Source organism: Harpia harpyja, chromosome 11 (genome assembly GCF_026419915.1).
Source record: "Harpia harpyja isolate bHarHar1 chromosome 11, bHarHar1 primary haplotype, whole genome shotgun sequence".
NCBI classification, from domain to species: domain Eukaryota; kingdom Metazoa; phylum Chordata; class Aves; order Accipitriformes; family Accipitridae; genus Harpia; species Harpia harpyja.
This window is the reverse complement of record NC_068950.1, coordinates 27,888,529-27,960,467: the sequence shown is the minus strand read 5'-3', so window position 1 is coordinate 27,960,467 and position 71,939 is coordinate 27,888,529. Positions and strand designations below refer to the sequence as shown.

General features: G+C 38.8%; 1 protein-coding gene and 1 long non-coding RNA gene across 3 annotated transcripts; both read left to right on the top strand.

The window, feature by feature from the left end:
- The first annotated feature begins 12,372 nt into the window (after window positions 1–12,372).
- ZNF326 (zinc finger protein 326) lies at window positions 12,373–41,974 on the top strand. Of its 2 annotated transcripts, XM_052801930.1 has the most exons (13): window positions 12,379–12,527; window positions 13,011–13,085; window positions 19,379–19,505; window positions 21,605–22,010; window positions 24,654–24,852; window positions 26,667–26,701; window positions 27,641–27,728; window positions 30,057–30,171; window positions 31,230–31,377; window positions 31,701–31,800; window positions 33,174–33,304; window positions 34,313–34,408; window positions 41,250–41,974. In XM_052801930.1, exons 1-13 carry the CDS (start codon window positions 12,512–12,514, stop codon window positions 41,412–41,414), a joined length of 1,701 nt encoding a protein of 566 aa, XP_052657890.1. In that variant the 5' UTR covers window positions 12,379–12,511; the 3' UTR covers window positions 41,415–41,974. The 2 variants fall into 2 exon arrangements, with proteins under 2 accessions (XP_052657891.1, XP_052657890.1); XM_052801931.1 differs by lacking the exon at window positions 13,011–13,085 and having other exon boundaries at window positions 12,373–12,527.
- A 1,801-nt stretch (window positions 41,975–43,775) lies between these two features.
- Window positions 43,776–54,857, top strand: LOC128148507 (uncharacterized). Its single transcript, XR_008237299.1, has 4 exons — window positions 43,776–45,447; window positions 46,150–46,313; window positions 53,723–53,869; window positions 54,205–54,857. It is a non-coding gene; the product is annotated as an uncharacterized LOC128148507 (long non-coding RNA).
- The last annotated feature ends 17,082 nt before the right edge of the window (window positions 54,858–71,939 follow it).

The following is a 71,939-nucleotide window of genomic DNA, read 5'->3' as shown; positions in this document are numbered from 1 at the left end:
TCTCCAGAGCACTGTGCACAAAAGGATGCAGATGGGGCTCCTCCACCTTGCCTGCACGCTGGGGGTTGCTGGCGGGTATGCTGCATTTCAGGGCAGAGTGAGCTGAGCATTTTGCAGCTCTTTGGAGTTGACTTTTAAATGCAAAGGTGTTTCCAGCTTGAGCAGAGCAGGGTGGCTCTCACTCTCTCCTGGAGCAGTCACCATGTTTGGAGATGCAGCCCTTGTTTCCTTCTATGAGTTCTCACACAAAAGTAGTGGCTAAATGGCTGTCAAAGGCTGGGCTGGTGGAATTCTCCTGTTTCTAATGTTGCAGAGTTGAAGTCAGGCACAGCTTGTGAGATTAATGTGACGATTACAAGGAGTTTGGAACCAGTCCTAACACATCACAAAAAGCAAAGAAATCCTGCAGTTCAACATGCTGACTGTTCACAGGGCTGTTCTGCCTCTCTACCGCTCAGCATTTGAAGCTCTGTCATATAAGGGTAGGGTTAAATGAGCTCCAGTGAAACCATCCTCCAAAAAATCTGGGATGCTTCTCAGAGCTTGATCCCTAGCTGGGGTAGAGGTGAACTGTTTCTGCCCTCACCCCTCTTGATGGACTTTTTTCTGTTCCCAAAATGTTTATTCTCAATTCCTTTGGCTTCACATCCAAAATGATTCAAAGCTTGTTTTTTCCAGATGCCTCTTTTGAAAACTGCACACTTGAGCCATTGTGCACAGCAGCTCCGATTTCAACCTGCTAAAAGTTTGACAACAATCTCTGCAGTCTTTATTTTCTCTTCCCTGTGGCTTCGGTTTTGTTTGGGTTTTGAGGTTTTTTTTTCTGGCAGAAATTTCTTTGTCACAGTCAGGCTGACAGTGGCCTACAACATCATTGTTGGATTAAAAGACATATGGCATTTGGGGTGGTCTTTTATATGTTTCTGAATCCCAATTATTTCCCTGTAAGAAACTACAGGCTGTCCTGGAGCTGCTGAAATGAATCACTCGGGTGAACGCTTTTTCTTCTTTTTTGCTGCTAATTTGAAACAGTAAAAAGTCTGGCTAAATCCTTCCTCCCTAATAAAATCTGGTGCAAAACTTCCACTTGTTTGGAGGAATCGTTCTACTGCAGCACCCTTTTAGTATGTAGGGACCATTTTCTTCCTGAAAGGATTTTACTGTACATTTATGCTAACTTTATCAGAAAAAGGCACCGTCTAAAATTCAGAGCTGAAACCTCAGACGTTTTGGAGATGCTGCCATCCTTCGTTAACTAATTTGCTAGTTTACTGAAGCCACAGACTTGTGGGGAACATTTCTGTGCCAGACCTTCTCAATGGGCTGGTTGTGCAGGTAAGTGCTCAGTGCTGTAAGGGTTGCAGAATCCAGCCCTTCAGTTTCTGTAATAATATCCTTTTACAAGCTCTAAGATCAGGAGAAGTACCCGTGACATTTTTACTTTGGTGCAGTTCTCTTCAGCAATGAAGGACTGCGTGTATGGGATGTTTACTGGGCAAACACCACGGCTTCAAACTCCTGCAAGTGAAACTGTCTTTATTGATTTTCACTGTCCAAGGCATGCCAACAGCAAATATAAATACAGTATAGAATGTGGATCTTCAAATGCCATTTGGGGATAAATGTTTACAAGGACATGAGTAACAGGCAAAGAAACATGCTCATGGTTGAAAAATTTCCAAGCTTTATGTTGTCCCTGTCTTTGCTGACCTGGTTTAGCCAGGGAAATAGCAGTGAGTGCCTGGCTGGTCAGCCCTGCCATGGTTGCCCGGATCCAGAACTAGGCAGGTAGCAGGCGTAAGGCTGAGAAGGCAGGTTGCTCCTTGTAACTGCTCTGTGTGTTTTGCTGAAGCCTCAAGAGGAGACCCAGCTGGTGATATTCGTTCTGGTGGTGTTGAGAAGCAGACACTAGCCTGCTGGGACAAGATCCAAGACCATCAATTCATTTTCATTTCCTATGCATCAGTTAGATGGTGAGAGTATTGATTTAATCTGAGAGCTAGAACTGACAAAGCCATATCCATGGTTGCTGATATATAGCTTCACTTTTCTTGTGACTTACAGCATCTGGGAAGTGGTTTTAAATGGACAGCTTGTGTATCTTCTTTGAGGAGGGAAATAGTGAAGGTCCATGGGGAGACAGTTGCTCTGGCACAGCCCTTGCTAGGCTCTGTGGATCCTGGGCAGGTGGGACATTACCTTGGTTGTTGTGGTCAGTTTACAAATTTCTTTAATTTGCTGAAGTAATCAGGCCTGACAGGGCTGTAAGACTTCACAAATAACTTTAATTTTCTTTTTCCCTATCCTTACACAGATTCTCAGATGAACATAATCTGAGAAGATGTGAAGCTCTGATTCAAAACCCCACATCCAACAGCTGACATCCTAGGTGACCCTGTCCCACAGGTTTAACAGCAGTCTGGTTTCTGTGTTTTAAATAAATATGTGGGGATCTCTGACCTTTACACATGAGGTAAATGTATATGCCAAGGGAGGATATGATCACAGTGCAGGGTGATGGTCCAGTGCTGCCTTTACTTTGGCTGGTCTGACTAGCAATGGCATGGATGTCAGCAAGAGGTGTTGAGACTTCAAGTCTCTGTAAAAATACCTTTCCTAATGTTGCTGGCATGGCCCTGACTGCACACACAGGAACCCCACCTTCACTTGGTAGTAGGTGGCTGATTCCCCATGCTTCTGGTGCCAAGGAATTTTGCAATTTTTTTCCATAACTTGGATGGAAAGTGGTATTTTGGGTTTTTTTCTGTGATTGCTGCTTTCACTCTCCTTCCCCTGGTATGTATCTTGGAGAGTTTGTACATCTTAATGAAATTATGCAAAGGGGAGGCGTTGCCCAGAGGAAAGGAGAAAGTGGGAAAAAATTATATAAGCTTCCAGAAAGAACATGGAAACCATGTTTTTTTCTGTAGTACTGAAAGCCTGTTTTAGATAAGTAAATTGAAATTGTTTGCAGTCATACCCTGAAAAGACAACATAAGTGTATGAGCGTCTGCTAGGAATGCCCACTTGAGTGGGACCGCCACCTGTACAAGAATTGCCACCAGAGAGTTTTGCTGGCGTAGCCAGGGGTTTTCCAGGGGACAGGCACTGGGATGGCCCCTTGCAAATGCCATCTGATGAATCACGCTTTTCTGAGGCGGTTGTGGAGCAATCTTTGGCTCCGCATCCAAATTCCACTGAACAAGCACAACAGAAGAAAAATTCCTTATACATAATACGAGGAGAAAACTAGAGCCAGTCTAGCCCGCATCAGTTCCTGGGGCAGCTGTCTCACATGTGGTCTCTGAACCACACGGAACTGGAGCTGGCCTTTGTACGTGGGTGTGAGCTGGGCAACCAGAGCGCTTGGGGCCGGTTTCAGGTTTTACCCATGGTGTATCCATTTCCAAACCCTGGTATTTTGCGTGCAGGAATGCAGCAGGAGGCAAGGCAGACCAATTGCTTTGTGGAGCGCTAATCCTGGCACTCTGAAGCTGGCCCTGAGTATCTGGGACTAACGTTATGCTAGGCGTATATGTTTGCATTTGATTTTTGCCTCTCATGGAAAAATACATAAACACATATCCCTCACACTGTAGCTCTCTGCTAGGTCGCCTGTAGTTGCTGGAGCCATAACTGGGAAAGGAGAGAGAAAAAGGAAGAGAGGTGTATCTCAGCCACAGGGAAGATCTGGGTCAAAGCCAGTTCACCAGTGCCCATGGCTGGAGGTGACTGGGCTGGGTGGTAAATGTCGACAGGAAGGTGGAATGTATGCGTTTCTTTTTTGTTTGAATCCTGATTTGACCTTTCTGTCCCAGAATGCTTAACATATGCCACTTAGAAGGGAAAAATACAAATCTTCACAGCTCCCTCCCACAGCTACCTAAGATACTTCTGGGCTTTGTGCAGGGGAGTCTCAGCAGTGAAGGGGGTGAATCCATTAACCTGGCAGGAGTTGAGGTTACATGTCCATTGGTAAAAAAATAGGTGAGAAAAATTGAAGCCCCATCACCCCCTCATGCTCATTTCTGCCCTTCCTCAGAAGGTCCTTTCAGGCAAGCTGATTCAGCTATCTGTGTGGCTGCACATTAAGTGGATGAAAGGATGAGATTTAAAAAACCCTCGAAAATGGGGGGTTGTGCATTTGTATTAAGATCTATAATCACAGTTAGATGAGGTTATCTGCACTTAAAAGTGCTCCTGGACCACAGACAATGAGGCTGGCTGGAACCGCATGCCCAGGAGGTATATGACCCTGGAGCACGGAGTTGAGTGAAGTCCATGTTTCACTGGCATTTTGAGAAGCAGCCAGCACTGGTTTCAAAGTGCTCTCAAGTATCATGCAGGAAATGTTGACAGACGCTGCAATCTTCACACTGATGAATGTGCTCAGGCTGCGGAGAGCATCTCTACATTCATGCCAGGACTTGAGACCCAGAGTAACAAGTGCAATGGAAGAGAAGGAGGAGGAGGAGGAGGAAGCAATAGCTGATACTAAGCAGATGCTTTCTATCATTTTCTGGACGAGCTGCTTTGGGCTCAGCAGAAGCAGCTGTCTCCTGGCGAGGCAGAGCCATGTTGAGGAGTGGGGCAGGCAGAATTACCAGGGCAGAAGTCATTTTTCAGACCTTGGAGTAAAGCTTCCCAAGGCAGAGCTGGGGGGATGTGAGACCTCTGTCAGTGGCAAGCCACTCGTCTCCCTGACACCCTGGGAGCTGCTGCCCTGGCTGCTGACACATGTGGGAGGGTGGTGGGGGGTGGCACAGCACCCACCTTTTGCAGTGGATAAACCTACCCCCTGTCTCCAGACCAAGGCTCCAAAGTGGGTTTAACAGCACAATTATTGAGCTAACAGAGTGTGTTATCAGATGTTTCACAGAAACCAGAATGTTTGGATGTGAGGCTTCTCAGTGCAGATTAATTCAAAGCACAACAAATGGAAAGCACAAAGAAGCATTATTTTCAGCATTAAATTTTCAGATTGTACTAAACACACACTACATGCACAAACCTGATCCAGAAACATGCGCAGCATATGCAGGTTTTTATGAGCCTTGAATGGTAAAGTGTTTGCTGAAATTTCTGTCATCCTTGAAGTGCATGGGAAGTACCATGCACGCTGTATGAGAAAGAGGCTGTAGCTATTTTCTTTTCTTATACATTTTAAAGGATTCTGGATATGTTCCTTGTTTTCATGAAACTATGTAGCGATTCCCCTATAAAATTTCAGTAACCTGGAAATAAACTGTTACACGAAAGTTTGACTGTGTGCCATGGTGTACACACTATATCATAAATCCAGCAAAATCAGATGGCAATTTTCCCTTTCTGCACTATGGGAAAATACCTTCTGCAGATGAGCTCCTTGGGTAATACTCACCGAGATAACACAATTTAAGGAAAAAATTGCTGAGCACTCTCATGGCAGGATGTATTGGGCCATGTGGAAATTGTTCTGGAATTAACTACTTTGGAAACACAGGAAAAAAATACCTGAAATGTTATGTCAAACCATATGTTGACATTGTGGTGATTCTACCACAAATCTTGTAACAGTTAGTGTTTGCTGTACACCTCTGCAGTCTGACTCAAGACAGCATGGAAATCTGAGCTTTAAATAACAATAAGAATGATAAATTGAAAATGAGAAAAAATGTTGCTCAGAGTCACAGTGAAAAGTTCAAGAATAAAGCCCAAGAGCAAAGGCTCAGAAAGTGGCCTGCAACTACAAATAAATATACCCTCCATCTTTTCTTTTTTTCCTCATTTTTAAACTGTATGTGAGTTCACAGCAGTTTTGAGGAGGGAGGCACAGGAGCATGGGCAGCCTTCTACCTCTGTGAACAGTTCCTCTAGGAATCCCTCATCCTAAACTCTTCTAAGCTTACTGCAGCACGGAAGAAAAGGAGACGTGCCCTCTTCTACCCATTTCCCTACAAAAGCCGTAACAAATATGCTACCATGTCCCACTAACTGTACAGAGGGAGAGGGCCAGATGTCAGAGTGGACATGGCAGCCTGCCGTCTGTTTTCTTCTGCTCTGGCAGGGATGAGTTTTCTGTTTCTGAAGAGCCCCCTTCATGGGGGATTGCCTGGAGTAGGTCCCTTCCCATCTGGGGGTCTCCTCTTCAGGCTTCTCTTTTTCGTTCTGTAGCAAGCCCATGGATTTGTCTAGACAAACCATAGTGACAAGAAGGACTAGAAACCAAGATCTTTGGCCTTAGAAGTCCTCAACCACTTCAGCTGTATGCAAAAAATCACCCAGTTATTTATTTTTTCCCTAGAAGATGACATGCTTTTTCACATCTCTTTTGTTTGGCATTCTTGTCTTCAGCCACAGTAACCGTATCCTAGTTAATGGTGACTTTTATTTTAAAGGGGCCTGTGTATAAACATGCCTTTATACTCTGAGATAACTTGTCTGACTGCTGCTGTGTGCTGCAAGTGTTATTAATCTTAAGTTTTTTATCTTGGAACCTCACAGTTTCTCGTACATGCTGCTTCTATCTAAAAAGTGTTTCAAATATAAATGCACTGGACAAACTTTCTAGGAAAACAGTGTGAATAAACCCTTGCTGTGAATGGCACATTGCTATTTCAACTACTCTGTGTGTGTGAGAGAGGGCATGTGCATAAAATCTACTTAAATGCAAAGTTTCTTGTGACGGAACTGGGTTTGTGCCCTTCTGATACATAAGTACCTATACAGAAGGGTTGAAAAATATTGGCAATGAATAAGTATGTGTTAGTTATACATTGTTTGGCTTTTTTTTTTTTTTTGAAGGACAGGGAAGATTATGCAGGGAGTATGGCACAGACATCTCTAACATGGGAGCAAATGGGCACATAATAGGCAACTGAAATAAGTGCTCCAGGACCTTGATGGGCTGACTGACTGTGAAAGGGCAATGAGCAATGACAAGTCCAGTTCTCTCTTTGTTTAGGGCACCTATGCAGTTCTGACTTGCCCAGTGTGGCGTCTATAGGGCAAACAGCCCAGCCAGAGTCCTGCACACCTCCAGCAGCACTTTCCTGCAAGATTAGATAATAACTAGAGCTGGCCTCCAAGGAGCGTAAAGTAAAACTAAGTTGTAAATCTAAAAAGCAATAAGCATAATTGCTCATAAGTATTTGCATGCAAGAAAAGTAAGGCACCTTACTGATAATTTGCCAATTACTAATAAGTTGCTCTGCAAAGATCCTTCTTCCGCTAGGGCTGTGTGATAATGAAGCTGATAGCCTCTCTCTATTCCCAGCCAACCAGCAGTTGGAAATCATGCCAAAACCAAACCAAAGCCTGAAATGGGTTCTGCTACTCTCACTTCTGTGTTCCACTGTGACCCAGAAGTTATAGCAATTATTCTTTCCGGCAAGTGCCCACTGCTGCCTGTGGGATGCTGATGGGGCTCCAGCAGGGCCATAGCAGCATGCAACCTCCAGCAGGTCTGTGCTATGGCACATTTGAAAGCTTCTAGTCTTTCCTGTAAAGAAGCTATATGAAGATGTTTGTTAAGTTTGGTTGACTTTTAATCTATATTCTAAGTGGTTTTTTTCCCTGTAGGAAAGGATAACATGATTAGTATGTTTCTGCATTAGGATGTTTCCTGCTGAATTTTAGGGCATTTTTTATGTTTGTGTTGTACAATATATACATACAGAGGCCATAATATTTCAGCTTTGGAAATACCATATTATGGCTTTGATTTATGCTGTGATGACAGACATAAGAGCCCACTGAAATCAGCGTGGCTCTGGATGGTTACCATGGTTCTTCTGTGAGGCTCAGATGGATGGCTCTGCTTCTATGTTAATATCTAAGATGAAACAAAGGGAATTAGATTTCATGTTCTAGAAAGAATCAATGCAATTTTCATGTTCCTGCTCCACTCCCCATCGTCCTAAAATGCAAAGAAAGCTAACTCCTCAAAATGTGAAGTGTCAGTGGAGATATATGTTAAAAATTAAAAAAAAAAATACATATTCCACTGCTGTGAATGTTGTTGTAACAGCACTGGAGTGATGTGCTGTTGGAGACATGTCCTCCTGTAGATTTAAACATTATGTCAAACAATCACACCTGCTCTAAACAGAGTTAAGAGACAGAGAGCTTTCATCAAAGGCCAGAAGAACCACCCCCCTTATTGTCAATGAGATTTAGATCAACTCCACTACAATGAAATACAGAGGATTTGTTAGCATTAGGCCTCCACAATTGCTAGTACCTGGTTGCTAACCACTGTTAGCAGCAATTGATAGCCATTTTACAGAATTTCTTCAATTTTAGACAATGCTTTAAATGAAAGGCTAGAAGAAAACACAGCACTTGGAAAGAGGAGGAGAGGGTGTGGGTAGTTACAGTACCAAACTACCGAAGAGCTGTATTTCACAATAACTGTGCTGCTGTGTGTGCTTGAAGAAATCACTGATTGTTCTTTTATCCCTGTACTGCTCTGAAAAATTTACAAGAAACCCAAGAAAACAAACCCAAGGAAGCAGCAGAACATGAATTCAAGAGCAGAATGGGATTGCACAGGGAGATTCTACGCTGAAAAAAACATTCATGTTTTGGATCATCGAGAACCAATGAAGTACAATACTGGTCTGTTCCCTTGCTCTTCTTATGTCTCCATTTTGTTTTGCTTTACTTAGCTTAGATTTTTTCCTTTTTGGAGTCCTGCAGGGAGGAAAGAAGGAGCCTTTGTTTTAAAAAGCCTGAAACCAACAGTGGCCCATTGATCATGATTAAGTCTAAAATAATACGCTGTTGCTGACCTGTTTGTATCAAATCCAAAAAATTTTATGTTATACCTGCTGTAGCCTTGGTCTGCCCCCAGATCCAGTTTCTTCTCCCTGAGCTTCTGATTCCGGAACAGTAACTTTAAAAGCCCAAATATACCTGTGTGTTTGCAGGGCTGCATGTGAAAGCACCTCCTCTTCTGTCCGGTGCCTAAAGTGCTTGTTGGTATGAGAACAAATTTTTCATCATTGGATATTCTCTTTACCATGCACCCTCTTTTCTTTGACAGACTGCTGTCCCCATAACGACCACCTCTGTTGTCAATAACTTCCCCAGATGGTGAAACAACACACAGGATAGCAGTAATTCTCATAATAAGACTGCGGGGTTGTGTACAAACTGTAAGTAACCATGCCATGATGTGCATGGGCCCAATTCAGAGCTTCAGAAGTCTGTCTGAATCTCTCTGCTGATTTCAATGATCACTGGTTTCTTCAGGGGCTGCTTCTAACCTTTTGAAGTCAAATTTTTAATGACAAAATATAGAGGCTTAACCCTGTGACTCTTGGTAGTCTAGTAGGCTCTAATGAGTAAATATGCTGATGGATTAGTTGCAGAACAAATGTGCTTTAGGAGAATAGCGGAGAGATTCACAAAAAAGATGCCTTTTTGGCACCAAGTCCTTTATCCTACAAACAGAGAGTGTTAGGTGCCTTGGTCCTGCTTCTGCCCATTCTCAGTCTGGGTCTTTACAGAGACTCACACCACACACGCAGGCAGCATGCATAGCCCGATCCTGGTTCTAAGGATGTGTGCTCAGGGAAAACCCCCTTCAAGGGTCTCCCTGTACCAGTCTCCCAGACTGCTCATTCAGCTCACCAGTCCGGCTTGGAGTTTATGAGCAGATCACATGCACAGACACAGAACAGAAAACACAATCATATGGAATAGAGTTAAAAACAGAATTTAAAAAGAAGATAGGACAGACAGTAGCAATCAGTCACAGGGCTCAGCCACACATACTGACCAGCACAGCCTGCTTACATGCAAACAGTCCTTTTTATTCCCCTTCTCCAATCCACCTCAATCTTTTTTGTTCTTCCCCAATCTACCTTTGTTCCTCCCTTCCTTGTCTTTGGCCTTTTCTCTAAGCATCTCATAATAATCCTATATCATTTTAACAGGCTCCTGTTCAATCCCAGTGTTTCCCTCTCAGGCACCTCATTATAAATCCTGTTCTCCTTTATGCAGTAGTCCCCTTAGGTTGCATAGCTTACCAGAGAGTTTCATTTGTTGAATCCCTCAGTAGGTTTTGCACCAGGGCAACAGCTAAATCATTCATCTTTGATAGTCTTAGGAGTAGCTGATTCAGATGAATTAGGTTTTCTGGATCTTTGTGTTTATTCTGAATAACCATTAGCCAGATATTGTTGCAGTGATCACAAATCTATCTATTCTGCATGATTTCCTCCCTTCAGAGCTGCATTCAATAGCATTTTCATTAGCTATCTCATTTGGACCAGCCAGATGCATTGGAAAGGGGTGAGAATGCACTTAGTGCATTCCTCAGCAATTCATCCTGCAGCATGCATTGAGTCCTCAAGCAGAGATGATACCTTGCAATTTTGACTGCTGCATGTTTCAGGCCACCTGGGAAAATCAGTTTATTCCCACCACATTTTTACTGAATTGTTACCTAGGATAGCCTTTGGATTCTGTGCACGTATATGCTATTTTTTAATTCCTCACATTTTTTATTTTGCATACAGAAAAATGCATAGAGCTGTGCCCATGCATTTACTTGCATGGGAAAAATCAAATACATTTTTTTCTTGAGAAGAGACAACATCTGTGCCCGGTTGTGGTGAAGTGGCGGGCAGGCCCTTGGCAGGCTTGCCAAGGCGGGTGCCTAGTGGCACTCACGGCTGGTGCCTTCCAGCAGGAACCCCTCTGTACAGTCCCCATGCTGGTCTGCTCCCATCTGCAGGGCAGTGTGATGCTGCTTCTTGATCCTGTTCACAAGCACAAAACTACAGATCAGGTTGAGCAGCGCTGCACCCAGCAGTGCAAAAAAGGCTGCAGAAAATAGGCTGCTATGTTGCAAACATGAGGCATACAGCCCTGAACCTACAGGAAAATGCGTATTGTAGAAATCTCATGTTCAATGCAAGAAACTTCTCTGGTCTGTGCGAGGGTGCACATGTAAAGGCATGGGTGCACAAACAAGTCTGTATGAGGGCTATTTGGACCTTGAAATCACCGCTTTGCTCAAGCATAACGTACCTTTGGCTGGGAAGTCAGGGGTGAAGCTGAAGGAAAGATTCCCTTTGGCAAGGAATAACCATTTTCTTTGCACGTATTTCTTCTGCAATGCTGGGGAAAGAAGGGAGCTGAGAGCTACCAGAAGAGAGCTCATAACGGAAAGCTGCTGGCCGCGGTGCTCTTCTCTCACTGTAGCTGAAGTCTGCGGTTCAAGAAGATTCGCATCTGCTGCCATCCAGAGCTTGGGGAGGGAAACTGACTGCTCTGCCAGACTTAGATTTTAGTTTAATACATAACTTGGGACTCTGGACCTGAGTGAGTCAAATCTTCCTTTCCTGCAATGGGGATTTTATTACTTTTCAGATGGGGAGAAATTGGAAGTTTTTGATGCCATCCTGTCAGCCACCCAAGACCGAACAAAATCAAACCCCAGGAGACAGTGGCTTTGCCCGCCCTTACAACCTGAAAGTTCACCCACAGCTTGGCTTCAGAGACATATTCCCAGGTTTTCTGTACCAGATCTGCTCATCGCCATCTCCCTCACATGCCTTTTTTTCCCTTTTTGTTTGTTTCTTTCTTTCAGGGTTGTATAAAGCATTAAGAAACTATAAGGAATGAAATACTTCTCCTCATGTAATCTTCACACACGACTTTGCGTTTTTTTTGCACTATGATGTGTCTGGGGCAAAGTCTTCCTCAAATCTTTGGCTGCATAGAGCACAGTGTTATCTTACAACTAACTTAAAATGGAAGTCTGTGTTTACCAGTTTCAATGCTGCCTGTTAAGAGATGCTGAAATACTTTTGTCTTGGGACTGACAGATAAACTGGTGTTAATACACGTTAGGTTCATCGAAGGGGGGCATTACAGGGGTGGCATTTCTTAAACAAGCGTTTTATTTTGCAAAACCATTTGGTTTGTACAACACAGCAGCAGCCCCCGTTGGGAGCTAGCAGGTCCATGGGACGGGGCTCCTCACGGCTGGGGCTGCGCAGCTGCAAGGAAGCCACCTAGGGCTCACTCCCACCAGGCACTGCCCGACTTCCAGCTCTGCGTAAGGACAGACTGTGGTACTTGTGCACCGAGGGGAGTGTTTTCTGCAGTGGCCACTTCACCAGGGCCCAAGGGGATGTGTGTGGGAAAGTAAAGGTGTGGATGTTTCGCCTACTTCTAATCCCGGAGCGGCTTCAAGCATGACAGGGCCCGACGCCAGAGCGCAAAATGGCGGCTGCCAGGACCCAACATGGCCGCCGCCGCGCAGCCTCCCTCGTGACGCAGCCGATCTAGGCACCCTGCGCGAGGGCTTCACGCGGCGTCCCTGCCGGTCCCGGGCCCCTTCTCCTTGCAGCTCGGCCTGCTCACGTGACGCGGCGCCCGGGCCAATCGCCGCGCTGCCGCGCGCCGGTCCCGCCTCGCCTCGTTGTGGTGGAAGGCGCCATTGAGAGAAGCCGCCGTCGGGCTGTCGCGGCCGTCAGCCGTCCGGGGAGCAGGGCTCGCCGCCACCGCCACCGCCATGGACTACGGGGAAGGTGAGGGCGCACCCCCAGAGCAAGGGTAGGGCCTGGCCGCCGCCACCGCTGCCGCCGCGGGGCCCGGCCGCGTCTCAAAATGGCAGCGGCCGCTTTGTTCCGCGCAGGACGGAGCCCCCTCATCCACCTCCTCGCCGCCCCTCCCGGGTCGGGGGAGCTGCGGCGGCGGCCGGCGGCGGGAGGGCTGCGCGGGAGGAGGGCCCTCCCGGGGGGCGGCGCGGGCGGGCGGGCGGCGCGGGCGGGGGCGGCCCTCCGCGGGCGAGGCGCCCTGGGGCGCGGGGCGAGCGGGGGGCGAGGGGGAGGCGGCGGGCGGGGGCGGCGCGGGCAGAGACGGGGGGAGCTCGGGGCGAGCTCCGTGAGGGGGTCGTGTCAGGAGACTGGAGATCCGACAGGAGAGAGAGCCGCCTCTTGTTGCGGCTCCCTGTCTCTCCCCTCCAGCTCTTGCTAAGCACTAAGTCATTCTCACTGACCCATCCTCTCCAGCTGAAGACAGAGATTGGAGATTCCCAGATACCCCCATGCATTGTGGTGTGAACATGCCCAGTGGGTCAGTCTCAGGTATGAGCTATAAATACGTCTAACCTGTAAAAAGCGTTGGGGCTGAACAGTCAGTGTTGACAAAAACAAAAAAAAAACGGGTTATTAAAAGTACGTAACATGGTTTGACTGCACATGTTGTTTTCTGGAGGAGTTATAACTGGCTGGGAGTGAGACTTGATTTTCATCTTGGGCATGTCAACATGAACTCCTGCACGTTCCAAATCAAAATCGTGAGATCAAGGAGGTGGGGATGGGGGGGGAAAATACAGACTTTTCTTATGATGATGCTTTTTGCATAAATCAGTATTTTGTTTTCTTATGGACTGCTGTATTTGATTCTTGCTACTTCTATTGAAAGAGGATGTTTCCCCCTCTTATACAGACATGGAAAAAACAGAACCTGGAACAGCTTGATTTTTTTTTTTTTTTTCTTTTTTTAAGTTTACCTTAACTAATGGTTTGGGAAGGAATATAGAAAGCACATAAAGTAAATGTGATACAGCAAAAGCTAGCTTTTGCTTTTACACTATCAAAAATGCCACATAGATACAACAAAAAGGAATGCACATATTTTTGTAAGATGATTAAGGTTATGAGTTTAGTAAGACTCAAGAAATGATGTGACATCTCTCCCCAGCATGCCAGCAAGTGCCAGAAGGATGTTAATATAAAAAATTTACCATAAACTGTACCCAAGCTTCATTTACAGATGTGATCAAATAAGTGTTTGCTGTTGGATCTCTTGATACTCTCTTGCTGGCTGTTATACAGAAATAACACGTTGGATTACTGACACATCTTTGATTGCACTATGGTCATTTTTATGATACATTCCTTGAGTCTTAGCTTTTTTGCCAATGATACTAATTTGCGTTTATCTTTCTTCATAGTAAAATAAATTAAGGCTATGGCCCTGTTTTTTAATCTTGTATATTGATTCCAAATTAAATGTCCTTTAGATTTTTAGTGGAAAAGGATTCTTCTTATGTGGCAGTTTAAGTATCTTATTGGAATATTCACTGTAGCCATTAACCAGAACCTGCTTTTCTGAGATCTAATGACAGTAGTATTAAAGTAAATCCAGGCTCATCCTATGGGAAGTAACCAATTAAATGTATGTTGTACAATTAGATTGGTCCTTTCATGTACCTCTCTAATAATAGTTGTCATTGTGATAATTAAGCTTTCTATTATTCATAATTCTTAAACAAGTTTAATTATGATGTATGCAGCTTGAAACACTTAACATTAATGTTTATGCAGTGTATGTACATTAGTAAGGCATGCATAAACCTTTGTCTTACTCTGATTCTGTACAGTGGGCTAAAGGCTATTTTGTAGGGGTCCAGTAGATGGCAACAGAGGATGGATGTTGAGAGTTTTCATCTTTGCCCAGTGTTCATTTGAGTTCTTGGCAAGATTCTTCCTGTTGGAAACTTTCAGCCAGTGTGAAGCACTTTTCATTGGGTGGCTGATGACTGCTGTAATTGCACCATTGTCCCTTGCTGATGACTTGGTTTGAGGTGGAGATGACATGGCCTGTAGGATAAATTCTGTTAATATTATTAACAGAAATATTATTAACTATTCATGTTAACATTTTGATTACTGTAACTATTGTCCTTTTAATCCGGAAGGGGAAATGGCTTTTACTGCTATTCCTAAAATTCGTCTACATTGTTGGATTGGTTCCTTGTTTTGCATGGGACTCAATGATGTGTCAAAACTCCTCTATCTAATGACAAGGTTGTGAACTTAAAGCAGGCATGCTGTTATGAAAAATGTAATGTGCCTGGGAAAAATGTTGCTTACTATTGCACAATGGATCCTTAAGCTTGTTGTAGTCATTGTGGATTATGAATTTAAAATATAGGGAACTTCAGCTTGTTTCAAGATGGTACTTCTGTTGGTTTTTTTTTTATTATTGTTTAAAGGTTATTTTTATTTTACTGAAGTTTATTTTTTCATTTATTATTTATTGCTGCAAGGTCTTTCTCCTTTCTCATCATCCTAGCCTTTTCATGTGCTCTACATGGAGAATACTATTGAAAATTATTTCACTTCTTTGTGCTGTGAATATGGTTTCAATGTTCTCTGATCTTAAGCTTTTTCTTTTAAATGGAGTTCTTTGTACCAAGGGATTCTGAGTCTTATCTACTACATGTTTAACTTCCTAGTTCTTTTTCTAAGGAAAATTTGATTTTTCTTTGCTGCCTATTGAGATTTATTTTGCAGCTATTTTAAATGATCTTTGCACCAGATACAGGTTTTTTTTTTTTTTTTTAATCTGAAGGAGTACATGTACATCAACATTTTAATTTGTAAATTGAACATATCTTTCTTAGTGTCCCGTTCTTTTTTATCTTAGAGGTAATATATTTTTTTCTCCTTTGACATAACTATTCTCTCCCCTGCCCCTGTAGACTTTAAGTATGATCTAGAAATGAAAAGTGAGATCGTTCTTTGCAATTCTATTTCTGTGCTTTAGTTCAACAGCTCATTCATCTATACTGTATTTATGCAAGAGGCTGCAGATACCAAAACCTGATTTATTCCTTCAGCAAACTGTTTCAGATACTTTGTCAGTGCCTTCATCAGTTCAAGCGATTTACTCTTTTGTTTTTAAACTTTAGGAGCAAATATGAACCACTTCTTTTTTTTTTTTTTTTTTTTCCTTTTTTTACTCTGTAGTATTCATAGATACACAGATATAATATTTCTTCAAAGGTTTCTTTGATAAACGGTTACTATTTAAACTTAAATGAAATACTACACTTTTGAATTTTCAGTTTGAGACACTGCAATACAATTCCTGGTGGTTCTTCTCTAGTGCTTAAGCACATGTTCTCCTAGCATGTGAAACAATTTCACATTTAGTCTAAATAGTTTGCAGATTCTGCTGCAGGCAGACAGGCAACTTCTACGTGTCTTGGCTGGTGGTGACAGCTAGAGCTAACATAATGGTGAATGGGGAGCAGGCTACAGGCAGAGGAAATTGTTCTGTGCAGATACAGCTTTTTTAATGCTCCATGTCCCTCTGTCTTGCTTTAGTTAGGAGAAGAAGAATCTAAAGTGTGAAAGAGGCCAGTGCGAATGGATTTTGATGTCTGTGGTTGTGAGGTTTGTCAACTAAAAAGCTATTTACCTTGAGATTGTAATAATTAAAGCTGTGTGAGTGATTATTTTTCAGCTACTACATTCAAAAACTGAAATCCTTTTATTTTGGTTCACTTAAGTGAACATTTACTGTTGTCTTGTACGTTTTCCACCTTTTTAGGATAAAGCCTATCTGGAGAACAGACTTTCAGAGTAAAGAAAAGCTTAATATCTGAAGAAATACTGCACTTAATTTGAATACATTATCTTTGTCAAGCTCTGTGCATGAAGTGTAAAATCTATAAATCTTTGGTAAAGTTTGGTGCTGACAAAATGACTGAACCAGGAGGCCAGTGGTTGGAAAGATAGGTTAACTGCTTAGCAATCTGAAACAGTTAATGAAATAGTTGGAAGGAGATCATAAGATTACCTTCATTAGGTTGGATCAAAGATATGTCTGTCCCACCTCACCAATATCCAGTATGTCACTGTCCGTTTAGAGATGTGGACGGAGTTGTACAAGTACTCCTTCAGTATATTTATATGACTTCACTCGTTTGCAGCATAGGGGCTTTCTGAATGAGAGACATAGTCTTTGTGTTTGACATCCTTTGAATCTTGTTAGTGGATTTATCTAATTTCTTTCTTAAATCCATGTAAATTTTTAGTAACCTCTTGTCACAGAGCAGTTCCAGGACTTAAGTATCTGTTTTGTGAAAAAAGATCCAATTAATTTTTTAGCTTTTTAAGTTTCATTTTCTGCCTCCAGTTTCTTGTAGTAGAAAATCATGCAAGTGATCATCCCTCTTCGCTTCTTTGTACCTTTTGTATCCCCTGTTAAACCTCTTCAAATGTGAGTATATTATAATGTAGGTGAATGCAGTGCAGTGAGTCTGGAAAGGATGAGTGAGTTGTTCACTGTTACAGAGGAGGTGGTGATGTCCTAAAGGCAGTGATTTGAGGATTTAGGGACTGGCATAGCTCTACAGCAAGATTGCTGATGTTAGATAACGTGAACCGTGGATGAGTAAGGAGAGTGTTGAGCAAAAGTGGATGTCAGAAGTTATCCTGTGATTGTAAAACGTATTTTAGTATTTGCTTTCATGCTAAAAATTTTAGACTAAAAATTTATTTCAAAACTATGCTGCAAACCATTTTTTGGAAGAGTTCTTCTGCATGTGGATGGTTTTATGTTTTTCCCACTAGTGAACTTCTGGCATATGTTCACTACTTCCTACACTGTAATGGAATTGGATTGCAGTGGCAGGAATCTTGACAGTCTGTTGTGTTCTCCCTTGTTGAATGATTGGATTCACCTCTTCAACTCTTAACCTAACTACCTTTGTGCCATCTCAGGGTCTGTAGATAATAGGGAGTTGGTGAAACTAAGGTAAATTATTGGGTGCTTTCAGGTCAGGTGTTTCAGTTTTCAGAATGTCAGTGTCTTTTGATTAGATATACTGTATTAAAAAAAAAACAAACAACCCTTGGATCTGAGATTGACCATGGGATCATCTAACCTTAATTTTTGTGAAGCTGAATTTATTTTATTGACTGCCTTACTCTTTTTACTGGCCTGCATCTTTATGTAGGCAGTCTTGAGGGTATGCCACTGGATTAGGTGGTAGATCATGCAGTCACACCAGAGAGGAATTTTAGATGTTTCTATTAAAAGCCTCAGCCATTTTTTTTAAAGAGTAGCTTTTTGCAGCTTAAGTTGATGCTGTGCAGTGCTACATGATCAGTATTTTGAAAAGCTTTTTTTGTGCTTTGCTGCAGAATCTTTATTGTATGTTCGCCATATGGAAAGTTGCAGTGTGACTTCCATGTTCAGAGGGGTTTTTTTGTTTGTTTGTTTCAGAAGTATCATCTTTAATTGTTTAGAAAGTACCTATGATGATTAGAAGAAAAAAAAAATCACGAGGAGGTCTTCATTTGTTGGAGTCTCTATTCAGGCATGCTAAGAACATCTGTGTAAAAGTGATACAGTCAGCTTAATACCATCTGCAGGACTCTTGTTGTTGATATGTAAGAAAGTAAATTACAGTGGCTGCCTGGTGCTAACAAGAAGCAGGTACAAACAGGAAATAGTATATATATTCATTTTCATCACTACAGTTATTTTCATGCAATGATATGCATGGAATTACTATGTTTCTTTAAACAGGAAAATTCTTTACAATTTCAAGTGAGTTTGTTGTCCTGTTCTGGAAAAGTCAATGGTTTACACTTGGAGATTTTGAAATGTATAAAGTCCACTCTGACAAGAGAGAGTATAAGTCTTTGTGTGGTTTTATTTTTATCCTTCCTGTGTTCGCTGTGTTTTCTTTCTCTGAGTTACCTTTTCTGTGAGGCTTGACTTGCTAGGCTTTCTTTGTATTATCCAAAAGTTAGTGTTGGTTGGTACCGGGAAGCAGTTTTGGTCACTAGAATGCCAGTGAAGTCCAAATTGTGTATGTGACAGGAAAACAGTGGATCATACTCATTATGCAGATCTATGACACTGTTTTAGTGCTTTGAATTCGAGTGGTTATTTAACCAGAACTTTTACGTAGGACTTCCAGCGTTGAGGAAGAAGGTGGCTCTTTTGCCAGACTTCATTACAAGATACAAAGAGGTCACGAAGCGACATCAGTTCAGCTATGAAATACCAACATAGTGCAGTTGGTGAACTGCAACTCAGTGCTTATTTGGGTGGATTTTTGTTTGTGCTAGATGGGAGAAAATTCTTTTGTTTGACTGTAGCTTATATACAGAGTCTGCACTGCAGCACGACAGCTTGTAACCTTGACCCAGAGTCTCTGTCAATGTGAGTGAAGGCTTCTTGTGGTATTTGATGTGGGCTGTGTGTATTATTAAAGGGTGGGAAGTGGCCTTAATTCTCCACTAACTTTGACATGTTCTTTATAGGGCTTCTTCATTTAATTCTCCTAATTTAACTTGCATCCAAATTCCAGCTGATGGAACAATAATCCAGAGTATCCACTACTGGGAAAAAATATGAACTTGATTTCAGTTAAGAGGTGCTCACATGATGACAAAGATACACAACTTCCCTAAGCACTGTGTCGAAATTGGTTTACAACTGGCAGTTTTGTGTTTTGTTTGTAACACTGTGGCAAAGAGTAAACCTTTTACTTAAGAATTTAAGCTAGATTACTTAATAAGGCTTCTTGCTTGCTTTCTTTATAAACATTTTTCTGCTCTTTTTTTAGACATGGACCGTGATTATGGGCATGGAGGCTATGGTGGCCCACGATCCATGGACTCTTACCTTAACCAATCCTATGGGATGGAGAGTCATGGAGGTGGAGGCGGAGGAGGTGGTGGTGGTGGTAACAGGTAAAATAATCCTTCAGTTGTCCCAAGAATTGATCAAACCCAATTTAAGTTTAAATCATTCTGTCTTCTAACTTAAGTGTTCCTGAGGCATGTTGTTATGATTTTATATGAACACTTTCATTCTGAGTCTTAATGTTCGATAAATACTGGCAAATACTAAACTGTAAGAGTTAGATTCTTGTAATAATCAGCATTTTTGTGGAAAAGTTTGACAGTGAAACAATGCGTCTTTTGAATGAAAATGCAAAAAGTTTTATTTTTCAGTAATGGCTAGCAATTTGTAGCTGATTGGCCTGGCATACCATTTCTGACATAGCAGACTAGACCTAACTGGTTTAGTACCTTAGACTGAATCTATCAACATTCCGTTTTCAAGGAACATTTAGGGTATGTGTTCTTTGGTTTGAATGTGCAGTGCTCAAATGATCTTGGTATTGAATCTGAAAGTCATGTCCAGATTATTTCATTGGCAGGTACTGATTACACTCAAAACTGCGTACACGTTCTGGGCTGCTTTGCAAGATGGATTGGTCTAAAAATAAAAATTCTGATGCAGTGGTCTTAAAGTTGTGTATTTAATGCTAGGATACTATTACTGTTGCTCTTTCAGATAAAAACCATAGGGAGCAGCTGATTTGATTTAGGTCTTAACATTGTATTCAAAGAAGCATGCTTTTCAGAGTAGTGATTCTATCTTGGAGGAAATAAAATGTGAAGAAAACTTAGATAATCTGATGGTTTTCTTGTGTGCGCCCTTGAATTCTCTGGCTGTAGTCAGACTACTGTATGATTCTTGTCTGTAGTCACTGTAGTGCCACTGGGCAAGGACAGTACTAAGTAGGGAGGCTGGAGAAGTGTTGTGTTTTGCTGCACGGTTCTGTTAAACATTTTAGTTAAGTATAATTTGTTTAATGATGAACATTAAGATTGACTTAAAAGTCTGAGCAGAGATTCAGGAATGAGCTGTACCTACCATATAGTAATCTGCATATGATTGAGGTTGAATGACTACTTCAACACCAAAATGTCTCTTGCCATGTAACGTTAATATTGTGCATGGGCTCTTTCTGTAGATAGTGTCATTTTCTCTGTAGCTTTGGGTCTTCTGAGACTAACATATTTTAAAATGAAGGCATTCAGTTTACTGTAGATACAGTTAGTAATTTGAGTCTGTTCTGGTTTATATTTTATCCGTCAAGGGGTTGTCTTTCCCAACTCCTGCTGAATCACCCTATTATAACCCTTCAGGGACACTAATGTGTTTCCCTTCCAAGTGGTTACAAATATTGATGATTTCTAGCCTGATGTTCCCTTCCCCCCCACCCCTGGTAAAGCAAACTCTTGGTAAATAACTAAAGATTTCAGTTCCTTGTTAACCTACTATGAAATTCCAAGGACTGTTGTCTTGTCCACTATGCATGCATTGGGTAGACTTTAAAAATCCTGAGTTGCTAGACTTAATGGTCTGCAAGTGAAAGATGGATACACTGAAGATCATGAACTCTTTGATTGGGAGACTGAATTTTACAAGAAAGAAAATTTCCAGAAAGTACAAATATGAATGGAAGAGCACGTGTATTTTTCCTGTAAAATTAGAACTGTGGGGTGTTTAAGATTTACAACTGTACCACTTTAAAAAAAAAAACTTTAAAACTTTAAAAAAAGTTTTTTTTTTTTCCTCAGTTCAGAACTAAGCCGCCTTTTAACTGCTGTTTAACTGTTAGAATATGAGGGCATGATTTTGAAGAAAGGAGAGTTTGACTAGCCTATGAATGTCTGTAGGTGATTATTTTTGTGAGACTAGGGCTGGGCTCTAACAATGTTTTAGTAAATAAATGTTGCTGAAAATTTTAAGTAAACAAAGTTCAGGCATACTGAACTTTAGAATTGTTTGTAGCAAAAATGGCTCAGATAGCTTTCTATCTGGTCATAGTATGATTTGCCCAGCCCTAATCAAGATTAAACAATAACACAACTGTACGGACCAGTATAGTAATAAATTGATTTTAGTTGATAAATGTCAACTGATAACTTGTCTTTTGAAATGTATAACATTAGTAAGCTTACTTTTTTTTCTCCTCACTGTGCAACTTTTCCAGGTTTGGACCTTATGAGTCTTACGACTCCGGGTCTTCTCTGGGTGGGCGAGATCTGTACAGATCTGGCTATGGTTATAATGAACCCGAACAAAGCCGCTTCGGAGGTAGTTATGGTGGTCGATTTGACAACTCCTACCGGAATAGCCTTGACTCTTTCGGAGGTAGAAACCAGGGCGGGTCTAGCTGGGAAGCACCTTACTCCCGTTCAAAATTGAGGCCTGGGTTTATGGAGGACAGAGGAAGAGAGAGTTACTCTTCCTACAGCAGTTTTTCTTCACCCCATATGAAGCCTGCACCTGTAGGCTCTCGGGGGAGAGGAACGCCTGCTTATCCTGAAAGTGGATTTGGAAGCAGAAACTATGATGCTTTTGGAGGACCATCAACAGGCAGAGGCCGAGGCCGAGGAGTAAGTACAGAATCTTTTCAGATTCTTTTCACTAGACACTCTTTTAAACCCTTTCAAGACCACTGCTTTAAAATGAATGCACTGTTCAGTACAGTGTGGGTTTTTTGTCCAAGCAAACTATCATGGTTGATGACAATGTTGTTTACCCCCTTGAAGCTGTCTTCAAGTAGAACCCAGTCCCTCTTTCTGTTGAAAGTAATGAGTAATAGAAGACTAGTTGATAAGGTTTGTTAAATCTCTCCTTTTGTTTGAAAGGTGAAGAAAAAAGTAATAGGTTTGGTCTAAAAGGGATTAAAAGGACTTTCATTTTTCCTTGTAAACACTAGCATCTTTGCTGCTGGTGGGGAAATTCTTGAATATTGTAAAAGTTTAATTCAAAGTCTTTTGAAGTTTTGAGTAGGTTAAAGGTGCAATGTATAAGCAAAAAATAAAACCCAGGTTGTGAATGCTAGAGTAGTTTTTGTTTCCTGTAAAGGTAAAAGTTGAGCTAATTCTTTAATATGTTGAACACATGCTTTAGCAAACATCAAGTCTTCTTTTAAACTTAATTCTTACTCTGACTTGTGTACTGGAAGGGTGATGGGGAGGAAATGACAAAGGTGGGTGGTTAGCAGTTACAGTGATTCTTTTTCAAAATTAAAACATGGTTAAAGGGGCATCATCAACTTGAAATCAGGTCCTTTCACAGAATTGAGATTAATTTCCAGATAGTATGCCTAGTCCTGTTACTTGTATTTATTTTGTTTTGAAGACTTAATGTTCTAACTCCTTTTCAGTGGATTCCTTTCCAGTGTAGGACATAAAAACTGTATGTCCAAGAAACAGCAACATTAACCGTACACACAATAGTGGATCACAGTTTGGAGAAGTAATGTGTGATGTTAAATGAACTAGGGAAAAAAAAATACAACAGAAGAGAATAAAAAAAAAATCCTGAAGAAGTACTAACTTTAAGTTGATGGTGTCCCTTTATCTTGGTTTTATAATCCCAATTCTGATTACGTTTTTTTTTTTTTGAGAATGAAGAGTTCAGTGAATACTTTTCTGCCTGTGCCTCTAGGTGTAACTTACCTTTTAAAATTCTTAAGCGTGCCATATTTCTTTGGGAAGCAATTCTTTAATATTAAATCATACAACTTGTTTGTAGCTTGAAGTGTAGAGGAAGATTATTTTTTACTGGGTCTTTTAAATGCCTAATTGTGTGGTGGTTTTGTTCCAGAAAGTCTACTTTGCAGCATTCTTGAGTACTATAGTTGCCATATTCAAATTTTAGCTCAGATTTGCACATGGCTGCTAGCTAGCATGTAGCATGGTATGAGAAATGGATTCTAATCTTTATGTTTCTCTGCTTGTGAAGCTGAAAGTGTTAGGTTCTTAAGCTTGGATGCTATCCTTTCAGAAGATCTGAAAGTTTTGTGCAGAGTTACAACAAGAGTAGCCTTATTTCTTTTTTGTTTTTCTTTTGAAATTTATCTTTTTAGTCCTTTATGTAATAAAGGAGAATGTAAAGGCTAAACTACTTACCATATGTAAAATGCATTGCACCTTTAATAGATAGATTGTCTGTTAAAAAAAAAAAAAAATACTTGAAATTTTCCAAGTCCATACTTCATGTCAATTTTATATGTGTACAGTGTAAGTGTACATGCTAGGTAGTTCTGTAACTATCTTAACTAAATAAATTAACATGGAGATCTTTTGCATGGACTTCTGATTAAGAAAAGTGCCTGTTTTGGTACATTCTGTCTTGTCATTTACAATTTGCTTAAAAAAAGTCATACTTCTCACAAAGTTTGTTGAAGTTATTTTTATGTTCTTTTAACTTTGATAGTGTAATACTAATTCTCTTCTCATGGCTATACAAATATTTCTGCTTATCCAAGTCACCCATCCAGTCAGTGGGCTCTTTTCTGCCCTTTATTACTCAAATAATTGAGTTAATATTAGGAAGTATGTTAGCGCTTTTGAAAATACTGCACCTACCTAAATTCTCCCTCTTCAGATTACTCATTTATTCCATGTCTTCAGAGAGGTAACTTTTATAAACAAGTGTCCACAAATGACTGTACAGCATTTTGGAAATAATAGAAAGTTTTAGTCTTTCAACTGAATTTTCATTCCTATTGCTGCCATGTTTTTGTATTGTTCCCTTCAGGCCCAACTTTTAAATTCTGAATCTATTGAATTCAGTGGAGAGATAAGTCAAGAATGAGCTTTCTTCAATTAACCGCTGTTCCACACTGGACAACCTTCTTTACTTAGTTTTCAAATCACTGCTAATAATTTGGCATAAAGAAGCGGGGGTTTTGGGTTTTGTGTTTGTTTGTTTGTTTGTTTGTTTGTTTTTTTTAAGGGCTATTGATGAAAGTGTCAAAAACTGGGTTGGCTAGAGACGCGTTCATTGTCTGGACAATGGTTCTGAATAAGCAGAAACACAGTTTATACATATGTATTCATTCTACTGCACAAACACCCACAAAGCCATTGTACAACACAACATCAAACCTGGAGCTTAAATTTCCCCTGCATTTTGCTCTAGAACGCAGGTTATACTTAGTTCACCGTTTTATTGTACCAACTAATTGTTTTATTTCTATAGATTTCGTATACTAATACCTTTCTCTTGATTTCACAAATTTTCAGCATATGGGAGACTTTGGAGGAATGCACAGACCTGGAATTGTTGTTGACTATCATAACAAACCCAGTCCTGCAGCAGTTGCTGCTAGAGGAATAAAAAGAAAAATGATACCACAGCCATATAACAAACCTGGTGGGACATTTATCAAGAAACCCAAAATGACAAAACCTATTTTGAAGCTGAGCCAGAAAAAATCACCTAGTAAGTAACAAGTGCCAAAACTCTTAAGTTAAAATTACTAATATTTTTTATTTATTAGGAATTATTTAGTTTTAATATTGAAAAAGAGGGCTGTATGTGCTGTTTTGTAATTCTTCATTTTCTACCTTTGAAGTATTCCACAACAGATTTCCTGAATTTACTCTTCTAACTCTTCTACTGCAAAGATAATTTGCTGAATGAAATTGAATATTTTGATGTGTTTAAATATATACTGCTGAAGACTATTTCATTCAGACTTTATAATGATACTTCTGGAGGCATATTTTCACCACTGAAAATAATTTCAGATCTCAGGTTGCCTTAAGTGACAATGCCTGACAAATACTAAAATGTGCCCTTGCATGAGCCTGGGCCCTGCTGTCCGAATACTTTGATGGATATAAAAAGTAGTACATCAGCTGCAATGCAGCTAAAATAAAGGCATAAAGTGTGGGTGAAGAGGAGAGGGAAAGGGAGGCAAAATGAGAAAACAGTGAAAATTGTTACAGAATAGTTTGAAAGGCAGAGAGAGATTGCTCTTTCTTGTAAATGAAATGCCGTAATGAAGAGAAGCATGGGAAATATGATAGATAAACTGGAAATACAGATTGCAAAGTACTAGTGGTGCTTGGTTTGTTTAGCTTCCCTAAAGATGTCCTACAACTAATAATTTTGATACTGCAGGCAAAGCTGGAGAAAAAAATCACTTATGAGGTTTGAATAAATTACTTGCTTTGAGGGAATGTAAACTTGAGTATTAAATATTATGAACAGCATGTACAGCAGTCAAATTTTAGTTTTTATGCTTCTAATTTCCTCATTAATTTGGATCTGCAGTGTTTTTTAGTTTGGTTTCAAATCACGGCTGAAAAATGTTTAAAATTACTTTAACTCAAAGCTTGCAAGGTAAATGCACAGACTTGGCAGAAACTTCCACATGAAAATTTTATTTTTGATTTTGTAACTCTAGTTCCACTACTGTGTATTACAAAACTGTTCCCTTAACTTTAACTTCAACAGTACTATAAAAATTTTGGGCACTGGGTGTATAGAACATGTTCCTCTGCCTTTTGTGTAGGAAACATTACTGCTGGACTTGCCAGCTTTGTTGTGACAAAATGGATCTGTAAAATACACCTCCAGGTATATCAAAAGACTTGCATCTCAAAGGTCTCCCTCTTAGCTCTTCCTCTTTTGGTACTTTTGTAGGTTCTCCTTTTCTAAACTACCTTCAGACAGAGCACTTGCAGTTGGCTATCTGTTCCCCCTCACTGATTTCAACAATCCAAGTACCAATGTACTATATAATATTGAAGTTACTTCAAGAACTGGAGTAGATAGCACCTACTAGAATGCACTTTAATCAACCTGTCCTGTGGCTCTGAGATTGGGGGAAAGAAACTGTTGGGTGGCTTAAGACAATTCTCTGAAACTTGAATTAAAAGATGCTCTAAGCAGGATCATGTAGTTGAAAACTAAGAAGTGGGTGACAACTACCAGAAAATTGGATGCAATTGGTATATAATATATGTATGAAAATATATCTCAAATTACAGTGTCATTTCAGTCTTGAATTTCTTGTTTTGTGGAGTTAGATATAGGTGATCACTTCTAGAAGACTCTTTAGTTTATATTCCTAAGGATAACTGATTTTACATTTAGTATTATTACTAAAATATGATAAATTGTAGATGTAGACTGTCCTAGCTGCATAACAAGCTGAATTTTTTTCTTAAACATCTTATTGCCTTAAAATGAATTGACAGTGACAGCACTTTTGCATTATTTATTTCTTCCTCATTTTATGTTTATAGACATGAAGACATCCTTCCAGGATTCTACGATAGAGGTAAAGATTCCCAGAATTGGAAAATGCTTGTGATTCTTTCAGAAGTTTGCATGGTATACCTTAAGACAAATAATCATTAAGCTAGAGTTATAAAAATTAAGCACTTAACATTATAAGTTTTTCTAAACATAATTTTTTTCTTTACTTTATCTAAAGCTGTCTTATTTTGGTGGCAGTCTGAAATCCGTACTGATTTCGACTGAAAGATACAGCTTGTGCAGATAGCATGGAAAATTAATTTAAAGTGTATTTGTGGACCCTACCTATTGTAATGCACAGAGAGCTGTCATATGAACACATCTCATGTTGTCATAGGTAGTCAGCTTGAATTCATACACCTATGACCTGCTTGGGTGGCTTGGGAAATTAAATACAGGATGACAGGGAGGTTACTAAATAGCAGTGAGGGAGAATGGATAAGACATAAGACACGTTAAGGAGAGAGGGTAAATAAAAAAAGAACCAGTGTTAATAGGTGTTCTCTGATAGGGCACAGAGATTGGTTCCTACCTACAGAAAGACACTTGCAACAACATGCAAGATTGTGATTAGTAAGCTAAGCCTGTATATATATCCTTGTTCCATGTTGAAAGACTGGAATGATATTTTCCTTTTTGAGTGGGGGTATTAACATACTCTCAACTAAGTATTTAGAAGTCTGAATTGGAAGTCAGAATATTTATGTAGAAGACAGAATTTTGATTGTGAAACTAATTCACAAAGACTTCAAGGCATTAAAGAGGAATGCATAGCTTAAAGTGTTTGTACACTGAGTCTAACTAGATACTCAATTTGCTTTCTTCCGTTGTCATGTTTGATAAAAATAGTAAGTAATAGATTGTTTGAAAGAAAGTAATTTGCTTTGTCTTTTTCTGGATTTAAAATGGCATTGTTTTGTTGGGTTTTTTCTTAAAAAATTTATGGATTTGACTTTACTAGGAAATTGAAGTGGACACAAGTGGTGCAGTTGTTATATATGAAGACTTTACAAGAGATGCTTATGATCTTGGATATCAGACTTTTGGAGGTAAGTCAGTTTGCTTTGTCAGGTAAGGTATTGTAGGTATTGTATTTGTGTGACTGAGTGAATAGATTTAGTAAGCCTGTACGTATGACCTCTAATAGTTATTGAGTAGCATGACTTTTTTTTTTTTTCCTAAAGAGTGTCTAAATTTAGGCCATGGAGAAGATGATTGTAACATCCATCCATCACTTGTTTTGTTCTTTACATGCTTATCGTCTGACTGCTTTCTGATCATCTCTGTATGTTGTCGTTGGCTTGTTTTAATTTTTGTGAAATTAATGTAAATGGTCTTCTGCCATTCCATTGCTTAAATATTGTTTATCCCACCAGTTCCTCACCCACATCCTACTATTTATCCCATTAGCTGATCAACCTCACCCTTAAATCCTAGGTAAGTCACTTTTATAAAAGTGGATTTAGTTAACTCGGAGAGCTGCTCTCAAGAGTAGGGGGTCTATTTCATGTGCAGTCTTAGTGAAACAGGTTAATTATTAGTTTACATAAAGTCAGTTAAAGTGTATATTAATTGTAGTGATTTCAAACACATACACAAAGAAATCCAGTGTTAAAGCTGAAACTGTTTTTAGTCCCCTTTCCCTTGTGTGCTGCCCTATTGCATATGTAGTCTAATCTGATCTAATGAGTGCTGGAAATTTGCAGCCAACTGATAAGAGTTTCTTTTCTTGAAATAGTAGTAATTTTTTAAATTTTTTAAATTTTGTGTGTTTTTTTCATTTTTAAAAGTTTGTGTAAGTGCCCTGAAGGAAAGTGGGAGCCCCGCTGGGGAGTCCCAGTTTATATGTAGATTCAGGCTTCCATTCCCCAGCTTGTAACAGGATGGGCACTTGAATTTGTGAGCTTGAGGGGTATTTCACTCCACAGAATGTCATACCAGATGATTTTTACAGCACTAAACCAAGTGAACCTTCGCATGTTTCCAGGGTTGGCAGTAAGGTACTAAATTAAATTTAAATCCTGAGATTAGTAATGGGAATTGCCTCTGTGGGTGGGTGGCTGTTTTTTGTTTTTAAATTGCATTAAAAAAAAAATAAAAAAAATCTTTCGGATGGGAGTTTTTCTCTTGTCCGGATTAGAGTAATTTTTGAAACTCTTTGCTACAAAATGAAAAACCTTGGGGTAATCAGGAATGAAGTGTAAGCTGTTAGTTGGTGGAAATGTTTTCGGTACTCAGTGACACTTTAGAGCCACAGAGCTTTTTGCAAGTTTTGTGCTTTTTTGGTTTTTTGGGGGGTTTTTTTTGTTTGTTTGGTTGGTTTTTTTTCTGTGTGTTCCTTTCTGTTGCTGTTTGGATGGAGGCAGATTTCATGGAGGCTGACCTCTCTCCTAAGGTTGAACTGCAAAAGAAAACTAAGTGATCCTCTTTTTCCTGCTCTAAAACTACTCACTGAATAATAGTCTTAATTGTTTCCCTTTGTCCATAAACTTTTAAAGCAGACATAGGAAAGGCAAACATAAGTATACTTATGCAAAAAGTCAGTGTCCTTAGAAGTCTTTAATGTTGCAAAACTAATTTCTAGTAATTTATTTGTTTGCACTCTTACTTACATGCCAGGTGATAATTTAATGAAGTTCTTTGAAGGTTTGTTTGGGTTTTTGTTGTGTGGTGGTTTCTGCCCCCCCCTCAGCTGGCTCTTCCTTCACAGGTTTATTTCTTCAGCTGAAAATCTTTGGAACATTTTTCTGTGAAATCAAGCAAAGTCTAGTGGGGAAAAAATAATAAAGTTGTGGAATTTCAGGTTGGGTACCATACCTTAATGGAACACTGCCTTGTCTCCTTTATGAGAACCTTTGCTTTTGGTGTTGGAAACTGCCTTCTCAGCAGAAGAGAGTGGCTTTAGATAGTTTCTTATGTAAAGAGATAGTAGCAATGATGCTCTAAAACCATGGAGAGTTTTAAATAACGTGGTTTTCCCCGTGCACCCCCAGTACTCTTTCCCTGTCACTTACTTGAAGAGGCCTTTAATAACTAGGCATAACAGGTAAGGTTTGCTTTAACTCTAAATTTCCTTACTTTTATGAGTGTAATCTAGAGTGTAACCCCTTAACTATTAAGTTGGCACTGTTGGAAGCAAATGTTTAAATTGGTTGTCTTCAGAGGAAGAAAACAAAGCAAAACTTCTCTGGCATTTAAATAAGCCATTGAACCACTTTGGTACAGGGTCTTTTTCTGCATTTTGAGGTGTTTGTGGAGGAGACAGGGAAGACAGATACTTTTACTAGTTGTTTGTTGGTTTGAGGGGTTTTTTTGTTGTTTTTTTTGTTTTGTTTTTTTGAATGTAGCATTTTAAAATCCTTCTATTATATGTTAAGATGGCAAAGGAGAAGTTAAAAGTGAGGAAGAAGAAAAGCGGCGAATTGAGGCCAGAAGAGAGAAGCAAAGGCGTAGAAGGGAAAAAAACAGTGAAAAATACGGTGATGGATACAGGTTTGTGCTATAACTTCTGTCTTGTGTGCAGTGTTTTTCTTGCCCTTTATTCTTCTGTAAGAATATGTCTTCTTTCCTGAAAGCCCCTTTGGACTGATTTTAGGAAAATAAAATGCAATGAAGAAATGAGGGAAAAAACCCTCCCCCTGCCACCCCCAACCCCTCCACCCCCAAAACAAAACCGAAAACCTAACCCAAAAAATGAAAAAAACCTCAAACCAAAACCCAGTCCCCAAATCCTGTGGCTTAGAAGACTGGATGTTTCACTGGGCCTCTGCTGTATCAGAAAAGACAATTTCCTAACCTCTTCTCCCCCACAAATGCATCACTGCACCCTTGAGAAGCAGCTTAGAATGGTACTGCTTTTGAAGTATATATTTCAGTTAAATATATATTCATGCAGATGTAATAAGCTGTTAGAAATTGACTTTATTCTGGTTTTATATGTATAGTGAGCTGTTTTGTAGCAAAAATAAGTAGATAGTTCTGTAACTTTTCTTGGTCCTGCCACAGCCAAGTGGGCTAATGGCCAGCACTGTACAAAACTGTTCTATGTCGGTGCAGTATATGATCATAGCATTAGTGCCTTTTCCTCATTGTACTGAGGAGGCTATATTTTCTTACAAAGACTATATAGTTTTTCTATGGAAAATGAGCTTTAAAAGAATTCTTTTGACTATTTGTAGTTAGGAAATCATGGACTGGCTTGACTATGAGAAGTACTACAAAAGGTGACACAAACTAGAGAGCTGTGATACGTATACTCACAGAATAATGTGACTTTTAGATGGCTAGCTTCTGATTTCAGTAGTTTTTATCTTCTGCATAGATAATTCATTACTCTCAGACTGGCCTGATTTATATTTGGTTCTTGTAGCAGTTACCCTTCATAATGGTGTAATACTGGATTTTTTTTTTCTTTTTTCTTCTTCACTTAGGCTTCTTTAAAGAACACTTTTCCCATTCCTTTTCTGGTTAGGTTTGTCAGGTCCTCATAGTTTTGAGGAGAGAGGGAAGAATGTTTCTTTAATAGAAGTATTATGTATTTCTCTTGATAGAATGGCATTTACTTGCTCATTTTGCAAATTTCGAACATTTGAAGAAAAAGAAATTGAGTCACATCTGGAGAGTGCAGCTCACCAGGAAACATTGGATCATATCCAGAAGCAAACCAAATTTGACAAAGTAGTGATGGAATTTCTTCATGTAAGACAACTGTTTTTGATCTATATAATACTTTTACATTAGAATGTAGTTAAAATTTACCATTTATCTTCAAAATATGCTTACTTTATCATTGTTATTCCTTTTGCAGAGGACTTTTGGCACAGCACGTATTTCTAAAAGTTGAAGCAAATTCAGAGTCTGTTACTTTTACAATTAAAAGTAGTGCCTTAAGAAGTAACAGCAATTAATTGCTATTTGTTACAGAGCTATTCTGAGTAATATTTTAAGTATAGGTTCCTATTGGACTATAAACAATTGTACATCAGGTGTCTTACAATATTTTTTTTCTGATTTTTCTTTAGGAGTGTATGGTGAATAAATTCAAGAAGACAGCTATGCGTAAGCAACAGACAAGTAACCAAACGGAAAATGCTCAAGCTGCTGAAAAAGATATAATGGAAGGTGAGTAATGCTTTTTATGGGAAAGTGCATAGTGTGGAGCTCTGCTTGTCCTTTTCTCCTTTCATTCTTCTTTGAATTTGATAAAATGTTTGGATTAAAATAATTAGTTTTCACACCTTTTCTGTACCTGGTTGGGATTCCTTGCTTCATGTCTGATATAATGTGGAATGTAAGCACAGTGGGAGATAGCAAACCTTATTTATATTTGCTATCCAGGTAGCCTTCTCGGAAGATAAGATAACATTGTGCTAGGCACTTGACAAACAGAATTATGTGGGCTTTGCCAGAGTCTTTTTCATTATAATGTATGAGAAGAGGCAACAGGTGGGTGCAGATAGATTGAAAGAGAGCATGTAATAAAGCAGTAAGGTGATAGTGGTCAAATATGATGGCAAGGATCTGGATAATGTAAGTGGGATAGTTGCTGTGGTTTTGAGGGACACTGACAAAAGGAGGAGTTTGAGCACTTTCTTGGCTACCCAAGACGCATCTTGGCTTGAATTTTTTTCCCCTTGGCTGCCCTACAGGCAGTTTTCTAGAGCATTTTTTGTGTCCCTGCCTTGCTGTGCCGTATCCTTCCACTTTATCCTTTGGCTGAGGGATTTCCAAAGATGTGCTAGAGCCAGAGGGGACATCTTTTGAGTACCTTTACTTTAGGCAATAACTGTATTTGAATATTACCTTAATTTGTATTTAAATGCTAAAAGCTGCTTAAAACCAGATATAGCCAACATCTTAACGATCTCCCAAGTTCTTTTTGTGTACTTTCTTTAAGTACTGGAGGGCCTTTTTGCCTTGATGATCAGAGTGTTTTGTTGGCAAACTAATATTTAAAATTGCAAGAGTAATTAGATTCATGTGCTTCTTCCTGGTAATGAGGGGAGGCAAGGAAATAAGTTGGTTGTTCTTATGAGGGGTAAAGTAAATCCAACTGCTTTGGTGAGGCTTTGTTTGTGTCTTGTATTAAAATGTGTATTATTAAGGATATTAGTCATTGCTGATTTTAAGTAGATGGCATTTTTATACATTAAATAGTTCAGTTTGATTGTTGTATCATTTTTATTTCCCTCTATTTAGGCAGGTAGTTGTTCATATGTCATAACCTCAGACAGCAAACATAATTGCCTGGGTCTCATACATAGTCTGTTGAGAGAAGGAGTTGGAGTATCCAAGTGAAAAACTTCCTCCTTCAACACTGCCTTCAGAGAGCCTAATTTTGGTGCCTGAATTTGGGTGAATATTCCCCTGTGGTTCAGTTTGACGTGTTTAACAACTGAGAGCTCTAATTTTCTGGTATAAAACACCAATCCCCTGTTCCACTTCCTTAGAATAACACATTTTGTGTTCGTGATTTGTTGCATCTTCTTTGGCAGGTGTTACTGCTGATGACCATATGATGAAAGTTGAGACTGTTCACTGCAGTGCTTGCAGTGTGTACGTTCCTGCATTGCACAGTTCTGTTCAACAGCACTTAAAATCTCCTGATCACACAAAAGGAAAACAAGTAAGATATGACATATTGCTAAAAAAAAAAAAGCAAGCATAATCTAATAGTATGTGAGAAGTGTTATGGTACTTGGTGCAAGTAATTTCTAAGTTCTTGTTGGTATTGCTTGTTCTTTTAGAAAGCTAGAATGTCCTTGTTACGCTTTGTAAACATAATGTCTCATTAAGGAGCCAGCGCTTAAGCACCCCCAATTAATGAAGTGTTGGTGTGCTTAATAGCTGACAGTAGGAAGTCCTGAGGAGGTTACTAGGAATGACTTCTTTATTTTATGGGAATTTTTTTTTAGTGCCATTAAGTGTTGGAAAGATTTTGTTACTCAGATTGCAAAACATAATACATATGTTTCCAGCAAGGTAACAAACCTTGTGTCTTTTTTTTGCTTGGCTATTATCTTCTTAATTTGAAGAAAAGTGAGAGCAGTTTAGAATTAGCAGTAGTATGGTGTTGGTCCCTGTTACAATTTGTAATGATACACTTTTAAGGTTGGTAGAAGGGTTGAAAGAGTAGTGTGAGTGTCAAAAATACAGTTGTCATAGTAAGCAAGATTGCCAAAGTAATGTTTTGTTTATATATGAGCTTCTGTGACTATGGAATATTATAGAATCATAGAATGGTTTGGGTTGGAAGGGTCCTTTAAAGATCATCTAGTCCAACCCCCCTGCAGTGAGCAGGGACATCTTCAACAGTATGTTAGGCTGTGATGGAAAAGCGTGCATGTTATCTGTAGATGAGAACAGGTAACTGTGGTTGTAGACAGGTGTGTGGTTGTAGTTCATTATGTAAGCAAGACGTGAATATATCTTTTGATCAAGCTAAAGCAACAAACTATAAACACTACCAAACTTAATTGAGCTTATTATGTGGTTTGGACTTAAATGCTAAGAATGAGCATTTCATGCTGCAATACATTCATTATTTTCCTTACAGAAACTGACCATGAATTCAAATCTGTGTGACAGTTGTAATAGGTGTATGATAATTATTCACTGTAAAATTTGTTCCTAGGCCTACAGAGAACAAATAAAAAGGGAGAGCGTTCTTACTGCCACCAGTATCTTGAATAATCCTATAGTCAAGGCACGATACGAGCTGTATGTGAAGGTAAGATGCAAATGGAAAAAATGTCATCTGTAATGTTTACTATACCACTATTTCCTCCATGCTGATGGAGTTCAACCTCAGTGCTCTGTCTTCTGTTTCTGCCTTCTAGGTAGCTCACAGATTGAATATACTTTTAATGTATTTTGCCAGTCTCGGATAACTTCTGCAGAAAAAATTACCACCTTCAGATTTACCAGCTTTTGGTTCTGGTTTACCATTTATATGTATATCTAGCCAATTTTTTTGTAAGATGCTCTTACGAAAAAAAAAATCAAGCTTTAGGAAAGCATCAGCAGTGTCTTTAACTCTATACATAATACTATAGAGCACAAAACACTTTACAAGTGAGTCAGTCTTTATGTTTAGAAGCAAAGGCTCCAGCCTGTGGCTTTGTACTAAAGTATAGTGCATACACTATTCAGCTACTTTTTATTCCATAGAATTTCTAGGATTCATGGCAGCATACAAAAAATGAAAGCTTATACTAGTAGTTGTCGTGATCAGAGAATTTAAAAGGCTTGGCAACCTATGTTACAGATATGTGGCCTGAGAAACATATGTCAATTCATTTTAGCAAAATGTGGGGTTTTTTCCTTCTGGGCCAGCAAAGTGACTTTTTCTGTAGTACCTTTGTTAGCTATTTCTGGTAGTTACTTTTAATCGTTTTATAATTTTGCCTGTGCCCAAATAATAGACTCTTTCAGACAAGGCAATGCTGTGTTGCAGAAATATGACAAGGTATGAACCAGTGCAGAAGTTAATTGTGATTTAAAATGTCAAATTAGTCATGTCCTGCAAAATTACGTATGGTTGGGTGCATGAATCAGTTTGACAACTGTTCTATATCTGTTAAGAAAAGGTAGCAAATGACCAGATACCACAGCCAGGAATAGCTGCATGTATTTGCAGCCATCTCTTCCGGTGTTCCTTATGGCCTGGTATGCATTTGCATTGTCCCGTACAGCCCCCTAGTGGGGGACTGGTAAAAGGGGGAATGGAAATTTGCCATTCATCAGTTGGAAAACTGACGAAGATAAAGTTTGCAAGATTGTCTTCACAAGGAGAGCACCAACATTTTCAGAATGCCTAGCACTGGTATTTCCTGGGATGGATTGAACTTAACATAGAGCAACACCTGCTCAGTGAGATGTATCTATCTGGCTTCTGGTTATGCAAATCCCTCTCATCCTTATCCAAATGCATGATCAACTGCAGACTGAAGGAGTCCGGTTTTATATACAGCATATGATGAATCAGAGCATGCGATGCATGCATTTGGTGCCTGCGGTCTTCCAGGAGAGTAGGAAATCCTTGTTACGGCTGAAAATAGCTTGCTTTGAGATGAAGGGCAGATTGGCTTGGGGAAACATGCCTCCCCACCCCCAACCAAAAAAACCCAAAACCCCAAACAAAAAAAACCCCCACCACCAAAAAAACCAACCAACCAAAAAAAAACCCTAAACCCAACATTGTTTTGGAAAGTGTCTATCCCACATATGCAGCATGGAAGGAGGAAGTTCAGAGCAGGGAAGACCTGTGAGGCTGTTGCATAGATTTGTACCAAGTTGCAAAGGCAGGTTGTGAACATCGCAAATGCCTTTGACAAAAGGAGAACAAAATTGCAGGTCAGCAACTCCTGATTTTTATGCATCCCTATTGATACAATTTGACATGAGCAAAAAAGATACAAGATTTTTTTTTTTTTCTTACATTGCTGGATTTCTCTGTGCATATTGGGGAGTTTGTTCTTTTAATGTGTGGTCTAGAAGACGTGCATATCCCAAATAAAGTTGAATTAGGGAATGTTCTTTTTCTGTTGAGGCCAGTACTGCCTTCTAGAACCACACCCTGCTGAGAGTAGTAGTCATCCGTCCCTTTACCACAACCAGTGTTTGGGACCCACCTTCCCCTGTTGAGGTTTTGTGTGAAAAAATTCTGCTTAAGTCACTTCGATTGCCCCATGGAACTACTGAGTAACTGCTTGGAGGATGACAATTTAATGTAGTATAAGTTGATTGGCTGGGTGACACCTGGCACCAGGTGATCAATTTTGAGGATATTTGCTGCGTGTTGCATTGTATAAGACTTTTCAAGGTTGAAGGCTCTGGCTAATATTTGACTGAAAATGAGGGAGTGGATCATGACTTCTGGTCTGGAGTGAGCTAATTGGCAAGCAATAACAACTGTTGTCTTACCTGGGACACCTTTGCAACTTCCTTTGAGTAAAATGCCATTCTAGCTGTGACTTATTCCTCTACCCAAGGCTTAATGAAAGATATCTTTTGCCCTTTGATTTAATCTTCTCTCCAGCTAGAGACTGCTCCACAGGTTATTTGCTGTATGTGCAAAAGGAAAGAAAGCAAATAGATGCATCCATTTTAAACAAACTTACAGTTTCAAATGTGTCATTCTACAAACACTCGACTTCCGTTTTTCTTTAACTACATGTTTCTAGTTTGTGCTGTGAAAAGGAAAGCAGAAAGAAGATTTTTTTGGCTGTAAATGTTTTCAAATATTTTCATATTTATCCATTTAATTATGAAGTCAGTTTTAGATTTTTGAATTTCACTGCAAAATCTTCTTTTTAAGAAATAAATGTGAACTTGGTAATATTTACCTGTACATGCATACTTGAACTTGAATCTTTCAGCTAATTCTATAAGCTTGGACATGTCAGCTGCAGCAAAGGTGTAAAGGTTAAATCACCCCTTGTAATTTTCACTGAGTTAAGCTATTTTTTTTTTATTTTATATTTTTTTTTTAACATGGTAAAGGTACCTCTGGTGTCTGCTGAAAATGGAAGGATCTATATGGAGTTAGCCTAAGATAATCCCTCATGTGTTGTGTGTGTGGTTTTTGTTTGTTTCAAGCCATTTGCAATTAATGTCCCAGCTCCATGGAAGACAGCTTCAGTAAATTAGATGATGTGGCTTTAGAAGAGCTCCTGGTGTTTTATAAAGGCTCTGATCTTTGTTATGCTTCTGGTCAATGACTAGAGTTACAAATGGAAAGGAAAAAACTTCCAGATAGGGCTTGGCAGTGGTTGTTAGTGCCACAGCCGATGACGAGAGCAACAAGAATCATAATGGTGGAGAATAGAGTTTGTTAAAGGTGGCCTTCTTAACTTACTAATTCAGCTTCCTTGAATCTATTAGTATTGGAATAACTCTGTCATGTGTACCATTCTTCCAGTCTTCTGCTAGCCCCCACTGGTAGGACTATTATTTTCTGTATCAAGTCTTCTGTCATGAAATGCTGCTTCTGTTCCCTGTACTGCTGCTGCTTTGGAGCTGGTGTCTGCATTGTTGGAAATTTCTCCATTCAGTTTCCAGAAAACTACTGTACCAGAACTGAGGTTTCCAGCTGTTGAGACTTGCATGTGATCTTTATGATTCTAATGGTGCTGGTGACCATCTTTTACAGTATCTTATTCCATGATTTTTTTTCAATTCCTATATTTGAAAATCCAATTCAGTGTTTAAAGTAATAGCGTATTGTTTGTATCCTGTCCTGTGCATGCAGGGAAGCTTTCCTCTTAATCTCTTGTTTGATATCTTCATCATAGATGTTTTAATCAAAGAACCTTGAAAGGATTGTTTCTTACCTTGGTCATTCTTTTAAAGAGCCTTCTGTTTCCCCAGTCTTGGTCTTGTGTGGTGCCTTTTATGCTTCCAATGTATTCTTTGTATGCTTTTTCAGCATTCTTCATTTCTCCTTATTCTCCTACATCCATATTGTAAAGAGGGGGGGAAGGGGGAAAATCCACCACAACCCACCTGCTGGCTACTCTGAAACAATCATCTTAGAAGTTTTATGAACCTGTAGCAAGTCCCTTTATAATAAGGAGGAAAAAAACCCCATCTTGTTTCTCAGGCAGAAAGTTATCACTTGATGAAGTAATGACTATCTCTAATTTTGGGCCATTTGGAACTTCCTGGATAGAATGATGTCTATGATTAAAAGCTGCTTGGATGTTGCTGAAGAGAAACATCATAGAGGTTGACATTTTCTACCATTATATCCTGGGACTGTTGATCATTTGTATTAGTGAAGGCATTCTAAAGTTTACCAGTTAGGTAGGCAGACTGGTATCTTTTTGGGTCAAGTTTGTGAGACCTGTTATAAATAGATGTAGAGAGTGGTTTCGGGGGACATTTGAATCTTGAAGCTTTGGTTGTAAATGCCAGTTCACAGTCTTAAGCTTTCTCTGCAATTTAAATATTCTAGGGACAAGGAACCCAAAGAATGCATCTCTTGGGAATAAACTACTTATCTGCTTGTGTTTTTATGCTCTGTAGGCATTATAAAGTCTTTCTGCAGGAGTTCAGTGGTGTGCCTTTGTTCTTGTTTTCTGGGGTTTTTTTGTTTTGTTTTTTTAAAGCCATCTGGGAAGATGGGACCAGTGTGGCTGTCAAAATTAACTAGTGTCAAAATTGGCTCTGCATGGTGTGCTGGATGCCTCTGATGCTACATCACTGGAAAAGAGCACGGTCTTTAGGATTTTCCCCTTGAGGGCAGTAACTTTTTCCTTAGTTTGAGAACTTGAAAAATGCATTTTTCTCTGAAAAAGCAGTTGGGGAAAGCACCTTAATTTTTTGTTTGTTTGTTTTTGTTATTGTATAGAGATCAGTTCAGCCAGAAGTAGTGTGCTGAATCTAGTTTTGCTAGGTTAGCCAGAAGCGACATACTGTCTCCACAGGAATGAAGTGTAACAATTTTCTGTAGCTTGTCCCCAAGAGTCAGGGACAGTCAGTAGTTGTCTGCAGGAGTGGGAAGTGTCCTTTTAGAAGTTCATTCTTTAGCTACAATTCATTTTCATGCCTAGCCTAGACATAAGAGGATTCTAATATTTTCTTTTGTACCAGACCTATAAAAGGGCCTCTGATATCCTTGTGAATCACTTACAGAGAAAGGCCACCTTTTGTTTTCTTTTGCTGGGAAACAATGCTCTCTATTAGGCCATATGGAATTCTTAATATAGCTGTCTTCCCTCTGTAATGTCTACTGGTGAGCATGTATTTGAAACTAACCAGGTGGAGTATTTTTAACTCAGTAATTAGCTTATTTCTGCCTGTCTTTGGAAATCCTTGTTCCTGTACACAAATGTGATTGAAAATATTTGGCTGAACCTAAGGAAAATGGCACTAGAAGCTTTGCAGCCAGGAGGTCTTTTGCACTTCTATTAAAAAGGAAAGTAGATAAATACAATTTTGGGGAGTTGCACTAATCCTTACTGAATTAAGGTTTGGATGCTCAGTCTTTTTATTTCACAATGCTTTCCGTTGATGTTGGAATTGAATTGGTTTGGGCACTTGCTTTTCCATACAACTTTTCATGAAACGGTTTACTGAGCTAATAAATATTCTTAGTATTTCAAAGTTGGACAGTGTTATCTATTCAGTGAAATACTCTTTGGTGTTCTGTAGCCCCATGGTGCTTGACAATAGTGGATCATCTAGAAGTGGCATGTGTTTTAATTGAGGTGTGGGGTTTTCATAGGGCTCAGGTAAGTTAAGATACTGGCTTTATATGTATGTGACCCTTACCTATGAGAATCTACTTCTAAAAAAGCCAAACTTAGTATCTTAAAGAAGTTTAAATACTGCTTTATTCATGGGATTTTATGTGGCAGCTATGTCTTTGATTAGGCTATAGGTTGATTGGGCTCAACAGACATTACCATCTGTGTGCTATAGGCTGGCCATTACAAAGTGTGTGCATAAAATTATTCTGGGACTTGGAATAACATGGTCTCAAAGAATTCTGCTTTCTTTGGGTTACTGTTTAAATCTGAATTTGTTTTTTCTTGATTTTGGAATAACAAGCCAAGTTTTTGTTCAGTGGCATTTGCTAAATGTTTTTATAGCTTTCTAATTTTTCAATGATTTGTAGGCCACCTGGAAGACCCTACTTGAAAAATGTAACTGAAGTAAAAATATTTAAGCAAAAAAGGGCAAGGGGCCTAGTACTCAATTTTTTTTTGGGGGGGGGGTCATCTTTTAAATAATGTCCTTGAAATCCCAGTCTTAGTGTAGTTAGTGATTGGTGTCATATGTTCAGATCAGACTTGCTCTGTCAGATGTTTGAACGTGAAAGAAGCTTCAGCAAAGAAACTCCTAATACTTCATGTTGTTGTTCTATATTGTTTATTGATTATTTATAGTTCTTAAATACCTGAAACAAGTGAAAGCTGAGGTATGTCTTATACTGAATTATTGTATGAAATACAGAAAATGTGAAACTAGAATGCCAACATATTTAAAATACTGTCTGAGAAATCTGCTTGATAATTTTTCTAGATAAGCAATGGAACGCATTTCAGGCTAATCAATGTAATTTATTATTCTAGATTTCTTTTTCATTTACTTAAGAGTTTGCCTTTTTGATAGAATTATTCAGAGTGAATAAAGACTAAATAAGGAAAAGCAGAGCAAAACTCGTGTTCAGATTTGGTTTTAATTGGGGAGAAAAAGGAAGCAGCAGTAGTTCTTAATAAAAACATGTTGAAACTTAACCACGTAATTTTAATTTACTGAATGTTGAAGTTAAACTGAAGTTTGTGTGTACCATAATTTGGCTTTTTCTCAATGCCATTTCTACTTTCATTAAAACAGTTTATTGGGATCCCAGTTTACGGTGTGCATAAAAATGAGGTGTTGCTAATTTTAAATCGAATCTGTTTTGATTTTCTTGCTAAAAACCCCCCAACTATTAAAAAGCTGTATAAAATACCATAGCATTTTTTAGTGGCTGCCCTTTTCATCCACTGAAATGATGACTATTATTTTATTTTATGTTTGAAATAAATTTCTAAGTGTTTGTCTTCAATCTTCTGTTTCAGGGTGAAAATCCTTTTGAAATTAATGATCAGGCTCAGGAACAGCAGACAGAAGAAGAGGACAAAGCTGATGAGCCAGTTGAGGGTGAGGAAGAAGAGGAAGAAGAAGAGGAAGAAGAAACTGAAGAACAAACTGACTTCACTTTAGACCACACTGAAGATAACTAAGTGCAAGAAAATGAAAATATATTGGGGGGGGGGGCAAAACAGCTTTTTATTTCTGCTCTAAAGTGGCTAAGACTTTTTAATAGTCTCAAATGAAGTTGTTGAAGATTCCCCACCATATGCATGCATTCCATTCCGTGGAGAACTTGTTTATATAATTCCTCTGTGTTTCTGATTCTGTTTAAAATGAAATTAAGATTATTTTAGTTGAGCTTTTTATAGAAAACTGACTGTTAAAGCTGATTAAAACATTGTGTTGTATATTTTTTTAAGCATCCTATTTTTTGGTGTGTGTATTGAAAGTTGGATATAATAATAATTTTTGGTCTAATCAGTTGAAAAGGCGGGTCTGTGGGGTAAATATATCAAAAGCTGTATGGCATAAGCTTATCATATTTACCTCTTAGTAAAGAATGAGTAACTTCAAAAATTGTGCTGTTGAGTGTGGCTGTTTTGGGGACTGCATTGCACTCTGTATAATAGAGTATATGTTATAATATGCCTTGTAGCTTTTTGTGATAAGATGTACCAGTTTGTAGCAATAAAACACTTAAGAAATGTTACTGTTTTAAAGTCTCTGTAGTTAAGTATTTCAAGTATTTCCCCATGCTGACTACTAGATTGGTTTCACATCAAATCTTGATTGATATCATGATTGAAATTATTTAAAATTTGTAGTTGCATCTTAGTGACGCATGTTATTTATTGCTGATTTTTGATGTATTCAGACTCTACCTACCAGGACAGATAAGTGCTTTAGCCTTCATAGTGTGCCTTGGGGAAGCAAGCTTTCAGTATATTTATGTGCTGTGCACTGTTGTCTATCTTAGAAATTATATATAAATACACTTGGTGTTTTTCCACAGTTCCTTGTAATCTAGCTTTTAACTAATGAGAACTGAAAATGTCTTATTTAACTATTTCTAAGTACAGCTAAGTAATTTGCATAATTTTTCCCTGAATGTGGTAACTTAACAGAAGTAAGTGTACAATATCTTGTGGTCATTATGGGGAATTTTTTTCAAAATCTTATCATACGTGTAATTTGTGCACCTTTCTGTTGGAGAACCTTTGTGTTAATTTGTAGCTGTTGCTGTATACAGGTAGAATAAGCAGAGAGTGGACAGAGGTTAGATGGAATTAAAATACCTCTAACCTGAAATGTGAACCAATTTGTTTTTCAGTGATCTATTGCAGAATTGGGGAAAGCATGCAAGTATTATGGGGGAATACTTGATTTAGATGTTAGGCCACCAGAAAGTCTAGTAGCAGTCAACTCCAAAAAATACTGTGTATTGTAGGCATTTAGCTGTTGCCTTTTAGCATAGTTTGGAGAGTAGAAAATACAACATTGTGAGGAAAGAGAGAGGAAACTGAGTTTGGTGCCTTCACCTCTTGTTTTCTGTATGGCTTATATTTTTCCATTTTAAAAAATCAGCATGATGTAGACTTGATTGTTGTAAGTGGGTTAGGTTGGAACTAAAGTTAGTATGGGTTGGTTGAAAGATGTGTTAAGTCTGCAGCTGGTTGAACAGTATCTTTTGTGGATATGTAAGCTTAAAATAACAAAGTACTCCCTAGATCTCTAAACACTCATTCTCCTATTCTCCATCTTAAGGCTAGGATTAAGATTCATATTTGCATTACTTTTAAGGTATAATCTCCCCTTCTGCCTTACAAGCTGGTCACTCAACTATTTATATGTTCTGTTTGTAGATCTCTTGCCCTACAAGAGGAAGACGCTGATCTCTTCCCAGACAACAGGAACTGTATCAGTGTTCTAGAAACTGGCGAGAGCTTTAGCATGAGAAGTTGTTTGCAGTAGTTAAGAGAACTGAGATGCTGCCCAGATTTCTGCAAGTGGTGGGTTTTTTGTCTTTGTCTATGGCTCCTTCACTAGTTGGAGAGAATTAAGTTGCTTAGAAGCAGCTAAGATAAGCCCTTCTACCTAAGATCTCAGTACTTTATTTCCATTGTTATAGTAATTTTATCTACTATGACCTCAGGATCTTTGAACTCTTAAGCATTCTTGACTTCACTGCTAATCTAAAATACATAATTGACGACTGCTGTATACTGACAGTTCTCACCTATAAAGTGTGTTAAGTGATAGCTTAAACTTAGATGACAGATTTTGGATGGGGAGGAACTGCTGATTGTAATGGACAAAATTACCCTTTTCTATAGGCTTAGAAAGAACTTTTAATGGAGTCCCTGGGTCCCTTTTCCAGCTAGTGTTTTATCAAATTAAAGTAATTTCCTACACCAATAACAAAGTATGGAAATAATTTCAGAGGGAGTAATGGCTGCCCATTCCAGATGACGGATTCGTGGTAAGCTGTGCTCCCCGTGCCCCCCCCCCCCCCAGTTATTCTGAACTGAGTGGAGATTGCATTTGTTTGTTTCAGAATCTCAGAAAAAAACCCACAGTTTTAGGCAGTTCTGGATGAAGGTGCATGCTGGAATATACAGGTATATTTATTTACCCATCCCTGCTAAGAGACCTTTCCAGTTTTCTTTGCATTCACCGAAGACCAGCTATGTGCTGTCAACTTCTGAACTGTTTGTAAGTGTTGGTTGCAGTAACACATGCCTTTCTCTAGATAATTATCTAAAGAACCTTCTTGGAGTGTTGACTACCCTAGGTGATACAGTTTATAATACCACAAACAATTTGGGAGCATAGTTGTATCCCCCAGTCCCTAAAGACCAGGTTAACTAAATGAAAGATCAGTGGAAAACTGGATTTGAAATGTAGTTGTTGATGGTTCACGCTCCAGATGATGACTGGTTACTAGTGACTGGTTTCTTGGGGAGTCAGCTGATTAAGGACAAGCAGTTGGATGGAGTTTAGGCAGCTGGTGGGTATAGGTCCTGTCCTGGAATCAATATTGAGAGGTTTGATAAGGAATTTTGTGGTTGATAAAAAGTGGCATCAGGTGATGTGAAGTATTTCAGGATGTTTAAAAATGTCTGTTGGGGAATAAAAAAGGCAAGATCTCTCTAATCCTGTTCCAGTGCATGAGCTGTAGAACTCTTTTAGTGTCTTGCTTGAGTGGAATCAACAGAGAAGGTGTGGTACCTCTGATCTGAGTAGCCAAAACTGCATGACATGTTTCAGGTGAGGATTTACTTTGCACAAGAATTATGGGGATTTGACTTGCACAGTGATGCTAATGCTGTTTTATTTCTGTTGGAAACACCTTGCTGTGTTTTTAGTCTTTTACAGGACACTGCTTAATGGTGTGTTGTTGTGTTGAAGAAATACATGCAACTTGTTTCATGTTGTAACTACCTGTTTCTGGAGCTAGAACTTAATTCAATTCTTTTTGCTCTGAGAAATGTTGAAAAAAATATTCTGTGGTTTTTTTGTTTGTGTTTTCTGTTTGGTTTGTTTAGGGTTGAACTTGCAAGGAAGTGAGTACAGTAGAAAGAAATACGGGCACTAATCCTTGCAAATTTACACATACTGAATAACTACTATATGTGTGTATTCTTGTGTGTATTGCAGCCCAAATGCACTAGGCTTTTTATATACAGTTATTTTTTGCTACACAGTATAACTGTAGAACAATTAGTATCATGCTCATGTAATATTTGGCTTGTTTTCGTGCTATGCAAAGGATTGAAATCTTGAAATGAGCCTGTAGATTCTCTTGCTTTGGCTTTTCCTGTATTGCTTATAGTTAAGAATAAATTAAATCAGTTTTCAGCTTGCTGAAATATTAACTATACATTTTCTTCCTGTCTTCTGCCAACAGACTTCTACAAAAAAGTATCAAGCTTTTCTTTAAATGCCAATCTAATCTTCCAGTATTTTTCAGATGCTGGAATGCCTCCTGCTCTTTTTAAGCAGCACTAAAATAGAGGATCCAGAGCTTTTGTTCAGTTGGTTATCCTTCCACTAAATGAAGTCCTCACCCACTCAGCTTTTAGGATTGTAGGGAGAAACTTTATTGTAAGGAATGCCCATAACCATCAGAGAGTTGGGTCTCTCCTAGATGCTTCCTCCCAACTTAAAGCAAGGAAGGGCTTGGTAAGTCCCACATATTCTTGGGTCTAAAGTCTGCAATGAAGTCCCTCTAATCATGTGAGAGCATTGAAATTTTACATCAGATGTGTTGGCAATGAAGGTTTGTTCTGAGCTAAGTATAAAAATGAATAACATATCATCTGTTTAATTTGTTTTTAAGTTAATTTCTAAAATTGTCCTAAGTTGTGGTGGGGTTTTTTTTGGTTTTTTTTAGGCTTAGTGTTGTACTTGCTTTTAAAATAACTGTAACCGCACTAAGTCCTGCAGCTCAATTCAGCTGTCTATAAACAGGTTTGACTGGTTTTAAATACAGCTAGCCAATGAATAAGCCTTTCTGTATAAACAGAAATGTGTATAAACTGAAGTCCAACATCTAAAACAAAAGAGCTTCTGATCTTATTCTACAAATCTAAGCTTTCCTCATCCCACCCTTTGGTACTTCAAAGCTGATGCCCACAGGAAAAGGAATAAATACCTAGAGGGTGATCTGGAGCATCAAAATCTGCTGAGGCAAAAACATAAAAGTAGAAGGCTTCTTAACAAGACCCCCTAGTATCCTGTGATTCTGATTTAAAACAAAGTTCTGCCTATATGCAGAAGTGTGGTTGCTTTTTTGTTTGTTTGTCTTTTTCAGGATTGAATAATACCAAGTGTTGTGGGAGAACAAGGAATAAATAATCTGCTTGCCTTTGTGGTCCTCTGCAGGTCAAACATTTGAGTCTTCACACCGAATGTGCCTGTTCTTTTTATGGAGACTTGCTATCTTCACTCCTTTGTACTCCATACATCTTCCTCGTGGACTCTAGAACATGTGTATTCCAAACTGTTTCTGTGTTTGTAGGGTTCTCTGTATACCCAAAGCTGTGAAGGTAAGTCAAGAATGTTGGGAGTTTTTGTGGGGTACCAAAAAAGCTAAGAATGGATAATATGGTGGCAGGAAGAATGCATATATTGTGAATAAGCATAACCTGTGGCATACTTAAGTGAGTATTTGTCAAAGATTGTAAAAAGCAGAACAGCTGTACGGACTATGGAAAAGAGCTGCAAGTGTTGATGTGCTCCACTTAGAAAAGAGCATCTTCTCACTTCAGAAGAGTCATAAGATAGATGTCCTTCATCACCAGCTAATAACATCATGGTCCAGTCTGTAAGGTTGCTGTATCATTAAACCATCAATGGCTAAGGTTTCTTCAAGAGGACCTGTCAATCAGTCTTCCTCTTTTCACACTGAGATGACTGAAACATGTTGGAGCCTGTTTTAATTTCCCAGAACATAGATAAGATAAGCATGTAGCTACTACACATATGGCAGTGGACAATTTACAGTTGCCTTAAGATGTAAATGGGCTTTATATTTTATGAATATTTTACTCTGTGTTAAAGGCATCCATCTGGAAGCTAATTACTCTGAGGGAGGACACTGTCATGGCAGATCAGCAATTTGTTTAGCATGCAGTCACTGTTTACCTGGAGTACAGTGACATACTCCATTAAGGCCATAGATTTATAAGGCTGGAGAGGACCACTGTTGTATAGCCATCCTAGCTAATGCCAGCTGTGTTTTTCTTGCTGATCAAAGGTCTTTTAGTTGGGCTAGAATATGTATTTTGGAAAGCTAATTTATTTTAACTGTTATTCAGACAAGGGTGAATCTTATGCAATCTCTACGACTTTTAATTTTAAAAGCCTAAAATGGATTTTGTTGGTATAGTGTGGGGCTCCATATGGCATTGCCCTGTTTTTCAGCCTTTGTGTCTTCTTGCTGTGACTTTTTGTTTCTGTTAGTGATAAATAACACACTTGTTAAATGCCACAGTAAACAACTTAAAAAACGGGGCATGGGGGTGGAAAAAACAATTCTATTGACTACTAAGCAATCTGTGATGCTGCATGGGCATCTCCTCCCTCAAAAGACTGGCAAAACTATAAAGGTATGAGAGCCGAGTTCTCTGCCAGACTCAGCCATAGGTTTCCCATCATGTGTCTCTCTTACGTGTTTTCCTTTGGAGAAAGTGAGGAGTCAGTTCAGGCGTTGTGAGGCTAAGTCAGTGCAGTTGACTCAGTGGAGGGAAAGAGGTTTACAATTTAATTATTGGTAGTATTGATTACAGCGGAGTTCAGCATTGAACAGATGTAGTTGCCTGCCTTAGCTGTGAAGGTTTGTCTAGAAATGAGTATGGTGCCCTTCCCGGGAGGAGGGATACTTTGTCTTGTGTTGTGCTAGTTCTCTATGTGGAAATGCACAGAATGTGAGGTAGGGTCAAGAAGGGCTGAAGGTCTTACTGTATTACTCTTCAGAACTTCTTGTCCAGTCCTACTCTCTGTAGGTATCATGGGGGCTACTAGAGTCATTGGGATGGAGTAATCTCTATGACCTGTCCTTCTTCTTGCCCTGCAGCCATCTGCTGAGTGTATAGAACATATTGGCAGATTTTGTATTTCTCAGTGGTTTCCTTAGGACTATGTATAGGAGTTAGGATCAGGTCAGGTTGCAGGCCAATGTTGTAGCAGTTCCTAGTGAAAAGACTGCAGGATCTCTAGAGTGTCCCAGTTCTGAATCTGACTGACTGAACACCCTCTTGGTAAAACACAATTGTTGTGTGAAATGGGTATATGTAAAAGATGTTAGCGTTCCTACTTGTGTGCCCAGTCCTTAAATACTACATTATAAATGTTTTTCAGTGAAGGGTTTATTTCTGCCACTGAAATTCCTTTGCACCTTTTGAAGACTGTCAATAGCATGATGTTAAATAATGTCATAAGTGTTTTTTATGCACAGCAATTACGATTTAAAAAATCTACCTCATTCCATCTACTGCTTGTCTGAAGGTAAAACCTTTTACACGCTGTACTGTTACAGTGCGCAGTCGTCCTAATGCTGGAGTTCTCAACCCACCGTGTACCAAGGGGTTAATTTGTTTCCATCACTGGGGATTTGAATTGCTCATCAGTGCTGAGGTCACTGTCACTGTTAAATGACAGATGTCTTTCTGAAAATCCCTTGCATCTTTCCTTGTGATGTAAAGTTCAGTGACTGCAATAACAGGGTGTTGTTCTTTAATAACTGTTAAATTTATTCTTTAGAGAATTTACAAAGATGTCCTATTGCTCTGGGAGAGCTCCCTTGATGCCGAACTCTGCATTTTCTTTTTGCATAATGCCTACAGATTTAGAGCCACTGTACTCCCAGTTGTATAGCTTCTGTATCCCTTGTTCAGTGCTGCTGAAATACTCGTAAATCTCCTTTCTTCTAGTGGCTTTGTGCAGCAGCTGGGGTATGACAATAAGGTCCCTGATCTATAATTCCAGACAGCCCCTGAGGGTGAACACATCGACCAATCCTCATCCCCAACGTAAGCCCAGGGAACTCGCTGTCCCTGGGAGGTAGTCGTCTATTTGTATTCTGCACGAAACTCTTCTTGATGCTGGACTGTTGTTCACTTAGAGAATTATCCAGTGAACAGTATATAAACTCCCACTAGAGATTGAATGCATGTAAATAAAGCATGCCTTAAGTCTAGCATAATGTAACTTTAAGTGAGAAGAAATAGATTCAATCTAAGCACCTTGTAAGGCTGCATTCATTGCTCAGATCTGCACAATGCAGTCACAATCTGCATTTCTGTGTCACATGGACAAGAGGTAAGGAGGACAGCTGTATAGGTTTTCTAATTCCAGGGATTTCCTGGCTTTTTATTGAATTTGGTGAGGATACAACACTGACTTCTTTTAAAAAACAGCTGTGTTTTAAATACCCTTGTGAAATAGCAACATTCACATTGTAACAGAGAGAGACATAGTTTGAAAAATGTGATTCATTGATTGATTGACCTTTATGCTACACATGCCTCATGAAAATGTTACTTTATACTCAGTGTTTTCACACCACCTAAACGCCTGGCAGGCATTTCAGAGTACAGACAGAAGATGATCCCTGCCCTACAGCCTTTGCAATCTCCTTGTAATCTCTAGCTATATTCACTTCAGGTATATTATTTTTGCAACTTTCATGTCTGTATAGCAGCATTGACATGTATTTTAACTATAAATTATTTAGAAAGGATATGCTTGAAAGCTGGTGCTCATTTTCTTGTAAACCTCCATCATCTGTTTTAAACCTTGAGATTAATGAAGTGTAAAGGGCTATTTTTAAATGCAAGGTGTTAAGCTGCTATCAGCCTTTGACTGCACTCGGCTTATCAACCAGTTTTAATGCTGACACAATTGTCAGACTAACTTTATTTTCTGCAGCAGCTTTAAAGCAGATTAAACTGCTTCAGTTTAGTGATTTGCTATTTGCCAGAAAAATATATTCAGTATATGGAAAACAAGTCACGTGTTCGATAGAAGTAGTATGCTCTCTGTGAAGTCCCCAGTGCATTGAGGCCAATGGCAAAGTTTCCATTGACAGCAACACAGCCAGGGCACCACCCAGCCCGTTTTAGTAAGATCAAGTGTTGGACACTTCATCAACACTACTCTTACAAAACTGATAGTTCTTCTGATATTATGGAAATACAATTCCATATGTCCTCTGTGAAAGCTAATCCATAAAGAAAAGATGAAACCTTAATGGAACAAAACTCTTTTACTTTTCATCTGTAATTTCACATTAGTTTCTTGTGCATATTTTTAAGAACTGGTAGTCTTCTCTCCAGCTCCTCCAGAAAGGTAACAGAATACTGGTCTGTCAGAAGAAACAAGAATAGCTTAGGACAAACCAATGGAAATTCAAAGTCATATTTGACTTGGATTTCCGTCTCCTTTGTAAAGATAGCTCTACATTTATGGCCTTTAACCTATCCTTCCTCAGATGGAAATTCAGGAGGGCAGAGAGAAAATCCTGTTTAAAGCTTAAGTGTCTCTGTCCATTGAGACTCTATTTTTTTTATTTTAAACAAAGGATTCAGCTGCCCAAATTGAATATGGAAGTATGTAAATTCATCCCTAATAAACTTGGATTTGTACTGAAAGCGTTAAAGATTATAAAACTGCAGTAGGCTCTTTGAATTAAGGTGGGTTTTGTTATCAGATAATCTAAATAAGGGATATTTCAAGCTCTGAAAGTAAATGTAAAATAATTATTGTCTCTTTAGTCTTGCTTAATTGCAGCAAAACTCGGTAAGCACAAAGTCTTAGTGAATGTAAGAATGTGTACATAAAACAATGTTCAGAGCATGCAAAGTTCTGTGCCAAAGCACGGCAGTTTGCTAATTACTTTTGCATGAGAGCCAAGCACTGTGTTTGTTGAGAAGATGGACATTAGTAGGTTTACAATATTTATATAAGTGTATGATGTAATTAATGTAGTCTTGGTTAGCTAAAATGAACTTTGTGTCAACATTAATTTGTATTCGTTTTATCCTTGCTGCTCTCAAGAGGTTCCTTTTAGCTGGAGATACATGACGATATCATTTTTGGGACATTAAATATGGCCAAAATAAGGAAGGACCTTCAGCAAACAGAACTAGGTTGCTTCCATTTCACAGATTTTTCAAACAATCAGATTTTCATGTTGTGTTTCTTACAAAAAATGCTCACAAAGACTTTATCGTACTAATTTAATAATGTTCTAAACATTTTCCTTTATGGTTCAGAATGGTTTTCAAAGAAGTCAACAAGCATTTCAAAATGAAAAGATATTTAAAATGTAAAAGATACCAGTTAATGCATGAATTTTTAAATGCAGTAGGATTTCTTTGTGAAAGCTTTATTCTTGCAAAGAGGTGTTACCTCAAGCAGAAACCAACAGCTTCCTGCTTTACAGAAGTTGTGGCTGTCAGAATCTGAATTTTGCCTGATATTTTTGTGGATGCTATAGCCTTTACTACTTCTTCTCATCCATATCATAAATGTTTACTTAATTTCCCTGGAAGTATGCTGAGGGAACATGGCAAAATCAGAGGCAGCTAAATTCTACATATTTGACATGATACTATCTTTTCACTTTCTCTTTTGCTCTATTCTGAGTGTCTTTTGCTCTAGTTAGAATCTTGTGTCTCGTGCCTATGGAGGGTGCTGTAATGGTACCTCTATTGTGGTAATTGTTCTTCCTACATATTAGACACGTTAGCCAAATGTTAATTCTTAGGTTGATGTCAGTATTGTAAATCAAGATCAACTTATTCTCCCTTCTGCCCGATTCTTTCTTCCCCTATCACATTTGTTTTACCACTCATAGTCTCTGATTTCTTATTGAAGTGGTAAGGATATTTTATACAGGACTAATTTCTTCTTTTCCCCCTCCCCCCCGTTGTTAATTCTCTATTTTTTCCAACCTTTGAATCAATAATAAATGATGTTGGAAGCATAAATATGGACAGAGAGGCAGGTATTAATCTTTGAAAGAACATACAAAAGGAGTTACCCATTCTTCAGCTCCTCAAACTTTTCTTAAACCTTTTTCCTATTTTTTTTAATGTAGAAACTATATTTAAATCCAGATGCAATTACAGTACTGAACACTGAAGTCCAGACAGATCCAACTGCAGCGTACCTTTCATGTTATGGAAACTAAAGTGCCTGAGATCTTAAGTGACTAAAATAAGACACTCAAAATGCAAAACAAGAATGCAAGGTTGCATGAGCACTTTCATTTTATTTCAGACCGCTATTCTCTTCCTGTAAGAGATTTTTTAACTGTTTAGTTCTGGGGACCCATGTTGTCTTTCCAAATGGAGTTTGGCCATAATTTCTTTTTTCAAAGATTATTGTGGAGTTCTTTTTCCTAATTTAAGAAAAATATTCCCAATTACAAGGGGCTTGATTTTTATTTTTTCCTAAGTTTAAGTCAATGTCCATCTCTTGAAAAATTCTTTTGGACTTTATTGGCAGACTATCATAAAACCAAGCTGTTCAGCCTTAATTTTAACGTTACAGTAGAAGTATACAAATGCAGAATGTTTGTAAGATGTTTGTCTAGTGGTATTCCCTAGCAATATTACATTTCTACCTTTAGTTTTGTTGAACTTGCATGATGGAGTACAGTTGTGATGATACTATTATAAAATTCTTAACTGTGCTCATAAAACTTCTTGTATTTGTTCCTTTCCTCTGAGTTGGTCAGAAAATATCATAAGCCCTTCACAGGAGAACAGACTTCAGGTTGCACCAATTCTATCAGTGGAGTTAAAATACTTTCTTAAAATCATGGGGGTTAGGTCCTTTACATTGACCTCTCAGTTTGGAGAGCTTCTATGGGTTGGGAAGGGATTGCTTGAAAGAGTTTTTGTTGTGGTACTTCTATTTTTTTTTTATTTGTTTGACTGCTATTTGAGAGCACTGGTAGTTAACAAAACCAAACGAGAACCCCAAACCAAACCCCCCAAAACCTCCTTGAATAATGGTGGTATGAGAGGAAGTATTGCTTTAGAAGTAACCGAATAGGGGTCAAGGGTTCTCTGCTTGTATTTAGCTCTTCCAATGCCTTCTGATGTCTTGTAGAAATTAATTTTGTAATAGTTAAACTTTTCACTTGGATAAGGAAATTGTAAAAGTTCATAAAACAGCTGAAAGTATTTTGGGGTTTCGAGAGAGAGCCTACCACAGAATCACATATTTTATTGCTACCATGACTGAATAACCCCAGGACTTCTGTTTAAATAAAATGCCTACTCTGTACCTGTGTTCTTTGTTGAAGATGATGCTTTCATTTAATTCCTTTTCCATGAGCAAAAGAACTGCTCGTTCAGTGTTTCAGTCCTTGTATTTCCAAAGTGGCTCTCCATGGTTTCCATTAAAAAATTGTTATTTTGTGGCATGTGAAACTCATCTGGTTTTCAGTTCCTCTTGAAAGCCTTGCTTTTTTTTGGCTTTTTTTCTGGGAAATTCACAAAAAAAGGAGTTGTGGTGGTGTTCTTTAAAACAAACTCAAGATGAAAAAAAAAAACAACCAACAAAGTCTGAATTGCCGAGTCTGTCTGACTGTCTGTCTTAAGGCTTTATAATGGAGGCCACTGGTATAGTTTCTGTGCAGCAGTGGTTAATAAAATGAGATCCCGAGTGAACTTCTTGGAGGCTTTTTATCCTCTCTGGTGGTAGGTAGCAGAGCCTGGTGTAATCCTGAGATGATCAGTGTTGATTTGTTAGGTTCTATGGGAGTAGAATCTAGACCACGACTGAGAAAAGGCCTTCTCGCTCCCTCTCGTTCTCCGGATAGCGTGTGCTCTTCTTACATCTTTATAAGCTGTCCAGAGCAGGAGCTGTCTCTCTTCCTGCCAGGCTTCTCAGAAGTTTTGCCATTAACCCTAATGAAAGATAACTTTTTCTCTCCATGCAGATTCCTTGATTTTAGTAACAGTCAGATCTGAAGGGTTGTTAATGTTACTGGAATAATACATGTTGGAACAACTATCGATGGGGTCTCCTTCTGTGTGAAGGAGGGCTTTGCTTAGAAGAGGATTAAATCAAGGGTGTATCTAAAAAGGTATACTCGCCTTGTTTTACTTCATACTGGCTTTCAAAGAGTAGAATTAACAAAGGGGATCTTGCTTGTGTGTTTGTATTCCCTAGATGCAAACAGTTCATTATGTTTTAAAGTTAATGACATACTCTAGATGTTTGACATTGTGCTGATTCTCTGGTCACAAGTGTTTAGCGCAAATGCAACTTGAATGTCTGATGGAAGAAGGAAAGCAAGGAAGAGAGGTTTTCTTTTGTTTCAGTGATTTCAGTTGTAGACGTTCAGCGCTTTTTAGTGCAACAGAAAGAAAGTCCGTTGAAGCAGGGGCTCAGACTGATTCCTTCTGCTTTCTTTTGCAGGTCTTGCCTTTCATAACAGAGCGAAACAAACCCAGAATGTTTGAGGAATATAGCCTGTAAAAGGGAAGAGGCTGTGTACTCCTGTGAGAGAAAGCAGAGGTAGAAACATGGCTGTTGTCCTACATGCACTGAACATAATACTTAAAAGTGGAGTGGTTTTGGCCCGAGGAAAGCCATGCTGGTAGCCCCAGTAATGGATGATTAAATGAGTGAGTGATTTTGGGGCAGTGACTTCCAGCTGAATATAATTGAAAGCTTTTAGCAATCATTCTTCCCATGGTGGTTGTGCACTCCACGTTTAATCGTAAGCAAAAGAGCTGGTTGGCTGGGGTTTTTTTGTATTTTCCAAATAGTTTTATAGCATTCCCTCATTTAAACTCAATAAAGGGGGAATGATAATTGTGACTTTGATTCTTCTGCCTGATCCAGACAGATTGTGTAATTGTAGCTGAATTCCAAGCTCTTTTTACTATTCTGTGAAAAGTCTGGGACTTTGGACAGAGTTCTGATTTTTCTGTCTTCTCCCACAGTCTGGAAATTGACAGGTAGAGGGCAGCAAAGTTCTATTTTTTAGGTAAAGTTCAAACAATTTTTTATTGAAGTGTTTTTTATCAAGCTAAATAATGATTGTGTCAGTTTGATGCATTGGTTGATGCTCTTTCTGAATGATTCAAAATTAATTTAAAATTTTCAATTAAGAAAAAAAATTTACTAAAATACAAATAAATTTAAAAGAACCTTGCCTGCAGTACAATTTAACTGGTTGTGACATAGCTGCAGTACAGGAAAAAAAATAGCTTGCAAAACCAGTTGAAGGACAGCTTTTCAACATCAATAGCAAGAAACTTGTGCGGGTTTGTGCCAAAATCTATAATTACAGACTGCATGCTGAATTGTATAAATGGAAACAAAATGAAATCACACACAGATATCTCCCACTTAAGGAAGAAAAAAATGAAAGGGAGTCTTGCATGCGCCTCTGGATTGATTTTTGGATAAATGCCCCATCTTTGCCTCATTTATCTCGCAATGTGAAATTATTCATATTACTCAGTGGTGACACTCTATTCCCCTGTGGTTCCTTAAGCATAGTTACGAAACGATGGCATTGAGCTTGAAATCAGTTACTCCTCTAGCATCGCTGTGTGAGCTGTAAACATTTCACAGGAGGAACGGGAAAAGCATTAAAGCAAAAATGCAAGTGGAAGTGGAAGTTAATTCTTATGAATTCATCCAAAACAGAATACCCCATGCAGTACTTTAGCCATTAATAATGAATGTTGATCATTAATGCAGAAAGTAGAATTTACTTTTTTTAAATACATTGGAACATCTGTTTTATCTTTTAGAGTGATTATAATGTTGTACTGTTGCCTGGTACTAGTATTGCCTATTATTGTATAATGAGCATGCAATGAGTTTAGGGGACAGTTTGAGCTCAAAGCCCTGGATTGATAAGGAAGATCAGGGTCTGAAGCTGGCAACAGCCATGCTTTACTGTGACTTTCTGTTCTGAAACATATCTGCCAAAAAAAAAAAAAACCAAACCCAAAACAAACCCAAAAACCTCTATTCAAATATTCTGGCCCATTTATATCTATTCAAATGTTCTGGCCCATTTTCAGAGTTAACTTTCATATTATGTAGATTCACTGAAGACAGGGAATTGCATAGGCATGTAAGGACTTGTAGTGGCTCATCAGCTCTGAAATGTTCAGATTTTGTACAGCCCTATCGAAGCTGTTGGACTAGGGGTAGTTCCTCAGTCTTGTCCTCTTTGCTGTCTGTATGCATACTTGAAACCCACGTTTTCAGCCATATGCAAGTTTCTTTTAGTTACACCTCAGCTAGTTATTAATGTGGCTTCTTTGTTTGTAATGGATTAATAAAATGCAGGGAAAAAGTTTACAAAATGGAAAAAATCAGATGTAAGTTTGAAGGTAGTAAACACAAAGATGCTGTCTGTCCTTTGCTTATTTCAGAGATGGAAGGTATTTTGCAGGTTTAAATTGGGAGACAATATTAAGAGTCTATTTAATTTAAAAATTTTTTTTTGGTTATTTTTGTAGGTTTTTGAAACATATTGCATTACTTTTACCTCATGTGCTGGAACTTTCACTGCTGTCAACAGGTGCCCTCTTTGAATGCGATGGAAAGCAGAATTTGGCTTTCACATTCTTAATCTTACTGTGCTTTAGAGTTTGGATTGTGTTTTGTTTACTTTCTGTTACCTGTTCATTCATCAGTGGCTCCTGGGGAACTGTATGCTGCCTTTGTGAAAGACATTACATTAGATTTTCATCGTCCTTCCTTTGTATATCATTCCTCTTGCATCTCTCCCAGACAAAATCTTGAAAAGCTTATTCTGGCTGAAACTGTGACCCCAAATTATTGCAGACATTTTGAAATATCTCCTGCTTTATCTAAACCAAGTTTTCAGGCATGTTACTTTGAACCGTATCACATCTAGATAAATGAGTCTTAAGTTGTGTCTAAGTAACCTTTTTTCTTAGGTTTTAAAGTCTCATTGTTTGTTTATGGGAACAATTTCATATAAGTTTTTAGCATTATCAAAAACAAATACACATTTGTAAACGTTGTATTGTCACCTGATGATTTAAGTGTCAGTGTAGTAAGCACTTAAGTATTCGTATACGAATAGTGAGTATTTAAGTATTAAAATATTTATTGCATGTTAATTCTTCATATAAGTGACAAATACTTGGATCTGCAAAAGAAATCTTAAGAAATATAGCAATTTTGTACATAATGCAATCATTAAAAAAACCAACAATCCATTAATCAGAAAAATAACAGTACCTAATGGGTTGCATTGTAGTGTGAAGTTACAGATATCTGAAATTTGAACCTTTATGCTATAACAGCATAAAGCATCTCTTAAGCCAAATAGGCTGTTTTAATTTCTGCATGGCTAACATTTAGGGAATATGATTAATGAATTTTTAATGCATGTGTTGGTTTTGGTTTGGGGTTTTTGGGTTGTGGGTGGTTGGGGGTTGTTTTTGTTGTTGTTGTTTGTTTTTTGGGGGGGTGGTTTTGGGGGATTTGGGGGGGTGTTTATTGTTTTGGGGTTTTTTGTTTTTTGTTTGGGGTTTTTTTGTTTTTTTGGTTTTGGGGCTTTTTTGGTTTGTTTTGTTTTTGTTTTTTGTTTTTGTTTTTTGGCTTTTGTTTTTTTTACAGAAGAGAGCAAGGATGTTAAAACAAGACTTTAAGCATTGCTGCTTTGAACCCAAGGTAGGTCTGAGACACATTTTTGTGATCAAATTGTGTCATCTGAAAATAAGCTAAATTGAAAGACTGAAACACCCTTTCCTATGTAGCATCACAAAAGCATAGCTACTATAATGTGCATAATATTGCATTTTTCATTGGCAAGCCAAATCTGTAGTGCTGCTGGTAAAAAACAGATTGACATTTGGTCATTATTTCTTATCAAGGGTGTTTTACTTGTAATGCTATTTGACAGCTATATTCTAGGTCTGACAGCATTGAACCAGCTTAATTCCCACTGAACTGCTCTAAATACGTGGTATTGCAATCAGTTTAACAACCCCTGGAGGCAATAAAATCTCTCCTTTGAACACACACAAGGGGAAGAAATCTAAGATTTATAAAGGGCAGCAAGTATTCAAGATAGGGGCAAAGTTTATGTGTGAGCCTATAATTGATGTTTCCTTTGTTGGAAAAGAAAGCTTGAGGATGCTTTAAGAATTAATCTTTAACAAGTTCTAATCTGCACTAACAAGATCTGCTCAAGATGAGTGAGAGGGAGATATGATACCAAGAGTTTTGTCAGATTCAGCCAACGATGAAAATTCAGAGATACTGTGTAGCTCAGGAAGATTTTGAGCAGATAAGGAAATGTCACAATTAGGTGTGAAATCTGCTAGAGCTCTCTGCTGCAGGTGGATGAGTGCAGAACTTGTAACATAGGCTGCTTGTTCTCTACCATATATCCAGGTCAGTGTTCTATGGCTGCAAGCTGTTACCATTATCTACTGAACATACAGGATAGGTGGGAAGGTACTTTAAGTTTGTCCACTCCTTTTGTCCTTGCAACATGTAATTTGGCAGATCAGACAGTGACAAAACAAGGGTAGATGCTGATGAGCTTATTTAATAGTATTTTACCTTCCAAAGGATACCCAGTTTAAAAAATATTTTATTGGGTATCACCCATCAATAAAATGTAGCTGCTCTAGGATGAAAGATGGTATCTCTCTAAGAGGGTATGCTGACAGCCAGGGTTTAGGAATATGAAAACATTTTACTTAATTGCAATTGGCACATATCATAGAATGGTTTGAGTTGGAAGGGACCTTAAAGATCGTCTAGTTCCAACCGCCCTGCCATGGGCAGGGACACCTTCCACTAGACCAGGTTGCTCAAAGCCCCATCCGACCTGGCCTTGAACACTTCCAGGGATGGGGCATCCACAACTTCTTGGGGCGACCTGTTCCAGTGCCTCACCACCCTCATAGTGAAGAACTTCTTCCTTACATCTAATCTAAATCTACTTTTCAGCTTTCAGCTAACCTAAATCTCTACTTTCTCAAAAATGAGCATGTTTTCTCTGATACCAGAAAAAGCGGATGCTATCGTAACATTGGACTGTGGAATTGTATGTTAGGTGGTATCCACTATTGCTGTGACAGGCAGTGGAAACTTGAATGGGTAGCTGTCAGACTTTCCAGGCAAAGGTTCAAGCAGTGTGCAGCAGTACGGTGAACAATGTTCCAGCAAGAGCAGCTAGTTCCTGAATGTGCTGTTTTCCTTGTTCAGTGCTGCCATAGATTGATGCAGACAAGACAAGGTTCTAGTAATTTTCCATCTGATTTTTTTCCAGAGGTTAGAGAAAACTTATCTGAAGTAATTTGTCTGTCAAAAATATTTCCTTCTAGCTCTGGTGTAGAGATCATCTTGTTTAAGTAATCGTATCCTGTAGCATTTTTGTTGCAATAGTCGAGATTTGGAGCTGTCAGTCTGCCTCAGGACTGATGAATTTTTCTCCAGAAATGAAGGTAGCCTTTTAAGAGTTATATTAGCTGGCACTTGCGTTCCTGTACAAATTCAGTTAAGTATTTGTAATGGCAGAATAGGTGGTTGCAGGTTTGATGCTGCAATTGTTTGCATTTAATTTTTCTTAATCAACTATAAATCTCATAGTCCAGAGAAAGGGGCCTTACAGTATTACAGAAAGAGGCCACTTCACTATCTGAGCAGTAGCTTCTGTTTTAATATGGAAAAGCGGAAGAAGCAAAATCCCTCTTGCCTGTGGTGAATAGGTAATTACAAGGCAGCATTTCTCTGCAATTAAACCTCTAATGTAACAAAGTACTAGTAAGATGCTACAAACAGCTGGGTGTATCTTCTAGGAACACGAAAATTATCTTTGCTCCAACTAATGTCAGTAGAAGTCAGAGTTTTCATCAGATGAGAAACAATCAGGTGTTGATATCTTTTCATATTCAGTTACATTTAATAGGTATTGTCAAAAAATACTGTATTCAAAAGTTTGACTGCATTCCGTCATGCCCTTGGCCACTGTACTGCATTTGAAAAGCTTCTTTTCCTCTACTATCATTTTTGGTTTTGCAGACCTTTAAGTTGGTTAGTTAGGGGAGTGTTTTCATTTAGCTCATATGCCTGTTGCTAGGTGTGGGGCTCCTATGTAAGCCCAACTGTAGAACGGTCTTGATCAAATAATTACCATGATTATCAAATACACTCTGTAGCACAGTTGACTTCATTTGGCAAAACAGGCTACCTATTTGCTTTCTTGACTCCTCTTTTAGTGCTCATATTTTACTTTCTGTGAATAATTTAGCAGTGTAGTTCTATTCATAAGCCTGTTTGTTATTATAAAACTTGTTAGATTATTTTCTTCTCTTTCTCTTTATGAAGCATTGCAGATAGTAAACAATTGAGACCTAGGTGAATCTGTCTTCAGTCAAGTGCAGTGCCTTTGCTTTTCAAGTTGTTATTCTTGTCAAAAGACAAAGATCTTTTAAAGTCAATTGATTCAGTGTTTATTACCAGTAGGGACAAACTTTAAAACTCCTGCCAATACGGGCTAGTTTTTAAAGAAAGAAACTTCACTGCCCCCTTCTCTAATATTACAGTAGAAGTTCAGTTACCCCTTCATGCCCAGTAGTTTTGCTTTATCCAGATACGTCCTACAGGAACAGACAGTAAACTGTGTTAGCAAAGAGCAACTGGACTGTGGTACTGATACAAAATTTACTGTAAGGTACTTATTTTTATAAGGCAACACTTGTGTTATTCGAAAATATTTTGTAATCTTTTACTTCTTACTACTTACGTAGTCAAAAAAAAGGAAAAAAAAAAAGAGCAGATTTTGAACAGGTCTGTACTCATTAATGTGAATGAGGAAGGTTCTGTCCTAAGCAATCAAAACCAAAATAAGTAGAGGCACTAAATCTTTGTCTCATAAGTGAGGGTTTCAGTAGGGTGAAATTGCATCTCATTGGTCATAGAATGAATTATAAATGAGCCAGTGAATCTAGTGGATCATTTCAAATGACTAATCTTAGTCAACCAGGTAAGTGAAGATGGCTGTAAATTAGGTTAATTACTGTAGCTTGAGTTTTAGCTCAACAGCTCTTAATTTCAACTTTCAAAGGCTACACAAACCAATTTTGTACTCTTAGATTATAATGAGCAGTCTTTATTCTTTAATCAGTTCATCCAGTATCTGGCTGTCTACTGTAACATTCCTTTGAAGTCTAGAAAGATCTAACATAATTGAAGAAATGTCTAACTACTTGACTCTCTCTTTTTTAATATAAAGGAATTAAACATTAATCAGACTTGTGCATCTCAATTAAGCCAATTAAAATTATCACAGAATGTAGTGCACAGAGCAATAGGTAGCTTTAATGTTTGAATACATTATCAACTTTTACCTAATGTGCCTTATTTAAGATGTTTGTTACTCAAAAAGAGAAGGCATGCAACGCATTAAAGAATGCTACCATTGTTTAAAAAGAGTTTGAGTAACTTAATTCACTTAGTGTAATTGCCTACATTTATGCACAAGATAGGTTAAAATTTGTTGCATTTAGTTAAAAGTAATACCATGGATTACTTTAGGTCTTCCTACACCAATCTAATTTCCATTTTTTTTGTGCTGATTGGGTTTTTTGTAAGAAAAATATTACACACTATCTGAATTAATTTCTGTCATAGGGAAGTATGGCTTAGTCTTTACTGGCTGAAGTATATACGCAAAGTCCATATAATTACTAATAATTTGTAACAAGTGTTAATTGATAAACAACTCCCTCTGGTAGCTTAATTAAAGCTGTAGGATAGCAAGGCAATTTACAACTGGGATTGATCTCAATTAGTCAACAAAATCTGTGTAGTCTGTTCAAAGAAGAAGGAGGAAATTTAGCCTAGCGAGGCTTTGGGGATTTTGTCTTGTAGTCTTTTTTTTTTTTTTTTTTTTTTTTAAGAGAAATAAAATCACAAAGTATAGTAATGTTTTCTGCAGTGATCTACCTACTGTATACTATGCTTACCTTTTACGCTACCCAGCATTTGTTCTTTCATTTGTTTGCTCATTGTCAGGTTACAGAACAATATTCAAACATTTCTTTTCATTATACACATTGCAATAAAAAAGTCATTTCATACAGAGATGTACATTTTAGAGTAACACCCCCAGGAGACCACAAACTAGAGAATGAAAAACATTTAAAATATGTCAGTTTTTGATCTTACTTAGAGATTTGTTTATAAACTGGCATTATGCAGCCTTAATTAAAAGATAACACAGGAAAGATGGCATTAGGGAATAACTGGATATGTGGAAGCACACTGATCTTACAAAGTCAGCTATGCTGTTTCAGGATTCACTACTCTTTTATCATTTGGACTGATAGTAAGAATATAATCTATGAGTACTTGAAATTGCCCCTGTGGAATAAAAAAAAGTGTCATCTCTGTTTAAACTAGATCACAGACTGGCTGCAAACAGCTGCTGAAACATTAATTAATTTGTTTGCAAATAAATCATGGATATGTACTAGCTGAAAATACTGATATAAACAAGCATGAATGTTGTGCTTCTTAGATTACCTATGGATCCCTGGTTTGCCTTCACTTTTTAAGATCACTTTATATGCACCAGCAAAACTAACACAGAGACCAAATAATCTGGAAGAGCTGAGCCTTTTTATTAAAATTGTCCTATAGATATATCGATGTGCTGAAATGCAAATCAGTTTCAATGCTTTAAAAAACACACGTTCATTTCACATTTGTGTAGGACTGAACCTCATTTAAGAAAGATTTGTTAATCAAAGGGAATATTTTTGGTGGAGGCATATGAATGTGGGTTTAACAAGTTTGCAGCTACAAATATGGCATGATGATTTCAGCTGTGCAGTTTATGTTCCTCTGTATCTTGAATGCTCTTTTGGTAGCTGTGTGGCATCCTCTATAAATTCTGTATTACTTGGTACCTGCTTTTCATATACCATCAAGGATGCTCTTTAATGTCTATGGATTCTTTAAAGAAATGGGGTAAATGCTAGTCTTGTAGCTTCACTGACCTGGAGCCCAGGAAGAGGTACCCAGACTTGCACTCATGACAACACATGCGAGTCCTTGGGACTAGCCTTACAGCTGTTACGGTGCTTCTCATTGTAAGGGCAAATCCTCGACTCTTTCCAGTGCTGCCCTAGGCTCTGCATATGGTAGGCAGAGAGGAGGAGGATGACACCGCAGGCCTTGCCCCCTTGACGTAAGCTTTATTTTCAAGAGTGGAAAAAATAAAGGTTAGATTCTGCCAAAGGATGAGACTTGCTGCATATGTAATATGAACGATACAGGGAGGCCTTTGGATACTAAAAACTAACCTTCAAGTGGCAGGCTGCTCTATTACAAAACAGATGTGTTTGTGGAGGTTGGAGGACATGGCCAGGGAATATTGCATGGCCTAAATTCTGCATTCTCGGAGAATGTTGTCTGCATCACAGAGCTGCTGGGGCTGGCTGTCTTACATAGCTTTTTCTCTGCATTTTTTAAAAGGTTTTGTTCTGAATCTTTTCTAACATGGCAGGTGTCCTTTTTAGTCTTTGGAAAATTAAGTGTTTGCTAACAAGAAAAATCACATTCTGACATGAAAAAATAAAGCCAAAACCCTGAGGAAAAACTAAAACTATTCTATAGAGGAGCTGATGCTGTGACTTGATGATGATGTGAATTTGATTTCCCTTCTCCTTCTAGGGTCTATATTTTTTGTACGCTAGCTGAACTGTCATATAAAAGATTCTATTCCAAGGCAGATCCTACTATCCAGATGTTCTTGTCAGTGATAGGATAGGTTTTTCCTAAGTTGGCTGATAATTGTTTGAGCAGTATTGATCTTTGGGTAATGACACTGCATCATGCCTTAAGATCACCTCTTCTGTAGATAGTTCAAGCTCTAGCGTTAGTTCCAAGAGCAGTCTTTGACTTCAGGGAAAGTATTCCTGCAAAGCACTTGGAATGTACTGTTATCACAAGGATACCTGCTTCATGCCTGCTTTCATCCTGATAGAGAAAGCTTTAGATCATTTAGTCTTTGTACTTAACTACGCTTTTGCCCTTTGCTTGGGCTCTCAGAAAACACTGGCTACAGTGTGAGTTCTTTCCAAATGTGAAGCCTGTTAGGGCTTTTTCAGAGGTTAATGTGACTATTCCAGAAAGTATCAGTTGTGTTTGTTTACTATCCCTGCCCCAAGGTTCACCCACCAGCTGCTCCAAGTTAAGCTCTTCAGCTTCTTGTGGCATAGTATTTCCAGTAGCCTGACTCTTCAGTGATAGTATCTGTCTAGAAAGAAGGAGAAACTTTTACTTTATTTCCACCAGTAATACCAGCTTAGCGCTCTCTGGGGAAGATCTGAACCTTCGGGTTTTCTTTTGTGGAGTGAGGGAGGAAGCGTTTGTCCGAATATGCAGGCAGTAACTGCATTACTTGCAGGCCAGTTACCTGAGGGTAGCTGTGTGCTCTGACAAGTTATGTTTTTACAGGGAGGATGCTGATGGCTTCAGGAAGCCAATTTATGATCCCTGGCCAAACTACTGTTAGAGCAGGCAGAGAATCTGGAGAGAAAGGTTTCACTGATGGTGCTGTTAGGAGAGATTTCATTACTGTTTCTATATTTCCAACCAGAAACTCCGATGAAGTTGTAACCATCACAGTTTCTGATCAAATTAGGGAGACACAGATTTTGAGAAAGGTCTTTTTGCTCTTGTATTCTTCAAGAAAGCTAAATTTTCCCTCTTTTTTTTTTTTTTTTTTTTATTATGGTCTACTTTTGAACTTCTACTGTATATATCATTCTTTCGGATAAAATTTAAGCCCACTTGTGCTCATAACAGATAATGAAGTCAGTGGGCAGCCATGGATGAGCAGGGTCCTTAGCACTACTAGCACACAGAATTCCGACTTGCTTGTCTGGCATTCCTATTTACTGTACACCATTAGAGTTTTTGGCTGTTACGGTGACTGGATCTAGATATAATGTCTCCTAACCTAAGTATAACATATTATTTGTGTGATGCAAACTGTTGTGGGGGTGGAACTTCACTATGTGTTTGCCATTTGGACTCTCTAAGCTGTGAGCCCACTTAGGGATGGGGTCAAACTCTTCAGTTTATCATGTTATCTTGCCACAATCCTGAATAAGGCTCCAATTATAGCTTACTGGAAGGGTGCTCTGTTTTTACTGTTTTAGATTTTAGCATTTAACGTAATGAAGAAACAGAAACAAGATGCAGTATTTTGGGAAGGGGTGATACCAGAGTAATAACCAAGCAAAATTCCTGCTCGCTGGAATGACTATATCTCCCTTGAGTTCTTCTGGTGCTGAAGTTCCTAGTGCCAGTGGCACTAATTATTCAAGCTTCTTTCCACTCTTTTGTTTGTGCTGAAGATAGTTATTGGGCTCCTGTATCATCTTGTTGTTCTCTGTAAGGTCTTAATTTAAGGTACAGCTTGGCACATCTTGGGCTAAAATTGTGTTGTCTTCTCAGAATTGACCCCTCTGTGAGTCTCTCAGGGCTGCTTTATTGTATTTTGGTTTTGAGGTTTTTGGTTGTGTTCTGGTCCCCCGTCCCCTTTTTCCAGTTTGAAGTGCTATACATGAGTTGACTTAAGGAGACTTCTGATGAACCTGAAGCAAGAGTTGGGTATTCAGCCTGGTGGTAACTTTTCAAGTTACTCTGTGCTGCTAGTTTCTTTGAGACCTTAGTTGCCTCTGATCAGCTTTAAAATGCTTTATTTATTTATGTACTTGTTTCCAACCAGTGTCCCCAGCTCCACTCTTTTCCTTCTAGGAGCGCAGGAGTCTCCCTGTCAGCACAACCCACGAGCTGTCTGGAGGATGTTACTTGGGGGCAGGCGACAAGGTGTGGGCTCTTGAACACACTGTCAGACCATGGGGAACTGTACTTAGGACTTGAACACAGCCCTCCCTCTGGATTTGGCTGCTCATTGCAGCTAATTATAATTGTAAATTTGCCCTTAAAATCAAATTCTGCTTAAAGAGTAACTTTTGCCTTGGGGCAGCCTTGTAAGCGGAAAATACTTATCCGAAAAGCAGTTTACTTGGCTTATGATTTCCTGTAATCCCTATATTGTTCTCTTAAGATATTTGTATGAGAGTGAAGAGCTGCTTTCTACAGCCCAGCCTCTCCCCTTGTTGTGCCTGATCTTGTACAGAAATCATCACCTTTTGTTTTATGGTATCTGTTGCGTTAAAGCGTAATGAAGTTTGGCAGAAAATAAACACCCTTGCATTCCAGCATGTCCTCAGATATCAGAGGGGCTGGGGGCAGCTAGGCTTAGATTCTGAGTGAATGCCCAATTCAGCAATATATGTCCGGTCGCATTCAATATATTGAACTATCACGATTACGGATGCACTAATAGTGCACTGTACTTTCAATTTAGTCGTGTTCAACGAACTGTCACGGCCAGACTTAAGGAGTTTGGTTGTGTTCAACAAACTATCACAGCTAGATTAATGAACAGTACAGTTTATTAAAGCAATAGGAGTACAGGTTCTTTTGGATTGACGGTGATAAATACACTGTCTGCAAAGCACGTGCAAATAATAATACAGTCAACTACAAGCATGCTAAATTATGGAAAAACTCTATAGAGATTTCTGAGTTTCCCGGGGAAGTACTCGGTATAACTTAGGGTTTGAATCTTACCCAATAGGCGTCCCTACTGGGGGGAAGAGAGGTTCAGCCTGTCGACTGCTCCCAGAAGTCAGCGGTGTCCTCCTGACTTGTCTATGATGGTGTCTTCCCTCACATTCCTCCTCTATTAAGCCCTTTTGTATTTTCTTATATTTAGGTGGAGCTTGAGTGATTCTAGTCATATATACCTTTATTATGATTGGTGTAAAATCTCCTCACTTTACTTTTAAAAGTATATGCTAGAGAAAATTCAGAGGGCATGCTCAGTGAGGGGTGGTCGCACCTTGAAGGTGGGTAGCTTTTGGGATGGAGGTGTGTTTTGGTATTATAATGAGCAAAGTTCACCCAGAGAACATGATTTAGCGTGTCACTACTCCAGAACTGGGCACTTAGGATATAAATCAGAAGTAAGACAATAGCGTTGACAGAACCCTCATTATTTTACCTCCTTGCTTCAGTGGATTCAATGCAGGGACCTTCCATTCTTGTTCCAGTAGTTCCAGTTCCCTATCCCTGCAATGATATCACAGAGCCTGGCCACTTCACTCTCCACAGGCCTCCACAGGCCACTGTCTCCACTCTGCTTCACCCTCCGTGTTGTTTCTCAGAGTCAGCATACCAAGCTCCCCTGGTGTTGCTAACATCTAAGGTTGCGGGTTATGTTGCTTAGGGAATTATTAGGGAACAGATTTCTTGCATATCCACTGCATTCCACCCTGGAGGTTTACCTTCTTTTAAGAGGGGGACATATCAATAAGTCACTTCCAGCAGTCATTCCACAGTATCACAGCCAGTTGCCATAGAAATGGCTGGATGCTCCCAATCTTTTTGTCTCCCAGCAGGGTCTGCCTTTCAAGCTACCACTTCCACAGAGGAGTGATTGGGGTATGTCTCCTCAGGAATTTAGGCTTTTGGTTCTTTCAGCATAGGACAATTTAGATAGAATCACTTTGCCTGTGACTACAGCTTAGTCTGGGATAAAACATAAAACTTACTTAACCTTGTGGCCATGCCACTCAACAATTTGGGGTCAAGAAGCAAAGAACAGCATCATGCTCAACTGAGGTGTGCCCTAATCACTTGACTGTCTGTAGTCTGGTTCACTCTCTGAAATTGGGACAGGGTTATTTGCCCAGTGATGTAAAGTCCTGTGCTTCGTTGGGAGATTGAAGTAAATCTGAATGCATGAAGTTATTTCTGCAAAACAGGCCATGGAATAATTGAGTACAGCAGGTGTAACCACCAGTCGTCCAGCAGGTCTGGAAGATGGGGCTTTGAGCTGCAGGGGTTCTTGCTGGGGAATGAGCCACGCAGCTATTGGCACTCATGAAGAGGAAGCAGAAGGAATAACTAAGGTTAGCTAACCCTCCTCATTATCCCATCTCTTCCTGATTCATAAAGAATGAGTTTCTGAACAGTTTTGGATCAGTTTATGTCTTTGCTTCCTGATTAATAAGTTAAAGATCAACTAATGGTTTCAGGGTCAGTCATTGAAACAAAACTGCTAGGATTCAACCACAGGTAATTTGGTACCAATTTAAGTGTAGTGGATTAAAACTTATGTAAGCTAAAATGAGAATCACTTACGTAAGTGCGAAAGCGTACATAGATGGCAGTTCAGTGCAAGATTTGAATGGAAGCAAGCTGAGAATAAGTAAAGAAAAACATAATTAAAAAATAAAAAGGCCCCCAGAATGCCTTTATGTTCCAAAATGCCATATGGTCAGTTGCTTGGCATCATCTTCCCAAGTATGCTAGCAATACTCTACAGGTTGCTTAACATCAGTGCCCAGACAGGAGGCAATGGCTGAAATAGCGTGATGTGAAAAAGGGAGCAGCTTGAATGCTTCCATCCACGTGCTAGCAGTCAGGCAGCATTGGATTGTCATTGCTTCAGAATCTGATGGTTGTGTTGGAGCTTGCTTCAGTAGAGTTCGGTAGGAACTGTTTGGATGTAAGTGATGGAATGATGTTTTAACACTGTCCTTCTTAGTTTGGGTGGCAGAATTTTAAGAAAAGTCTGTTAAGGTTTCTTTTTTCTATCTTACTATTTACTTGCACAATGAATAATTATCATTCTTGTCATGGGGGCCAAAACATACATCAAGCTACTTAAGGGTAAGGAGTAAACAAGACTCGTGAGTTACGACACATACTCAGAATAATGCAGGGAAACAATGAGGGATATTATTGAAGCAAAACTAATTTCTGTTCTTGTATAACAGTCTGACCAGAACAGTGAAGGACATCACAAATCCATTCATTTATTTCAAAATTTGCAAAACAAATCCCTTCTTACACGTAGTATTTGTACAACATGAAATTATTATTCAATAAGTTGACATTTTAAACCTATTACCGCCTAAACCCATCTATTACTGAGCTATTCAGAGCACTAAGTTAACATTTACTAGAACATTCATCCTCACATCATGGGGAGATCAAGCTCAAATCCTTTATTTCATATTCAGATCTTGTTGGGTCAGGATTGAAAACTGCTACCTTTCTGATACTTTACCGAAAAGCCACTCTGAAATCCACAAAAGAATTATTATCAAGTTACTGCAGTTATTCAGCTAGATGTTGACTTTGATATGTCAACTCTCTGATCTTTAATAGAAAATTGATGGTCTTGCCCTGAGGGTCAGTCATATGCATGACCAGGATAGGCCAAGGTTTGCATTAAATTACACCCAGCCTTGCATTCTCATTCTCTGGCAGGCAAAGTCAAACAAAGCCAAATGGATCCCTTGTTAGTTTTTTTTTCTTCATTGTTTTGTGTTGGCATATGGATTTAATTCTGTAATGGGTGACTGCTGGGCACAATCTGATTTATTGATTTTTCTGGGGAAAGTTTTTGTGAGAGCACCCGAAGTATAATAACATAAAAGCAACTGGTGCAATTTTTGTTCTTGTTGCAGTATGTGTATTATAGCACTTATTCCACAATTGACTGTGTCACAAGAAATGAGGTTAAATTTGCGCTTCCAGAACTTGCTTCCTTCAGCCATGGGCTGAAGTTGTCAATCCCATTGTGGCTTTTTTGGTTCCTATAAATTTTGTACCTGTGGTGACTGCAATGAATTGTACAAACTTTGGCCCTTTTCAGTGCTGTTCATTGTCAGTCCATACAAAGTTGCATTTTTAACTTGTCTGAGGAAGGAGCACTGTATGGCCACAGGGGGTTGGGTGAGCTACTGCTCCATGCATAATTTCTTAGATGGCTGTAGATGAATATGTTGTGTGGCAGCAACTAAAGGAAATGAAAGAAAGGGAATACATTTTCCATTTAAAAAAACCCCCAACCAACCAACCAAACCAAGAAACTGTTCTTCAACTTCTGTTTCCTGCAACTGCTATTATGTAAACACCATATCAAATATGCCTACAGAGACTTGGATGGCATAGCAGCATCTTCTGGTCTTATCTGTAGCTTCCTGCAAGGTACTTAGGTTTACTGTTCAATTCGTGCTGTTCAAAATAATGACAGAAAATGAATCTACTTCCTTTCTTTCTCAGAATGAAGCAAAATTTTCATACCAAATTATCATAGAAGATGATGGACAAGTTTGGACATACGCCTCTCTGGATAATGGCAGCAAAGCAAGTCCCATTCCTTACTGAGTGGAAGTTGGCCAATACAGCGGCCAATAAAGTGGGCCTTATCTGGGCTGTCACATGGGACATCTGTGCATTAATTGGAGTGTCCCTTTCCTCATATGAAATCTAGAGAGGATCCTGGATAGAGAAGAATCACTTTTTAGAGATCTTAACCATTTTCTAAGTAGGCCGATCATGGAAAGTCTCAGTTTACACAGCTTGTGTCTATTGTTTGTGTTGATTTTTGTGGCAGTATTATTTTGTTGGCTAGATTTTTCGAAGCCTTAGCTGGGAGGCAGCCAACTCTCGCTGAAATGCAATAGGATCTAATGTTCAGAAAACCTAACTGATTTAGGAAGACAAGTCTCATTGAGTTTCAGTAGGACTTACATGCTTAAGTCTCTTAAATGCTTCTGAAAATGCCAACCTTGGATTTGAATGCCAACCTTGGATTCTAAACATACATGCTAAGCACTTCCACAAAAGAAGCAGAATGTTCACAGTACACACTGCAGGACAGAGCTGTTTCACAACAGATGCATGTAAGCCATTTAGCTGTTAGAAAAAGGGTGTCAGATTTCAGATTTGAAGGAGAAGGCACAGCCTTATGTGAGTATTAATACAGCTCTTAATGCCAAGTTAAGAACATCAGCGAATGTATAGGAATGATTTTTAGGAATAGCCCTTGTTACTGCTTTGATGTGAATCTCCTTCATCAGACTCAGTTAACTTTGCTGAAGTCAATAGATTTTTGCACCCTTGTAAGTGACTGCAGTCAGGCAACCCTCTAACTATATATGCTGTTGTAGAGCAAAACATACAGATTATAAATAACATCACGGGGAGACTGGGTCCACTTTCTCTGCAGTAATTCTTCTGATATGCTTTGAGTTACATCAGGATAAATTTGGCCCACTGAGATTAGTGTAAAAAAGGAGATAGTGTTTCTTAGCTAGAAAGGTGCATATAAATCCCTGTATCTCTAACTTTGATCAGCTTAACACTCAGCTTTCTGTGCGAATCCTTTACCTTCTCTCTTATTTCAGAGCAGCTAATGCTGGCAAATGCCTATTGGACCTACAAAATTACAGTGCTGTACAGTGGAGGTGCTGTGAAACTCCCAGAGCATAGAAGTGATGCTCAGATCAAACTGTCTTTGTCCTCCTTCTAGTGTATGAAATTGTGTGGACAACTCCTTCAAATCTCTTTCATTTTGGAGCCTGATCCTGTGACCCACTGATTCCTCTCATCTTCCTTTAAAGCTAGTGAGAGTCAAAAGTGCTCATCACCATTCATGGTGCAGGATTAGGCCCTTAATTATTCTTGGAAATAGTCATTCCCTTCTGGGTGATGAAATGGTGGTGTATCAGCCTTACCTGGTGATGGTAATATCTCTTCATGTTTGTCTTAAGATGCCTAGCTATAGATCTTGCTTTGTCAAGACAAGGAAAATTTTTGTGTCTGCCTGCCTGCCAGCCCCCCCACACTATACACTTCATACAACAACGTATGGCACCAGCCTGTTTTCAGTTTGTCCCTTAGGAAAGAAAAGATTGTATCCACTCTTTAAAAATAGCTCATCATTTAATACTTTTCTGTATAATTAGGAAATGATGTTCATCTGACAAAGTACATTCATTAAATAATTTCAAAATAAGCCAGAGGCATTGTTTAAACCTAGTGTCAATATAAACTGTAAAAAATGTGCAGAATAGTTAAATTTTAGCCAAAAGTGTATGTTAATGGAGCAAGAACACTAAATGTTTTTTCTGCTTTTTAAGGCATCGAACTATCTTTTAGTGCAAGTTCTGCCTCACAGCCAGATCTGGCCCCTTCTTCACCCTAGCCCTTTCATCTCCCTTTGTTCCATGTCTATGCTGAGACTGAGATTTTCC

What these genes read in the sequence shown, in the direction of transcription:
- ZNF326 (XM_052801930.1), top strand. An exon ending in GCCCAGTGGGTCAGTCTCAG is followed by an intron (nt 13,086 to 19,378) that starts GTATGAGCTATA and finishes CTCTTTTTTTAG; the next exon opens with ACATGGACCGTGATTATGGG. An exon ending in GATACGAGCTGTATGTGAAG is followed by an intron (nt 34,409 to 41,249) that starts GTAAGATGCAAA and finishes CTTCTGTTTCAG; the next exon opens with GGTGAAAATCCTTTTGAAAT.